Source organism: Bombus flavifrons, chromosome 2 (genome assembly GCF_040668555.2).
Source record: "Bombus flavifrons isolate JBK064 chromosome 2, iyBomFlav1_principal, whole genome shotgun sequence".
Classification (NCBI taxonomy): Eukaryota; Metazoa; Arthropoda; class Insecta; order Hymenoptera; family Apidae; genus Bombus; species Bombus flavifrons.
This window is the reverse complement of record NC_138443.1, coordinates 122285-194373: the sequence shown is the minus strand read 5'-3', so window position 1 is coordinate 194373 and position 72089 is coordinate 122285.

Genomic DNA, 72089 nt, shown 5'->3' with positions numbered 1-72089 from the left:
CGTCATATGGAATATCGTAATAACGTAATACGTTGCATGGTATAACGTTGTAACGTAATACGTTATATGGTATAACGTTGTAACGCAATACGTTATATGGTATAACGTAATAACGAAATACGTTGTATGGTATAACGTTGTAACGTAATACGTTACATGGTATAACGTTATAACGTAATACGTTATATGGTATAACGTTATAACGTATAACGTTACGTAGTATAACGTCACATGGAATAACGTAATAACGTAATACGTTGTATGGTATAACGTTGTAACGTAATACGTTATATGGTATAACGTTATAACGCAATACGTTATATGGTATAACGTAATAACGTAATACGTTGTATGGTATAACGTTGTAACGTAATATGTTATATGGTATAACGTTATAACGTAATACGTTATATGGTCTAACGTTATAACGTAATACGTTATATGGTATAACGTTATAAAGTATTACGTTATATAGTATAACGTTATATGGTATAACGTTATAACGTAATACATTGTATGGTATAACGTTGTAACGTAATACGTTATATGGTATAACGTTATAACGTATTACGTTATGTACTATAACGTTATATGGTATAACATTATTGCGTATTAGATTACATATTATAACGTTACGTGGTATAACGTTATAACGTAATACGTTATATGGTATAACGTTATAACGTATTACGTTATATAGCATAACGTTATATTGTATAACGTTATAACGTAATTCGTTATATGGTATAACGTTATAACGTTATAACGTAATACGTTATATGGTATAACGTTATAACGTATAACGTTATATGGTATAACGTTATATGGTATAACATTATTGCGTATTAGATTATATATTATAACGTTATAACGTAATACGTTATTTGGTATAACGTTATAACGTATTACGTTATATAGCATGACGTTATATGGTATAACGTTATAACGTATTACGTTATATAGCATAACGTTATATGGTATAACGTTATAACGTATTACGTTATATAGCATAACGTTATATGGTATAACGTTATAACGTAATACGTTATATGGTATAACGTTATAACGTAATACCTTATATGGTATAACGTAATAACGCAATACGTTATATGGTATAACGTTATAAAGTATTACGTTATATAGTATAACGTTATATGGTATAACATTATTGCGTATTAGATTATATATTATAACGTTACGTGGTATAACGTTATAACGTAATACGTTATATGGTATAACGTTATGACGTATTACGTTATATAGCATAACGTTATATTGTATAACGTTATAACGTAATTCGTTATATGGTATAACGTTATAACGTAATACGTTATATGGTATAACGTTATAACGTAATACGTTATATGGTATAACGTTATAACGTATAACGTTATATGGTATAACGTGATAACGTATTACGTTATGTAGCATAACGTTATATGGTATAACGTTATAACGTATTACGTTTTATAGCATAACGTTATATGGTATAACGTTATAACGTATTACGTTATATAGCATAACGTTATATGGTATAACGTTATAACGTAATACGTTATGTGGTATAACGTTATAACGTATTAAGTTATGTTGTATAGCGTTATATGGTATAACGTTATAACGTAATACGTTATATGGTATAACGTTATAATGTATTGTGTTATACAGTATAACGTTATATGGTATAACGTTATAACGTATTACGTTATATGGTATAACGTGATAACGTATTACGTTATGTAGCATAACGTAAAATGGTATAACGTTATAACGTATTACGTTATATAGCATAACGTTATATGGTATAACGTTATAACGTATTACGTTATATAGCATAACGTTATATGGTATAACGTTATAACGTAATACGTTATATGGTATAACGTTATTACGTAATACGTTATATGGTATAACGTTATAACGTAATACGTTATATGGTATAACGTTATAACGTATTACGTTATATAGTATAGCGTTATATGGTATAACGTTATAACGTATAACGTTACGTAGTATAACGTCATATGGAATAACGTAATAACGTAATACGTTGTATGGTATAACGTTGTAACGTAATACGTTATATGGTATAACATTATAACGCAATACGTTGTATGGTATAACGTAATAACGTAATACGTTGTATGGTATAACGTTGTAACGTAATACGTTATATGGTATAACGTTATAACGTAATACGTTATATGGTATAACGTTATAACGTATAGCGTTATATGGTATAACGTTATAACGTATTACGTTATATAGCATAACGTTATATGGTATAACGTTATAACGTATTACGTTATATAGCATAACGTTATATGGTATAACGTTATAACGTAATACGTTATATCGTATAACGTTATAACGTAATACGTTATATGGGATAACGCTATAACGCAATACGTTATATGGTATAACGTAATAACGTAATACGTTATATGGTATATCGTTATAACGTAATACGTTATATGGTATAACGTTATAACGTAATACGTTATATGGTATAACGTTATAACGTATAACGTTATATGGTATAACGTGATAACGTATTACGTTATGTAGCATAACGTTATATGGTATAACGTTATAACGTATTACGTTTTATAGCATAACGTTATATGGTATAACGTTATAACGTATTACGTTATATAGCATAACGTTATATGGTATAACGTTATAACGTAATACGTTATGTGGTATAACGTTATAACGTATTAAGTTATGTTGTATAGCGTTATATGGTATAACGTTATAACGTAATACGTTATATGGTATAACGTTATAACGTAATACGTTATATGGTATAACGTTATAACGTATAACGTTATATGGTATAACGTGATAACGTATTACGTTATGTAGCATAACGTTATATGGTATAACGTTATAACGTATTACGTTTTATAGCATAACGTTATATGGTATAACGTGATAACGTATTACGTTATGTAGCATAACGTTATATGGTATAACGTTATAACGTATTACGTTTTATAGCATAACGTTATATGGTATAACGTTATAACGTATTACGTTATATAGCATAACGTTATATGGTATAACGTTATAACGTAATACGTTATGTGGTATAACGTTATAACGTATTAAGTTATGTTGTATAGCGTTATATGGTATAACGTTATAACGTATTACGTTATATAGCATAACGTTATATGGTATTACGTTGTAACGTATTACGTTATGTAGTATAAAGTTATATGGGATAACGTTATAACGTAATACGTTATCTGGTATAACGTTATAACGTATTACGTTATATAGCATAACCTTATATTGTATAACGTTATAACGTAATACGTTATACGGTATAACGTTATAACGTAATACGTTATATGGTATATCGTTATAACGTAATACGTTATATGGTATAACGTGATAACGTATTACGTTATGTAGCATAACGTTATATGGTATAACGTTATAACATATTACGTTATATAGCATAACGTTATATGGTATTACGTTATAACGTATTACGTTATATAGCATAACGTTATATGGTATAACGTTATAACGTAATACGTTATATGTTATAACGTTATAACGTATTACATTATATGGTATAACGTGATAACGTATTACGTTATGTAGCATAACGTTATATAGTATAACGTTATAACATATTACGTTATATAGCATAACGTTATATGGTATTACGTTATAACGTATTACGTTATATAGCATAACGTTATATGGTATAACGTTACAACGTAATACGTTATATGGTATAACGTTATAACGAAATTCGTTATATGGTATAACGTTATAACGTATTACGTTATATGGTATAACGTGATAACGTATTACGTTATGTAGCATAACGTTATATGGTATAACGTTATAACGTATTACGTTATATAGCAAAACGTTATATGGTATAACGTTATAACGTAATACGTTATATGGTATAACGTTATAACGCAATACGTTATATGGTATAACGTAATAACGTAATACGTTATATGGTATATCGTTAAAACGCAATACGTAATCTGGTATAACGTTATAACGTAATACGTTATATGGTATAACGTAATAACGTAATACGTTATATGGTATATCGTTAAAACGCAATACGTAATCTGGTATAACGTTATAACGTAAAACGTTATATGGCTTAACGTTATAACGTAATACGTTATATGGTATAACGTTATAACGTATAACGTTACGTAGTATAACGTCATATGGAATATCGTAATAACGTAATACGTTGCATGGTATAACGTTGTAACGTAATACGTTATGTGGTATAACGTTGTAACGCAATACGTTATATGGTATAACGTAATAACGAAATACGTTGTATGGTATAACGTTGTAACGTAATACGTTACATGGTATAACGTTATAACGTAATACGTTATATGGTATAACGTTATAACGTATAACGTTACGTAGTATAACGTCATATGGAATAACGTAATAACGTAATACGTTGTATGGTATAACGTTGTAACGTAATACGTTATATGGTATAACGTTATAACGCAATACGTTATATGGTATAACGTAATAACGTAATACGTTGTATGGTATAACGTTGTAACGTAATACGTTATATGGTATAACGTTATAACGTAATACGTTATATGGTCTAACGTTATAACGTAATACGTTATATGGTATAACGTTATAAAGTATGACGTTATATAGTATAACGTTATATGGTATAACGTTATAACGTATTACATTGTATGGTATAACGTTGTAAAGCAATACGTTATATGGTATAACGTTATAACGTTTTACGTTATGTACTATAACGTTATATGTTATAACATTATTGCGTATTAGATTACATATTATAACGTTACGTGGTATAACGTTATAACGTAATACGTTATATGGTATAACGTTATAACGTATTACGTTATATAGCATAACGTTATATTGTATAACGTTATAACGTAATTCGTTATATGGTATAACGTTATAACGTAATACGTTATATGGTATAACGTTATAACGTAATAAGTTATATGGTATAACGTTATAACGTATAACTTTATATGGTATAACGTGATAACGTATTACGTTATGTAGCATAACGTTATATGGTATAACGTTATAACGTATTACGTTATATAGCATAACGTTATATGGCATAACGTTATAACGTATTACGTTATATAGCATAACGTTATATGGTATAACGTTATAACGTAATACGTTATGTGGTATAACGTTATAACGTATTAAGTTATGTTGTATAGCGTTATATGGTATAACGTTATAACGTAATACGTTATATGGTATAACGTTATAATGTATTGTGTTATACAGTATAACGTTATATGGTATAACGTTATAACGTATTACGTTATATAGCATAACGTCATATGGTATTACGTTGTAACGTATTACGTTATGTGGTATAAAGTTATATGGGATAACGTTATAACGTAATACGTTATATGGTATAACGTTATAACGTAATACGTTATATGGTATATCGTTACAACGTAATACGTTATATGGTATAACGTGATAACGTATTACGTTATGTAGCATAACGTTATATGGTATAACGTTATAACATATTACGTTATATAGCATAACGTTATATGGTATTACGTTACAACGTATTACGTTATGTAGTATAAAGTTATATGGTATAACGTTATAACGAAATTCGTTATATGGTATAACGTTATAACGTATTACGTTATATGGTATAACGTGATAACGTATTACGTTATGTAGCATAACGTTATATGGTATAACGTTATAACGTATTACGTTATATAGCAAAACGTTATATGGTATAACGTTATAACGTATTACGTTATATAGCATAGCGTTATATGGTATAACGTTACAACGTAATACGTTATATGGTATAACGTTATAACGAAATTCGTTATATGGTATAACGTTATAACGTATTACGTTATATGGTATAACGTGATAACGTATTACGTTATGTAGCATAACGTTATATGGTATAACGTTACGTAGTATAACGTCATATGGAATATCGTAATAACGTAATACGTTGCATGGTATAACGTTGTAACGTAATACGTTATATGGTATAACGTTGTAACGCAATACGTTATATGGTATAACGTAATAACGAAATACGTTGTATGGTATAACGTTGTAACGTAATACGTTACATGGTATAACGTTATAACGTAATACGTTATATGGTATAACGTTATAACGTATAACGTTACGTAGTATAACGTCATATGGAATAACGTAATAACGTAATACGTCGTATGGTATAACGTTGTAACGTAATACGTTATATGGTATAACGTTATAACGCAATACGTTATATGGTATAACGTAATAACGTAATACGTTGTATGGTATAACGTTGTAACGTAATACGTTATATGGTATAACGTTATAACGTAATACGTTATATGGTCTAACGTTATAACGTAATACGTTATATGGTATAACGTTATAAAGTATTACGTTATATAGTATAAAGTTATATGGTATAACGTTATAACGTAATACATTGTATGGTATAACGTTGTAACGTAATACGTTATATGGTATAACGTTATAACGTATTACGTTATGTACCATAACGTTATATGGTATAACATTATTGCGTATTAGATTACATATTATAACGTTACGTGGTATAACGTTATAACGTAATACGTTATATGGTATAACGTTATAACGTATTACGTTATATAGCATAACGTTATATTGTATAACGTTATAACGTAATTCGTTATATGGTATTACGTTATAACGTTATAACGTAATACGTTATATGGTATAACGTTATAACGTATAACGTTATATGGTATAACGTTATAACGTAATACATTGTATGGTATAACGTTGTAACGTAATACGTTATATGGTATAACGTTATAACGTATTACGTTATGTACTATAACGTTATATGGTATAACATTATTGCGTATTAGATTACATATTATAACGTTACGTGGTATAACGTTATAACGTAATACGTTATATGGTATAACGTTATAACGTATTACGTTATATAGCATAACGTTATATTGTATAACGTTATAACGTAATTCGTTATATGGTATTACGTTATAACGTTATAACGTAATACGTTATATGGTATAACGTTATAACGTAATACGTTATATGGTCTAACGTTATAACGTAATACGTTATATGGTATAACGTTATAAAGTATTACGTTATATAGTATAAAGTTATATGGTATAACGTTATAACGTAATACGTTGTATGGTATAACGTTATAACGTAATACGTTATATCGTATAACGTTATAACGTATTACGTTATATGGTATAACGTTATAACGTATTACGTTATATAGCATAACGTTATATGGTATTACGTTGTAACGTATTACGTTATGTAGTATAAAGTTATATGGTATAACGTTATAACGAAATTCGTTATATGGTATAACCTTATAACGTATTACGTTATATGGTATAACGTGATAACGTATTACGTTATGTAGCATAACGTTATATGGTATAACGTTATAACGTATTACGTTATATGGTATAACGTTATAACGTATTACGTTATATAGCATAACGTTATATGGTATTACGTTATGACGTATTACGTTATGTAGTATAAAGTTATATGGTATAACGTTATAACGAAATTCGTTATATGGTATAACGTTATAACGTAATACGTTATATCGTATAACGTTATAACGTATTACGTTATATGGGATAACGCTATAACGTAATACGCTATATGGTATAGCGTTATAACGTTTTACGTTATATAGTATAACGTCATATGGTATAACGTTATAACGTATTACGTTATGTACTATAACGTTATATGGTATAACATTATTGCGTATTAGATTATATATTATAACGTTACGTGGTATAACGTTATAACGTAATACGTTATATGGTATAACGTTATAACGCAATACGTTATATGGTATAACATTATAACGCAATACGTTATATGGTATAACGTTATAAAGTATTACGTTATATAGTATAGCGTTATATGGTATAACGATATAACGTATAACGTTACGTAGTATAACGTCATATGGAATAACGTAATAACGTAATACGTTGTATGGTATAACGTTGTAACGTAATACGTTATATGGTATAACATTATAACGCAATACGTTGTATGGTATAACGTAATAACGTAATCCGTTGTATGGTATAACGTTGTAACGTAATACGTTATATGGTATAACGTTATAACGTAATACGTTATATGGTATAACGTTATAACGTATAACGTTATATGGTATAACGTGATAACGTATTACGTTATGTAGCATAGCGTTATATGGTATAACGTTATAACGTATTACGTTATATAGCATAACGTTATATGGTATAACGTTATAACGTATTACATTATATAGCATAACGTTATATGGTATAACGTTATAACGTATTACGTTATATAGCATAACGTTATATGGTATAACGTTATAACGTAATACGTTATATGGTATAACGTTATAACGTAATACCTTATATGATATAACGTAATAACGCAATACGTTACATGGTATAACGTTATAAAGTATTACGTTATATAGTATAACGTTATATGGTATAACATTATTGCGTATTAGATTATATATTATATCGTTACGTGGTATAACGTTATAACGTAATACGTTATATGGTATAACGTTATAACGTATTACGTTATATAGCATAACGTTATATTGTATAACGTTATAACGTAATTCGTTATATGGTATAACGTTATAACGTAATACGTTATATGGTATAACGTTATAACGTAATACGTTATATGGTATAACGTTATAACGTATAACGTTATATGGCATAACGTGATAACGTATTACGTTATGTAGCATAACGTTATATGGTATAACGTTACGTAGTATAACGTCATATGGAATATCGTAATAACGTAATACGTTGTATGGTATAACGTTGTAACGTAATACGTTATATGGTATAACGTTATAACGCAATTCGTTATATGGTATAACGTAATAACGTAATACGTTGTATGGTATAACGTTGTAACGTAATACATTATATGGTATAACGTTATAACGTAATACGTTATATGGTCTAACGTTATAACGTAATACGTTATATGGTATAACGTTATAAAGTATTACGTTATATAGTATAACGTTATATGGTATTACGTTATAACGTATTACGTTATATAGCATAACGTTATATGGTATAACGTTATAACGTAATACGTTACGTGGTATAACGTTATAACGTAATACGTTATATGGTATAACGTTATAACGTATTACGTTATATAGCATAACGTTTTATTGTATAACGTTATAACGTAATTCGTTATATGGTATAACGTTATAACGTTATAACGTAATACGTTATATGGTATAACGTTATAACGTATAACGTTATATGGTATAACGTTATAACGTATTAAGTTATGTTGTATAGCGTTGTATGGTATAACGTTATAACGTAATACGTTATATGGTATAACGTTATAATGTAATGTGTTATACAGTATAACGTTATATGGTATAACGTTATAACGTATTACGTTATATAGCATAACGTTATATGGTATTACGTTGTAACGTATTACGTTATGTAGTATAAAGTTATATGGGATAACGTTATAACGTAATACGTTATCTGGTATAACGTTATAACGTATTACGTTATATAGCATAACGTTATATTGTATAACCTTATAACGTAATACGTTATATAGCATAACGTTATAACGTAATACGTTATTTGGTATAACGTTATAACGTATTACGTTATATAGCATAACGTTATATGGTATAACGTTATAACGTAATACGTTATGTGGTATAACGTTATAACGTATTAAGTTATGTTGTATAGCGTTATATGGTATAACGTTATAACGTAATACGTTATATGGTATAACGTGATAACGTATTACGTTATGTAGCATAACGTTATATGGTATAACGCTATAACGTATTACGTTATATAGCATAACGTTATATGGTATAACGTTATAACGTATTACGTTATATAGCGTAACGTTATATGGTATAACGTAATAACGAAATACGTTGTATGGTATAACGTTGTAACGTAATACGTTACATGGTATAACGTTATATCGTAATACGTTATGTGGTATAACGTTATAACGTATAACGTTACGTAGTATAACGTCATATGGAATAACGTAATAACGTAATACGTTGTATGGTATAACGTTGTAACGTAATACGTTATATGGTATAACGTTATAACGCAATACGTTATATGGTATAACGTAATAACGTAATACGTTGTATGGTATAACGTTGTAACGTAATACATTATATGGTATAACGTTATAACGTAATACGTTATATGGTCTAACGTTATAACGTAATACGTTATATGGTATAACGTTATAAAGTATTACGTTATATAGTATAACGTTATATGGTATTACGTTATAACGTATTACGTTATATAGCATAACGTTATATGGTATAACGTTATAACGTAATACGTTACGTGGTATAACGTTATAACGTAATACGTTATATGGTATAACGTTATAACGTATTACGTTATATAGCATAACGTTTTATTGTATAACGTTATAACGTAATTCGTTATATGGTATAACGTTATAACGTTATAACGTTATAACGTAATACGTTATATGGTATAACGTTATAACGTATAACGTTATATGGTATAACGTTATAACGTATTAAGTTATGTTGTATAGCGTTGTATGGTATAACGTTATAACGTAATACGTTATATGGTATAACGTTATAACGTATTACGTTATATAGCATAACGTTATATGGTATTACGTTGTAACGTATTACGTTATGTAGTATAAAGTTATATGGGATAACGTTATAACGTAATACGTTATATGGTATAACGTGATAACGTATTACGTTATGTAGCATAACGTTATATGGTATAACGCTATAACGTATTACGTTATATAGCATAACGTTATATGGTATAACGTTATAACGTATTACGTTATATAGCATAACGTTATATTGTATAACCTTATAACGTAATACGTTATATAGCATAACGTTATAACGTAATACGTTATTTGGTATAACGTTATAACGTATTACGTTATATAGCATAACGTTATATGGTATAACGTTATAACGTATTACGTTATATAGCATAACGTTATATGGTATAACGTTATAACGTAATACGTTATATGGTATAACGTTATAACGTAACACCTTATATGGTATAACGTAATAACGCAATACGTTATATGGTATAACGTTATAAAGTATTACGTTATATAGTATAACGTTATATGGTATAACATTATTGCGTATTAGATTATATATTATAACGTTACGTGGTATAACGTTATAACGTAATACGTTATATGGTATAACGTTATAACGTATTACGTTATATAGCATAACGTTATATTGTATAACGTTATAACGTAATTCGTTATATGGTATAACGTTATAACGCAATACGTTATATGGTATAACGTAATAACGTAATACGTTGTATGGTATAACGTTGTAACGTAATACGTTATATGGTATAACGTTATAACGTAATACGTTATATGGCCTAACGTTATAACGTAATACGTTATATGGTATAACGTTATAAATTATTACGTTATATAGTATAACGTTATATGGTATAACGTTATAACGTAATACATTGTATGGTATATCGTTGTAAAGTAATACGTTATATGGTATAACGTTATAACGTATTACGTTATGTACTATAACGTTATATGGTATGACATTATTGCGTATTAGATTACATATTATAACGTTACGTGGTATAACGTTATAACGTAATACGTTATATGGTATGACGTTATAACGTATTATGTTATATAGCATAACGTTATATTGTATAACGTTATAACGTAATTCGTTATATGGTATAACGTTATAACGTTATAACGTAATACGTTATATGGTATAACGTTATAACGTATAACGTTATATGGTATACCGTTATAACGTATTAAGTTATGTTGTATAGCGTTATATGGTATAACGTTATAACGTAATACGTTATATGGTATAACGTTATAATGTATTGTGTTATACAGTATAACGTTATATGGTATAACGTTATAACGTATTACGTTATATAGCATAACGTTATATGGTATTACGTTGTAACGTATTACGTTATGTAGTATAAAGTTATATGGGATAACGTTATAACGTAATACGTTATCTGGTATAACGTTATAACGTATTACGTTATATAGCATAACGTTATATTGTATAACCTTATAACGTAATACGTTATATAGCATAACGTTATAACGTAATACGTTATTTGGTATAACGTTATAACGTATTACGTTATATAGCATAACGTTATATGGTATAACGTTATAACGTATTACGTTATATAGCATAACGTTATATGGTATAACGTTATAACGTATTACGTTATATAGCATAACGTTATATGGTATAACGTTATAACGTATTACGTTATATAGCATAACGTTATATGGTATAACGTTATAACGTAATACGTTATATGGTATAACATTATAACGCAATACGTTGTATGGTATAACGTAATAACGTAATACGTTGTATGGTATAACGTTGTAACGTAATACGTTATATGGTATAACGTTATAACGTAATACGTTATATGGTATAACGTTATAACGTATAACGTTATATGGTATAACGTGATAACGTATTACGTTATGTAGCATAGCGTTATATGGTATAACGTTATAACGTATTACGTTATATAGCATAACGTTATATGGTATAACGTTATAACGTATTACGTTATATAGCATAACGTTATATGGTATAACGTTATAACGTATTACGTTATATAGCATAACGTTATATGGTATAACGTTATAACGTAATACGTTATATGGTATAACATTATAACGCAATACGTTGTATGGTATAACGTTATAACGTAATACCTTATATGGTATAACGTAATAACGCAATACGTTATATGGTATAACGTTATAAAGTATTACGTTATATAGTATAACGTTATATGGTATAACATTATTGCGTATTAGATTATATATTATAACGTTACGTGGTATAACGTTATAACGTAATACGTTATATGGTATAACGTTATAACGTATTACGTTATATAGCATAACGTTATATTGTATAACGTAATAGCGTAATTCGTTATATGGTATAACGTTATAACGTAATACGTTATATGGTATAACGTTATAACGTAATACGTTATATGGTATAACGTTATAACGTATAACGTTATATGGTATAACGTGATGACGTATTACGTTATGTAGCATAACGTTATAACGTATTACGTTATATAGCATAACGTTATATGGTATTACGTTGTAACGTATTACGTTATGTGGTATAAAGTTATATGGGATAACGTTATAACGTAATACGTTATATGGTATAACGTTATAACGTATTACGTTATATAGCATAACGTTATATTGTATAACCTTATAACGTAATACGTTATATAGCATAACGTTATAACGTAATACGTTATTTGGTATAACGTTATAACGTATTACGTTATATAGCATAACGTAATATGGTATAACGTTATAACGTAATACGTTATGTGGTATAACGTTATAACGTATTAAGTTATGTTGTATAGCGTTATATGGTATAACGTTATAACGTAATACGTTATATGGTACAACGTTATAATGTATTACGTTATACAGTATAACGTTATATGGTATAACGTTATAACGTATTACGTTATATAGCATAACGTTATATGGTATTACGTTGTAACGTATTACGTTATGTAGTATAAAGTTATATGGGATAACGTTATAACGTAATACGTTATCTGGTATAACGTTATAACGTATTACGTTATATAGCATAACCTTATATTGTATAACGTTATAACGTAATACGTTATACGGTATAACGTTATAACGTAATACGATATATGGTATATCGTTATAACGTAATACGTTATATGGTATAACGTGATAACGTATTACGTTATGTAGCATAACGTTATATGGTATAACGTTATAACATATTACGTTATATAGCATAACGTTATATGGTATTACGTTATAACGTATTACGTTATATAGCATAACGTTATATGGTATAACGTTATAACGTAATACGTTATATGGTATAACGTTATAACGTATTACGTTATATGGTATAACGTGATAACGTATTACGTTATGTAGCATAACGTTATATGGTATAACGTTATAACGTATTACGTTATATAGCATAACGTTATATGGTATTACGTTATAACGTATTACGTTATATAGCATAACGTTATATGGTATAACGTTACAACGTAATACGTTATATGGTATAACGTTATAACGAAATTCGTTATATGGTATAACGTTATAACGTATTACGTTATATGGTATAACGTGATAACGTATTACGTTATGTAGCATAACGTTATATGGTATAACGTTATAACGTATTACGTTATATAGCAAAACGTTATATGGTATAACGTTATAACGTAATACGTTATATGGTATAACGTTATAACGCAATACGTTATATGGTATAACGTAATAACGTAATACGTTATATGGTATATCGTTAAAACGCAATACGTAATCTGGTATAACGTTATAACGTAATACGTTATATGGTATAACGTAATAACGTAATACGTTATATGGTATATCGTTAAAACGCAATACGTAATCTGGTATAACGTTATAACGTAAAACGTTATATGGCTTAACGTTATAACGTAATACGTTATATGGTATAACGTTATAACGTATAACGTTACGTAGTATAACGTCATATGGAATATCGTAATAACGTAATACGTTGCATGGTATAACGTTGTAACGTAATACGTTATATGGTATAACGTTGTAACGCAAAGCGTTATATGGTATAACGTAATAACGAAATACGTTGTATGGTATAACGTTGTAACGTAATACGTTACATGGTATAACGTTATAACGTAATACGTTATATGGTATAACGTTATAACGTATAACGTTACGTAGTATAACGTCATATGGAATAACGTAATAACGTAATACGTTGTATGGTATAACGTTGTAACGTAATACGTTATATGGTACAACGTTATAACGCAATACGTTGTATGGTATAGCGTAATAACGTAATACGTTGTATGGTATAACGTTGTAACGTAATACCTTATATGGTATAACGTTATAACGTAATACGTTATATGGTCTAACGTTATAACGTAATACGTTATATGGTATAACGTTATAAAGTATTACGTTATATAGTATAACGTTATATGGTATAACGTTATAACGTAATACATTGTATGGTATAACGTTGTAAAGTAATACGTTATATGGTATAACGTTATAACGTATTACGTTATGTACTATAACGTTATATGGTATAACATTATTGCGTATTAGATTACATATTATAACGTTACGTGTTATAACGTTATAACGTAATACGTTATATGGTATAACGTTATAACGTATTACGTTATATAGCATAACGTTATATTGTATAACGTTGTAACGTAATTCGTTATATGGTATAACGTTATAACGTTATAACGTAATACGTTATATGGTATAACGTTATAACGTATAACGTTATATGGTATAACGTTATAACGTATTAAGTTATGTTGTATAGCGTTATATGGTATAACGTTATAACGTATTACGTTATATAGCATAACGTTATATGGTATTACGTTGTAACGTATTACGTTATGTAGTATAAAGTTATATGGGATAACGTTATAACGTAATACGTTATATGGTATAACGTTATAAAGAATTACGTTATATAGCATAACGTTATATTGTATAACCTTATAACGTAATACGTTATATAGCATAACGTTATAACGTAATACGTTATTTGGTATAAGGTTATAACGTATTACGTTATATAGCATAACGTTATATGGTATAACGTTATAACGTATTACGTTATATAGCATAACGTTATATGGTATAACGTTATAACGTATTACGTTATATAGCATAACGTTATATGGTATAACGTTATAACGTAATACGTTATATGGTATAACGTTATAACGTAATACCTTATATGGTATAACGTAATAACGCAATACGTTATATGGTATAACGTTATAAAGTATTACGTTATATAGTATAACGTTATATGGTATAACATTGTTGCGTATTAGATTATATATTATAACGTTACGTGGTATAACGTTATAACGTAATACGTTATATGGTATAACGTTATAACGCATTACGTTATATAGCATAACGTTATATTGTATAACGTTATAACGTAATTCGTTATATGGTATAACGTTATAACGTAATACGTTATATGGTATAACGTTATAACGTAATACGTTATATGGTATAACGTTATAACGTATAACGTTATATGGTATAACGTGATGACGTATTACGTTATGTAGCATAACGTTATATGGTATAACGTTATAACGTATTACGTTATATAGCATAACGTTATATGGTATAACGTTATAACGTATTACGTTATATAGCATAACGTTTTATGGTATAACGTTATAACGTAATACGTTATGTGGTATAACGTTATAACGTATTAAGTTATGTTGTATAGCGTTATATGGTATAACGTTATAACGTAATACGTTATATGGTATAACGTTATAATGTATTGTGTTATACAGTATAACGTTATATGGTATAACGTTATAACGTATTACGTTATATAGCATAACGTTATATGGTATTACGTTGTAACGTATTACGTTATGTGGTATAAAGTTATATGGGATAACGTTATAACGTAATACGTTATATGGTATAACGTTATAACGTATTACGTTATATAGCATAACGTTATATTGTATAACCTTGTAACGTAATACGTTATATAGCATAATGTTATAACGTAATACGTTATTTGGTATAACGTTATAACGTATTACGTTATATAGCATAACGTAATATGGTATAACGTTATAACGTAATACGTTATGTGGTATAACGTTATAACGTATTAAGTTATGTTGTATAGCGTTATATGGTATACCGTTATAACGTAATACGTTATATGGTACAACGTTATAATGTATTACGTTATACAGTATAACGTTATATGGTATAACGTTATAACGTATTACGTTATATATCATATCGTTATATGGTATTACGTTGTAACGTATTACGTTATGTAGTATAAAGTTATATGGGATAACGTTATAACGTAATACGTTATCTGGTATAACGTTATAACGTATTACGTTATATAGCATAACCTTATATTGTATAACGTTATAACGTAATACGTTATACGGTATAACGTTATAACGTAATACGATATATGGTATATCGTTATAACGTAATACGTTATATGGTATAACGTGATAACGTATTACGTTATGTAGCATAACGTTATATGGTATAACGTTATAACATATTACGTTATATAGCATAACGTTATATGGTATTACGTTATAACGTATTACGTTATATAGCATAACGTTATATGGTATAACGTTATAACGTAATACGTTATATGGTATAACGTTATAACGTATTACGTTATATAGCATAACGTTATATGGTATTACGTTATAACGTATTACGTTATATAGCATAACGTTATGTGGTATAACGTTACAACGTAATACGTTATATGGTATAACGTTATAACGAAATTCGTTATATGGTATAACGTTATAACGTATTACGTTATATGGTATAACGTGATAACGTATTACGTTATGTAGCATAACGTTATATGGTATAACGTTATAACGTATTACGTTATATGGTATAACGTGATAACGTATTACGTTATGTAGCATAACGTTATATGGTATAACGTTATAACGTATTACGTTATATAGCAAAACGTTATATGGTATAACGTTATAACGTAATACGTTATATGGTATAACGTTATAACGCAATACGTTATATGGTATAACGTAATAACGTAATACGTTATATGGTATATCGTTAAAACGCAATACGTAATCTGGTATAACGTTATAACGTAATACGTTATATGGTATAACGTAATAACGTAATACGTTATATGGTATATCGTTAAAACGCAATACGTAATCTGGTATAACGTTATAACGTAAAACGTTATATGGCTTAACGTTATAACGTAATACGTTATATGGTATAACGTTATAACGTATAACGTTACGTAGTATAACGTCATATGGAATATCGTAATAACGTAATACGTTGCATGGTATAACGTTGTAACGTAATACGTTATATGGTATAACGTTGTAACGCAAAGCGTTATATGGTATAACGTAATAACGAAATACGTTGTATGGTATAACGTTGTAACGTAATACGTTACATGGTATAACGTTATAACGTAATACGTTATATGGTATAACGTTATAACGTATAACGTTACGTAGTATAACGTCATATGGAATAACGTAATAACGTAATACGTTGTATGGTATAACGTTGTAACGTAATACGTTATATGGTACAACGTTATAACGCAATACGTTGTATGGTATAGCGTAATAACGTAATACGTTGTATGGTATAACGTTGTAACGTAATACCTTATATGGTATAACGTTATAACGTAATACGTTATATGGTCTAACGTTATAACGTAATACGTTATATGGTATAACGTTATAAAGTATTACGTTATATAGTATAACGTTATATGGTATAACGTTATAACGTAATACATTGTATGGTATAACGTTGTAAAGTAATACGTTACATGGTATAACGTTATAACGTATTACGTTATGTACTATAACGTTATATGGTATAACATTATTGCGTATTATATTACATATTATAACGTTACGTGTTATAACGTTATAACGTAATACGTTATATGGTATAACGTTATAACGTATTACGTTATATAGCATAACGTTATATTGTATAACGTTGTAACGTAATTCGTTATATGGTATAACGTTATAACGTTATAACGTAATACGTTATATGGTATAACGTTATAACGTATAACGTTATATGGTATAACGTTATAACGTATTAAGTTATGTTGTATAGCGTTATATGGTATAACGTTATAACGTATTACGTTATATAGCATAACGTTATATGGTATTACATTGTAACGTATTACGTTATGTAGTATAAAGTTATATGGGATAACGTTATAACGTAATACGTTATATGGTATAACGTTATAACGAATTACGTTATATAGCATAACGTTATATTGTATAACCTTATAACGTAATACGTTATATAGCATAACGTTATAACGTAATACGTTATTTGGTATAAGGTTATAACGTATTACGTTATATAGCATAACGTTATATGGTATAACGTTATAACGTATTACGTTATATAGCATAACGTTATATGGTATAACTTTATAACGTATTACGTTATATAGCATAACGTTATATGGTATAACGTTATAACGTAATACGTTATATGGTATAACGTTATAACGTAATACCTTATATGGTATAACGTAATAACGCAATACGTTATATGGTATAACGTTATAAAGTATTACGTTATATAGTATAACGTTATATGGTATAACATTGTTGCGTATTAGATTATATATTATAACGTTACGTGGTATAACGTTATAACGTAATACGTTATATGGTATAACGTTATAACGCATTACGTTATATAGCATAACGTTATATTGTATAACGTTATAACGTAATTCGTTATATGGTATAACGTTATAACGTAATACGTTATATGGTATAACGTTATAACGTAATACGTTATATGGTATAACGTTATAACGTATAACGTTATATGGTATAACGTGATGACGTATTACGTTATGTAGCATAACGTTATATGGTATAACGTTATAACGTATTACGTTATATAGCATAACGTTATATGGTATAACGTTATAACGTATTACGTTATATAGCATAACGTTTTATGGTATAACGTTATAACGTAATACGTTATGTGGTATAACGTGATAACGTATTACGTTATGTAGCATAACGTTATATGGTATAACGTTATAACGTATTACGTTATATAGCATAACGTTATATGGTATTACGTTATAACGTATTACGTTATATAGCATATCGTTATATTGTATAACGTTACAACGTAATACGTTATATGGTATAACGTTATAACGAAATTCGTTATATGGTATAACGTTATAACGTATTACGTTATATGGTATAACGTGATAACGTATTACGTTATGTAGCATAACGTTATATGGTATAACGTTATAACGTATTACGTTATATAGCAAAACGTTATATGGTATAACGTTATAACGTAATACGTTATATGGTATAACGTTATAACGCAATACGTTATATGGTATAACGTAATAACGTAATACGTTATATGGTATATCGTTAAAACGCAATACGTAATCTGGTATAACGTTATAACGTAATACGTTATATGGTATAACGTAATAACGTAATACGTTATATGGTATATCGTTAAAACGCAATACGTAATCTGGTATAACGTTATAACGTAAAACGTTATATGGCTTAACGTTATAACGTAATACGTTATATGGTATAACGTTATAACGTATAACGTTACGTAGTATAACGTCATATGGAATATCGTAATAACGTAATACGTTGCATGGTATAACGTTGTAACGTAATACGTTATATGGTATAACGTTGTAACGCAAAGCGTTATATGGTATAACGTAATAACGAAATACGTTGTATGGTATAACGTTGTAACGTAATACGTTACATGGTATAACGTTATAACGTAATACGTTATATGGTATAACGTTATAACGTATAACGTTACGTAGTATAACGTCATATGGAATAACGTAATAACGTAATACGTTGTATGGTATAACGTTGTAACGTAATACGTTATATGGTACAACGTTATAACGCAATACGTTGTATGGTATAGCGTAATAACGTAATACGTTGTATGGTATAACGTTGTAACGTAATACCTTATATGGTATAACGTTATAACGTAATACGTTATATGGTCTAACGTTATAACGTAATACGTTATATGGTATAACGTTATAAAGTATTACGTTATATAGTATAACGTTATATGGTATAACGTTATAACGTAATACATTGTATGGTATAACGTTGTAAAGTAATACGTTATATGGTATAACGTTATAACGTATTACGTTATGTACTATAACGTTATATGGTATAACATTATTGCGTATTAGATTACATATTATAACGTTACGTGTTATAACGTTATAACGTAATACGTTATATGGTATAACGTTATAACGTATTACGTTATATAGCATAACGTTATATTGTATAACGTTGTAACGTAATTCGTTATATGGTATAACGTTATAACGTTATAACGTAATACGTTATATGGTATAACGTTATAACGTATAACGTTATATGGTATAACGTTATAACGTATTAAGTTATGTTGTATAGCGTTATATGGTATAACGTTATAACGTATTACGTTATATAGCATAACGTTATATGGTATTACGTTGTAACGTATTACGTTATGTAGTATAAAGTTATATGGGATAACGTTATAACGTAATACGTTATATGGTATAACGTTATAACGAATTACGTTATATAGCATAACGTTATATTGTATAACCTTATAACGTAATACGTTATATAGCATAACGTTATAACGTAATACGTTATTTGGTATAAGGTTATAACGTATTACGTTATATAGCATAACGTTATATGGTATAACGTTATAACGTATTACGTTATATAGCATAACGTTATATGGTATAACGTTATAACGTATTACGTTATATAGCATAACGTTATATGGTATAACGTTATAACGTAATACGTTATATGGTATAACGTTATAACGTAATACCTTATATGGTATAACGTAATAACGCAATACGTTATATGGTATAACGTTATAAAGTATTACGTTATATAGTATAACGTTATATGGTATAACATTGTTGCGTATTAGATTATATATTATAACGTTACGTGGTATAACGTTATAACGTAATACGTTATATGGTATAACGTTATAACGCATTACGTTATATAGCATAACGTTATATTGTATAACGTTATAACGTAATTCGTTATATGGTATAACGTTATAACGTAATACGTTATATGGTATAACGTTATAACGTAATACGTTATATGGTATAACGTTATAACGTATAACGTTATATGGTATAACGTGATGACGTATTACGTTATGTAGCATAACGTTATATGGTATAACGTTATAACGTATTACGTTATATAGCATAACGTTATATGGTATAACGTTATAACGTATTACGTTATATAGCATAACGTTTTATGGTATAACGTTATAACGTAATACGTTATGTGGTATAACGTTATAACGTATTACGTTATATAGCATAACCTTATATTGTATAACGTTATAACGTAATACGTTATACGGTATAACGTTATAACGTAATACGATATATGGTATATCGTTATAACGTAATACGTTATATGGTATAACGTGATAACGTATTACGTTATGTAGCATAACGTTATATGGTATAACGTTATAACATATTACGTTATATAGCATAACGTTATATGGTATTACGTTATAACGTATTACGTTATATAGCATAACGTTATATGGTATAACGTTATAACGTAATACGTTATATGGTATAACGTTATAACGTATTACGTTATATGGTATAACGTGATAACGTATTACGTTATGTAGCATAACGTTATATGGTATAACGTTATAACGTATTACGTTATATAGCATAACGTTATATGGTATTACGTTATAACGTATTACGTTATATAGCATTACGTTATGTGGTATAACGTTACAACGTAATACGTTATATGGTATAACGTTATAACGAAATTCGTTATATGGTATAACGTTATAACGTATTACGTTATATGGTATAACGTGATAACGTATTACGTTATGTAGCATAACGTTATATGGTATAACGTTATAACGTATTACGTTATATGGTATAACGTGATAACGTATTACGTTATGTAGCATAACGTTATATGGTATAACGTTATAACGTATTACGTTATATAGCAAAACGTTATATGGTATAACGTTATAACGTAATACGTTATATGGTATAACGTTATAACGCAATACGTTATATGGTATAACGTAATAACGTAATACGTTATATGGTATATCGTTAAAACGCAATACGTAATCTGGTATAACGTTATAACGTAATACGTTATATGGTATAACGTAATAACGTAATACGTTATATGGTATATCGTTAAAACGCAATACGTAATCTGGTATAACGTTATAACGTAAAACGTTATATGGCTTAACATTATAACGTAATACGTTATATGGTATAACGTTATAACGTATAACGTTACGTAGTATAACGTCATATGGAATATCGTAATAACGTAATACGTTGCATGGTATAACGTTGTAACGTAATACGTTATATGGTATAACGTTGTAACGCAAAGCGTTATATGGTATAACGTAATAACGAAATACGTTGTATGGTATAACGTTGTAACGTAATACGTTACATGGTATAACGTTATAACGTAATACGTTATATGGTATAACGTTATAACGTATAACGTTACGTAGTATAACGTCATATGGAATAACGTAATAACGTAATACGTTGTATGGTATAACGTTGTAACGTAATACGTTATATGGTACAACGTTATAACGCAATACGTTATATGGTATAGCGTAATAACGTAATACGTTGTATGGTATAACGTTGTAACGTAATACCTTATATGGTATAACGTTATAACGTAATACGTTATATGGTCTAACGTTATAACGTAATACGTTATGTGGTATAACGTTATAAAGTATTACGTTATATAGTATAACGTTATATGGTATAACGTTATAACGTAATACATTGTATGGTATAACGTTGTAATGTAATACGTTATATGGTATAACGTTATAACGTATTACGTTATGTACTATAACGTTATATGGTATAGCGTAATAACGTAATACGTTGTATGGTATAACGTTCTAACGTAATACCTTATATGGTATAACGTTATAACGTAATACGTTATATGGTCTAACGTTATAACGTAATACGTTATGTGGTATAACGTTATAACGTAATACGTTATATGGTCTAACGTTATAACGTAATACGTTATGTGGTATAACGTTATAAAGTATTACGTTATATAGTATAACGTTATATAGTATAACGTTATAACGTAATGCATTAAATGGTATAACGTTATAACGTAATACGTTATATGGTATAACGTAATAACGTAATACGTTATATGGTATATCGTTAAAACGCAATACGTAATCTGGTCTAACGTTATAACGTAATACGTTATATAGTATAACGTAATAACGTAATACGTTATATGGTATATCGTTAAAACGCAATACGTAATCTGGTCTAACGTTATAACGTAATACGTTATATGGTATAACGTTATAAAGTATTACGTTATATAGTATAACGTTATATGGTATAACGTTATAACGTAATACGTTGTATGGTATAACGTTGTAACGTAATACGTTATATGGTATAACGTTATAACGTATTACGTTATGTACTATAACGTTATATGGTATAACATTATTGCGTATTAGATTAGATATTATAACGTTACGTCGTATAACGTTATAACGTAATACGTTATATGGTATAACGTTATAACGTATTACGTTATATAGCATAACGTTATATTGTATAACGTAATAGCGTAATTCGTTATATGGTATAACGTTATAACGTAATGCGTTATATGGTATAACGTTATAACGTAATACGTTATATGGTATAACGTTATAACGTATAACGTTATATGGTATAACGTGATGACGTATTACGTTATGTAGCATAACGTTATAACGTATTACGTTATATAGCATAACGTTATATGGTATTACGTTGTAACGTATTACGTTATGTGGTATAAAGTTATATGGGATAACGTTATAACGTAATACGTTATATGGTATAACGTTATAACGTATTACGTTATATAGCATAACGTTATATTGTATAACCTTATAACGTAATACGTTATATAGCATAACGTTATAACGTAATACGTTATTTGGTATAACGTTATAACGTATTACGTTATATAGCATAACGTAATATGGTATAACGTTATAACGTAATACGTTATGTGGTATAACGTTATAACGTATTAAGTTATGTTGTATAGCGTTATATGGTATAACGTTATAACGTAATACGTTATATGGTACAACGTTATAATGTATTACGTTATACAGTATAACGTTATATGGTATAACGTTATAACGTATTACGTTATATAGCATAACGTTATATGGTATTACGTTGTAACGTATTACGTTATGTAGTATAAAGTTATATGGGATAACGTTATAACGTAATACGTTATCTGGTATAACGTTATAACGTATTACGTTATATAGCATAACCTTATATTGTATAACGTTATAACGTAATACGTTATACGGTATAACGTTATAACGTAATACGATATATGGTATATCGTTATAACGTAATACGTTATATGGTATAACGTGATAACGTATTACGTTATGTAGCATAACGTTATATGGTATAACGTTATAACATATTACGTTATATAGCATAACGTTATATGGTATTACGTTATAACGTATTACGTTATATAGCATAACGTTATATGGTATAACGTTATAACGTAATACGTTATATGGTATAACGTTATAACGTATTACGTTATATGGTATAACGTGATAACGTATTACGTTATGTAGCATAACGTTATATGGTATAACGTTATAACGTATTACGTTATATAGCATAACGTTATATGGTATTACGTTATAACGTATTACGTTATATAGCATAACGTTATATGGTATAACGTTACAACGTAATACGTTATATGGTATAACGTTATAACGAAATTCGTTATATGGTATAACGTTATAACGTATTACGTTATATGGTATAACGTGATAACGTATTACGTTATGTAGCATAACGTTATATGGTATAACGTTATAACGTATTACGTTATATAGCAAAACGTTATATGGTATAACGTTATAACGTAATACGTTATATGGTATAACGTTATAACGCAATACGTTATATGGTATAACGTAATAACGTAATACGTTATATGGTATATCGTTAAAACGCAATACGTAATCTGGTATAACGTTATAACGTAATACGTTATATGGTATAACGTAATAACGTAATACGTTATATGGTATATCGTTAAAACGCAATACGTAATCTGGTATAACGTTATAACGTAAAACGTTATATGGCTTAACGTTATAACGTAATACGTTATATGGTATAACGTTATAACGTATAACGTTACGTAGTATAACGTCATATGGAATATCGTAATAACGTAATACGTTGCATGGTATAACGTTGTAACGTAATACGTTATATGGTATAACGTTGTAACGCAAAGCGTTATATGGTATAACGTAATAACGAAATACGTTGTATGGTATAACGTTGTAACGTAATACGTTACATGGTATAACGTTATAACGTAATACGTTATATGGTATAACGTTATAACGTATAACGTTATATGGTATAACGTGATGACGTATTACGTTATGTAGCATAACGTTATATGGTATAACGTTATAACGTATTACGTTATATAGCATAACGTTATATGGTATAACGTTATAACGTATTACGTTATATAGCATAACGTTTTATGGTATAACGTTATAACGTAATACGTTATGTGGTATAACGTTATAACGTATTACGTTATATAGCATAACCTTATATTGTATAACGTTATAACGTAATACGTTATACGGTATAACGTTATAACGTAATACGATATATGGTATATCGTTATAACGTAATACGTTATATGGTATAACGTGATAACGTATTACGTTATGTAGCATAACGTTATATGGTATAACGTTATAACATATTACGTTATATAGCATAACGTTATATGGTATTACGTTATAACGTATTACGTTATATAGCATAACGTTATATGGTATAACGTTATAACGTAATACGTTATATGGTATAACGTTATAACGTATTACGTTATATGGTATAACGTGATAACGTATTACGTTATGTAGCATAACGTTATATGGTATAACGTTATAACGTATTACGTTATATAGCATAACGTTATATGGTATTACGTTATAACGTATTACGTTATATAGCATTACGTTATGTGGTATAACGTTACAACGTAATACGTTATATGGTATAACGTTATAACGAAATTCGTTATATGGTATAACGTTATAACGTATTACGTTATATGGTATAACGTGATAACGTATTACGTTATGTAGCATAACGTTATATGGTATAACGTTATAACGTATTACGTTATATGGTATAACGTGATAACGTATTACGTTATGTAGCATAACGTTATATGGTATAACGTTATAACGTATTACGTTATATAGCAAAACGTTATATGGTATAACGTTATAACGTAATACGTTATATGGTATAACGTTATAACGCAATACGTTATATGGTATAACGTAATAACGTAATACGTTATATGGTATATCGTTAAAACGCAATACGTAATCTGGTATAACGTTATAACGTAATACGTTATATGGTATAACGTAATAACGTAATACGTTATATGGTATATCGTTAAAACGCAATACGTAATCTGGTATAACGTTATAACGTAAAACGTTATATGGCTTAACATTATAACGTAATACGTTATATGGTATAACGTTATAACGTATAACGTTACGTAGTATAACGTCATATGGAATATCGTAATAACGTAATACGTTGCATGGTATAACGTTGTAACGTAATACGTTATATGGTATAACGTTGTAACGCAAAGCGTTATATGGTATAACGTAATAACGAAATACGTTGTATGGTATAACGTTGTAACGTAATACGTTACATGGTATAACGTTATAACGTAATACGTTATATGGTATAACGTTATAACGTATAACGTTACGTAGTATAACGTCATATGGAATAACGTAATAACGTAATACGTTGTATGGTATAACGTTGTAACGTAATACGTTATATGGTACAACGTTATAACGCAATACGTTATATGGTATAGCGTAATAACGTAATACGTTGTATGGTATAACGTTGTAACGTAATACCTTATATGGTATAACGTTATAACGTAATACGTTATATGGTCTAACGTTATAACGTAATACGTTATGTGGTATAACGTTATAAAGTATTACGTTATATAGTATAACGTTATATGGTATAACGTTATAACGTAATACATTGTATGGTATAACGTTGTAATGTAATACGTTATATGGTATAACGTTATAACGTATTACGTTATGTACTATAACGTTATATGGTATAGCGTAATAACGTAATACGTTGTATGGTATAACGTTATAACGTAATACGTTATATGGTCTAACGTTATAACGTAATACGTTATGTGGTATAACGTTATAAAGTATTACGTTATATAGTATAACGTTATATAGTATAACGTTATAACGTAATGCATTAAATGGTATAACGTTATAACGTAATACGTTATATGGTATAACGTAATAACGTAATACGTTATATGGTATATCGTTAAAACGCAATACGTAATCTGGTCTAACGTTATAACGTAATACGTTATATAGTATAACGTAATAACGTAATACGTTATATGGTATATCGTTAAAACGCAATACGTAATCTGGTCTAACGTTATAACGTAATACGTTATATGGTATAACGTTATAAAGTATTACGTTATATAGTATAACGTTATATGGTATAACGTTATAACGTAATACGTTGTATGGTATAACGTTGTAACGTAATACGTTATATGGTATAACGTTATAACGTATTACGTTATGTACTATAACGTTATATGGTATAACATTATTGCGTATTAGATTAGATATTATAACGTTACGTCGTATAACGTTATAACGTAATACGTTATATGGTATAACGTTATAACGTATTACGTTATATAGCATAACGTTATATTGTATAACGTAATAGCGTAATTCGTTATATGGTATAACGTTATAACGTAATACGTTATATGGTATAACGTTATAACGTAATACGTTATATGGTATAACGTTATAACGTATAACGTTATATGGTATAACGTGATGACGTATTACGTTATGTAGCATAACGTTATAACGTATTACGTTATATAGCATAACGTTATATGGTATTACGTTGTAACGTATTACGTTATGTGGTATAAAGTTATATGGGATAACGTTATAACGTAATACGTTATATGGTATAACGTTATAACGTATTACGTTATATAGCATAACGTTATATTGTATAACCTTATAACGTAATACGTTATATAGCATAACGTTATAACGTAATACGTTATTTGGTATAACGTTATAACGTATTACGTTATATAGCATAACGTAATATGGTATAACGTTATAACGTAATACGTTATGTGGTATAACGTTATAACGTATTAAGTTATGTTGTATAGCGTTATATGGTATAACGTTATATGGTATAACGTGATGACGTATTACGTTATGTAGCATAACGTTATAACGTATTACGTTATATAGCATAACGTTATATGGTATTACGTTGTAACGTATTACGTTATGTGGTATAAAGTTATATGGGATAACGTTATAACGTAATACGTTATATGGTATAACGTTATAACGTATTACGTTATATAGCATAACGTTATATTGTATAACCTTATAACGTAATACGTTATATAGCATAACGTTATAACGTAATACGTTATATGGTACAACGTTATAATGTATTACGTTATACAGTATAACGTTATATGGTATAACGTTATAACGTATTACGTTATATAGCATAACGTTATATGGTATTACGTTGTAACGTATTACGTTATGTAGTATAAAGTTATATGGGATAACGTTATAACGTAATACGTTATCTGGTATAACGTTATAACGTATTACGTTATATAGCATAACCTTATATTGTATAACGTTATAACGTAATACGTTATACGGTATAACGTTATAACGTAATACGATATATGGTATATCGTTATAACGTAATACGTTATATGGTATAACGTGATAACGTATTACGTTATGTAGCATAACGTTATATGGTATAACGTTATAACATATTACGTTATATAGCATAACGTTATATGGTATTACGTTATAACGTATTACGTTATATAGCATAACGTTATATGGTATAACGTTATAACGTAATACGTTATATGGTATAACGTTATAACGTATTACGTTATATGGTATAACGTGATAACGTATTACGTTATGTAGCATAACGTTATATGGTATAACGTTATAACGTATTACGTTATATAGCATAACGTTATATGGTATTACGTTATAACGTATTACGTTATATAGCATAACGTTATATGGTATAACGTTACAACGTAATACGTTATATGGTATAACGTTATAACGAAATTCGTTATATGGTATAACGTTATAACGTATTACGTTATATGGTATAACGTGATAACGTATTACGTTATGTAGCATAACGTTATATGGTATAACGTTATAACGTATTACGTTATATAGCAAAACGTTATATGGTATAACGTTATAACGTAATACGTTATATGGTATAACGTTATAACGCAATACGTTATATGGTATAACGTAATAACGTAATACGTTATATGGTATATCGTTAAAACGCATTACGTAATCTGGTATAACGTTATAACGTAATACGTTATATGGTATAACGTAATAACGTAATACGTTATATGGTATATCGTTAAAACGCAATACGTAATCTGGTATAACGTTATAACGTAAAACGTTATATGGCTTAACGTTATAACGTAATACGTTATATGGTATAACGTTATAACGTATAACGTTACGTAGTATAACGTCATATGGAATATCGTAATAACGTAATACGTTGCATGGTATAACGTTGTAACGTAATACGTTATATGGTATAACGTTGTAACGCAAAGCGTTATATGGTATAACGTAATAACGAAATACGTTGTATGGTATAACGTTGTAACGTAATACGTTACATGGTATAACGTTATAACGTAATACGTTATATGGTATAACGTTATAACGTATAACGTTACGTAGTATAACGTCATATGGAATAACGTAATAACGTAATACGTTGTATGGTATAACGTTGTAACGTAATACGTTATATGGTACAACGTTATAACGCAATACGTTGTATGGTATAGCGTAATAACGTAATACGTTGTATGGTATAACGTTGTAACGTAATACCTTATATGGTATAACGTTATAACGTAATACGTTATATGGTCTAACGTTATAACGTAATACGTTATATGGTATAACGTTATAAAGTATTACGTTATATAGTATAACGTTATATGGTATAACGTTATAACGTAATACATTGTATGGTATAACGTTGTAAAGTAATACGTTATATGGTATAACGTTATAACGTATTACGTTATGTACTATAACGTTATATGGTATAACATTATTGCGTATTAGATTACATATTATAACGTTACGTGTTATAACGTTATAACGTAATACGTTATATGGTATAACGTTATAACGTATTACGTTATATAGCATAACGTTATATTGTATAACGTTGTAACGTAATTCGTTATATGGTATAACGTTATAACGTTATAACGTAATACGTTATATGGTATAACGTTATAACGTATAACGTTATATGGTATAACGTTATAACGTATTAAGTTATGTTGTATAGCGTTATATGGTATAACGTTATAACGTATTACGTTATATAGCATAACGTTATATGGTATTACGTTGTAACGTATTACGTTATGTAGTATAAAGTTATATGGGATAACGTTATAACGTAATACGTTATATGGTATAACGTTATAAAGAATTACGTTATATAGCATAACGTTATATTGTATAACCTTATAACGTAATACGTTATATAGCATAACGTTATAACGTAATACGTTATTTGGTATAAGGTTATAACGTATTACGTTATATAGCATAACGTTATATGGTATAACGTTATAACGTATTACGTTATATAGCATAACGTTATATGGTATAACGTTATAACGTATTACGTTATATAGCATAACGTTATATGGTATAACGTTATAACGTAATACGTTATATGGTATAACGTTATAACGTAATACCTTATATGGTATAACGTAATAACGCAATACGTTATATGGTATAACGTTATAAAGTATTACGTTATATAGTATAACGTTATATGGTATAACATTGTTGCGTATTAGATTATATATTATAACGTTACGTGGTATAACGTTATAACGTAATACGTTATATGGTATAACGTTATAACGCATTACGTTATATAGCATAACGTTATATTGTATAACGTTATAACGTAATTCGTTATATGGTATAACGTTATAACGTAATACGTTATATGGTATAACGTTATAACGTAATACGTTATATGGTATAACGTTATAACGTATAACGTTATATGGTATAACGTGATGACGTATTACGTTATGTAGCATAACGTTATATGGTATAACGTTATAACGTATTACGTTACGTAGTATAACGTCATATGGAATAACGTAATAACGTAATACGTTGTATGGTATAACGTTGTAACGTAATACTTTATATGGTACAACGTTATAACGCAATACGTTGTATGGTATAGCGTAATAACGTAATACGTTGTATGGTATAACGTTGTAACGTAATACCTTATATGGTATAACGTTATAACGTAATACGTTATATGGTCTAACGTTATAACGTAATACGTTATATGGTATAACGTTATAAAGTATTACGTTATATAGTATAACGTTATATGGTATAACGTTATAACGTAATACATTGTATGGTATAACGTTGTAAAGTAATACGTTATATGGTATAACGTTATAACGTATTACGTTATGTACTATAACGTTATATGGTATAACATTATTGCGTATTAGATTACATATTATAACGTTACGTGTTATAACGTTATAACGTAATACGTTATATGGTATAACGTTATAACGTATTACGTTATATAGCATAACGTTATATTGTATAACGTTGTAACGTAATTCGTTATATGGTATAACGTTATAACGTAATACGTTATATGGTATAACGTTATAACGTATAACGTTATATGGTATAACGTGATGACGTATTACGTTATGTAGCATAACGTTATATGGTATAACGTTATAACGTATTACGTTATATAGCATAACGTTATATGGTATAACGTTATAACGTATTACGTTATATAGCATAACGTTTTATGGTATAACGTTATAACGTAATACGTTATGTGGTATAACGTTATAACGTATTAAGTTATGTTGTATAGCGTTATATGGTATAACGTTATAACGTAATTCGTTATATGGTATAACGTTATAACGTAATACGTTATATGGTATAACGTTATAACGTAATACGTTATATGGTATAACGTTATAACGTATAACGTTATATGGTATAACGTGATGACGTATTACGTTATGTAGCATAACGTTATATGGTATAACGTTATAACGTATTACGTTATATAGCATAACGTTATATGGTATAACGTTATAACGTATTACGTTATATAGCATAACGTTTTATGGTATAACGTTATAACGTAATACGTTATGTGGTATAACGTTATAACGTATTAAGTTATGTTGTATAGCGTTATATGGTATAACGTTATAACGTAATACGTTATATGGTATAACGTTATAATGTATTGTGTTATACAGTATAACGTTATATGGTATAACGTTATAACGTATTACGTTATATAGCATAACGTTATATGGTATTACGTTGTAACGTATTACGTTATGTGGTATAAAGTTATATGGGATAACGTTATAACGTAATACGTTATATGGTATAACGTTATAACGTATTACGTTATATAGCATAACGTTATATTGTATAACCTTGTAACGTAATACGTTATATAGCATAATGTTATAACGTAATACGTTATTTGGTATAACGTTATAACGTATTACGTTATATAGCATAACGTAATATGGTATAACGTTATAACGTAATACGTTATGTGGTATAACGTTATAACGTATTAAGTTATGTTGTATAGCGTTATATGGTATACCGTTATAACGTAATACGTTATATGGTACAACGTTATAATGTATTACGTTATACAGTATAACGTTATATGGTATAACGTTATAACGTATTACGTTATATAGCATATCGTTATATGGTATTACGTTGTAACGTATTACGTTATGTAGTATAAAGTTATATGGGATAACGTTATAACGTAATACGTTATCTGGTATAACGTTATAACGTATTACGTTATATAGCATAACCTTATATTGTATAACGTTATAACGTAATACGTTATACGGTATAACGTTATAACGTAATACGATATATGGTATATCGTTATAACGTAATACGTTATATGGTATAACGTGATAACGTATTACGTTATGTAGCATAACGTTATATGGTATAACGTTATAACATATTACGTTATATAGCATAACGTTATATGGTATTACGTTATAACGTATTACGTTATATAGCATAACGTTATATGGTATAACGTTATAACGTAATACGTTATATGGTATAACGTTATAACGTATTACGTTATATGGTATAACGTGATAACGTATTACGTTATGTAGCATAACGTTATATGGTATAACGTTATAACGTATTACGTTATATAGCATAACGTTATATGGTATTACGTTATAACGTATTACGTTATATAGCATAACGTTATGTGGTATAACGTTACAACGTAATACGTTATATGGTATAACGTTATAACGAAATTCGTTATATGGTATAACGTTATAACGTATTACGTTATATGGTATAACGTGATAACGTATTACGTTATGTAGCATAACGTTATATGGTATAACGTTATAACGTATTACGTTATATGGTATAACGTGATAACGTATTACGTTATGTAGCATAACGTTATATGGTATAACGTTATAACGTATTACGTTATATAGCAAAACGTTATATGGTATAACGTTATAACGTAATACGTTATATGGTATAACGTTATAACGCAATACGTTATATGGTATAACGTAATAACGTAATACGTTATATGGTATATCGTTAAAACGCAATACGTAATCTGGTATAACGTTATAACGTAATACGTTATATGGTATAACGTAATAACGTAATACGTTATATGGTATATCGTTAAAACGCAATACGTAATCTGGTATAACGTTATAACGTAAAACGTTATATGGCTTAACGTTATAACGTAATACGTTATATGGTATAACGTTATAACGTATAACGTTACGTAGTATAACGTCATATGGAATATCGTAATAACGTAATACGTTGCATGGTATAACGTTGTAACGTAATACGTTATATGGTATATCGTTGTAACGCAAAGCGTTATATGGTATAACGTAATAACGAAATACGTTGTATGGTATAACGTTGTAACGTAATACGTTACATGGTATAACGTTATAACGTAATACGTTATATGGTATAACGTTATAACGTATAACGTTACGTAGTATAACGTCATATGGAATAACGTAATAACGTAATACGTTGTATGGTATAACGTTGTAACGTAATACGTTATATGGTACAACGTTATAACGCAATACGTTGTATGGTATAGCGTAATAACGTAATACGTTGTATGGTATAACGTTGTAACGTAATACCTTATATGGTATAACGTTATAACGTAATACGTTATATGGTCTAACGTTATAACGTAATACGTTATATGGTATAACGTTATAAAGTATTACGTTATATAGTATAACGTTATATGGTATAACGTTATAACGTAATACGTTATATGGTATAACGTTATAACGTATTACGTTATATAGCATAACGTTATATTGTATAACGTTGTAACGTAATTCGTTATATGGTATAACGTTATAACGTTATAACGTAATACGTTATATGGTATAACGTTATAACGTATAACGTTATATGGTATAACGTTATAACGTATTAAGTTATGTTGTATAGCGTTATATGGTATAACGTTATAACGTATTACGTTATATAGCATAACGTTATATGGTATTACATTGTAACGTATTACGTTATGTAGTATAAAGTTATATGGGATAACGTTATAACGTAATACGTTATATGGTATAACGTTATAACGAATTACGTTATATAGCATAACGTTATATTGTATAACCTTATAACGTAATACGTTATATAGCATAACGTTATAACGTAATACGTTATTTGGTATAAGGTTATAACGTATTACGTTATATAGCATAACGTTATATGGTATAACGTTATAACGTATTACGTTATATAGCATAACGTTATATGGTATAACGTTATAACGTATTACGTTATATAGCATAACGTTATATGGTATAACGTTATAACGTAATACGTTATATGGTATAACGTTATAACGTAATACCTTATATGGTATAACGTAATAACGCAATACGTTATATGGTATAACGTTATAAAGTATTACGTTATATAGTATAACGTTATATGGTATAACATTGTTGCGTATTAGATTATATATTATAACGTTACGTGGTATAACGTTATAACGTAATACGTTATATGGTATAACGTTATAACGCATTACGTTATATAGCATAACGTTATATTGTATAACGTTATAACGTAATTCGTTATATGGTATAACGTTATAACGTAATACGTTATATGGTATAACGTTATAACGTAATACGTTATATGGTATAACGTTATAACGTATAACGTTATATGGTATAACGTGATGACGTATTACGTTATGTAGCATAACGTTATATGGTATAACGTTATAACGTATTACGTTATATAGCATAACGTTATATGGTATAACGTTATAACGTATTACGTTATATAGCATAACGTTTTATGGTATAACGTTATAACGTAATACGTTATGTGGTATAACGTGATAACGTATTACGTTATGTAGCATAACGTTATATGGTATAACGTTATAACGTATTACGTTATATAGCATAACGTTATATGGTATTACGTTATAACGTATTACGTTATATAGCATAACGTTATATGGTATAACGTTACAACGTAATACGTTATATGGTATAACGTTATAACGAAATTCGTTATATGGTATAACGTTATAACGTATTACGTTATATGGTATAACGTGATAACGTATTACGTTATGTAGCATAACGTTATATGGTATAACGTTATAACGTATTACGTTATATAGCAAAACGTTATATGGTATAACGTTATAACGTAATACGTTATATGGTATAACGTTATAACGCAATACGTTATATGGTATAACGTAATAACGTAATACGTTATATGGTATATCGTTAAAACGCAATACGTAATCTGGTATAACGTTATAACGTAATACGTTATATGGTATAACGTAATAACGTAATACGTTATATGGTATATCGTTAAAACGCAATACGTAATCTGGTATAACGTTATAACGTAAAACGTTATATGGCTTAACGTTATAACGTAATACGTTATATGGTATAACGTTATAACGTATAACGTTACGTAGTATAACGTCATATGGAATATCGTAATAACGTAATACGTTGCATGGTATAACGTTGTAACGTAATACGTTATATGGTATAACGTTGTAACGCAAAGCGTTATATGGTATAACGTAATAACGAAATACGTTGTATGGTATAACGTTGTAACGTAATACGTTACATGGTATAACGTTATAACGTAATACGTTATATGGTATAACGTTATAACGTATAACGTTACGTAGTATAACGTCATATGGAATAACGTAATAACGTAATACGTTGTATGGTATAACGTTGTAACGTAATACGTTATATGGTACAACGTTATAACGCAATACGTTGTATGGTATAACGTTGTAACGTAATACCTTATATGGTATAACGTTATAACGTAATACGTTATATGGTCTAACGTTATAACGTAATACGTTATATGGTATAACGTTATAAAGTATTACGTTATATAGTATAACGTTATATGGTATAACGTTATAACGTAATACATTGTATGGTATAACGTTGTAAAGTAATACGTTATATGGTATAACGTTATAACGTATTACGTTATGTACTATAACGTTATATGGTATAACATTATTGCGTATTAGATTACATATTATAACGTTACGTGTTATAACGTTATAACGTAATACGTTATATGGTATAACGTTATAACGTATTACGTTATATAGCATAACGTTATATTGTATAACGTTGTAACGTAATTCGTTATATGGTATAACGTTATAACGTTATAACGTAATACGTTATATGGTATAACGTTATAACGTATAACGTTATATGGTATAACGTTATAACGTATTAAGTTATGTTGTATAGCGTTATATGGTATAACGTTATAACGTATTACGTTATATAGCATAACGTTATATGGTATTACGTTGTAACGTATTACGTTATGTAGTATAAAGTTATATGGGATAACGTTATAACGTAATACGTTATATGGTATAACGTTATAACGAATTACGTTATATAGCATAACGTTATATTGTATAACCTTATAACGTAATACGTTATATAGCATAACGTTATAACGTAATACGTTATTTGGTATAAGGTTATAACGTATTACGTTATATAGCATAACGTTATATGGTATAACGTTATAACGTATTACGTTATATAGCATAACGTTATATGGTATAACGTTATAACGTATTACGTTATATAGCATAACGTTATATGGTATAACGTTATAACGTAATACGTTATATGGTATAACGTTATAACGTAATACCTTATATGGTATAACGTAATAACGCAATACGTTATATGGTATAACGTTATAAAGTATTACGTTATATAGTATAACGTTATATGGTATAACATTGTTGCGTATTAGATTATATATTATAACGTTACGTGGTATAACGTTATAACGTAATACGTTATATGGTATAACGTTATAACGCATTACGTTATATAGCATAACGTTATATTGTATAACGTTATAACGTAATTCGTTATATGGTATAACGTTATAACGTAATACGTTATATGGTATAACGTTATAACGTAATACGTTATATGGTATAACGTTATAACGTATAACGTTATATGGTATAACGTGATGACGTATTACGTTATGTAGCATAACGTTATATGGTATAACGTTATAACGTATTACGTTATATAGCATAACGTTATATGGTATAACGTTATAACGTATTACGTTATATAGCATAACGTTTTATGGTATAACGTTATAACGTAATACGTTATGTGGTATAACGTTATAACGTATTAAGTTATGTTGTATAGCGTTATATGGTATAACGTTATAACGTAATACGTTATATGGTATAACGTTATAATGTATTGTGTTATACAGTATAACGTTATATGGTATAACGTTATAACGTATTACGTTATATAGCATAACGTTATATGGTATTACGTTGTAACGTATTACGTTATGTGGTATAAAGTTATATGGGATAACGTTATAACGTAATACGTTATATGGTATAACGTTATAACGTATTACGTTATATAGCATAACGTTATATTGTATAACCTTGTAACGTAATACGTTATATAGCATAATGTTATAACGTAATACGTTATTTGGTATAACGTTATAACGTATTACGTTATATAGCATAACGTAATATGGTATAACGTTATAACGTAATACGTTATGTGGTATAACGTTATAACGTATTAAGTTATGTTGTATAGCGTTATATGGTATACCGTTATAACGTAATACGTTATATGGTACAACGTTATAATGTATTACGTTATACAGTATAACGTTATATGGTATAACGTTATAACGTATTACGTTATATAGCATATCGTTATATGGTATTACGTTGTAAGGTATTACGTTATGTAGTATAAAGTTATATGGGATAACGTTATAACGTAATTCGTTATATGGTATAACGTTATAACGTTATAACGTAATACGTTATATGGTATAACGTAATAACGAAATACGTTGTATGGTATAACGTTGTAACGTAATACGTTACATGGTATAACGTTATAACGTAATACGTTATATGGTATAACGTTATAACGTATAACGTTACGTAGTATAACGTCATATGGAATAACGTAATAACGTAATACGTTGTATGGTATAACGTTGTAACGTAATACGTTATATGGTACAACGTTATAACGCAATACGTTGTATGGTATAGCGTAATAACGTAATACGTTGTATGGTATAACGTTGTAACGTAATACCTTATATGGTATAACGTTATAACGTAATACGTTATATGGTCTAACGTTATAACGTAATACGTTATATGGTATAACGTTATAAAGTATTACGTTATATAGTATAACGTTATATGGTATAACGTTATAACGTAATACGTTATATGGTATAACGTTATAACGTATTACGTTATATAGCATAACGTTATATTGTATAACGTTGTAACGTAATTCGTTATATGGTATAACGTTATAACGTTATAACGTAATACGTTATATGGTATAACGTTATAACGTATAACGTTATATGGTATAACGTTATAACGTATTAAGTTATGTTGTATAGCGTTATATGGTATAACGTTATAACGTATTACGTTATATAGCATAACGTTATATGGTATTACATTGTAACGTATTACGTTATGTAGTATAAAGTTATATGGGATAACGTTATAACGTAATACGTTATATGGTATAACGTTATAACGAATTACGTTATATAGCATAACGTTATATTGTATAACCTTATAACGTAATACGTTATATAGCATAACGTTATAACGTAATACGTTATTTGGTATAAGGTTATAACGTATTACGTTATATAGCATAACGTTATATGGTATAACGTTATAACGTATTACGTTATATAGCATAACGTTATATGGTATAACGTTATAACGTATTACGTTATATAGCATAACGTTATATGGTATAACGTTATAACGTAATACGTTATATGGTATAACGTTATAACGTAATACCTTATATGGTATAACGTAATAACGCAATACGTTATATGGTATAACGTTATAAAGTATTACGTTATATAGTATAACGTTATATGGTATAACATTGTTGCGTATTAGATTATATATTATAACGTTACGTGGTATAACGTTATAACGTAATACGTTATATGGTATAACGTTATAACGCATTACGTTATATAGCATAACGTTATATTGTATAACGTTATAACGTAATTCGTTATATGGTATAACGTTATAACGTAATACGTTATATGGTATAACGTTATAACGTAATACGTTATATGGTATAACGTTATAACGTATAACGTTATATGGTATAACGTGATGACGTATTACGTTATGTAGCATAACGTTATATGGTATAACGTTATAACGTATTACGTTATATAGCATAACGTTATATGGTATAACGTTATAACGTATTACGTTATATAGCATAACGTTTTATGGTATAACGTTATAACGTAATACGTTATGTGGTATAACGTGATAACGTATTACGTTATGTAGCATAACGTTATATGGTATAACGTTATAACGTATTACGTTATATAGCATAACGTTATATGGTATTACGTTATAACGTATTACGTTATATAGCATAACGTTATATGGTATAACGTTACAACGTAATACGTTATATGGTATAACGTTATAACGAAATTCGTTATATGGTATAACGTTATAACGTATTACGTTATATGGTATAACGTGATAACGTATTACGTTATGTAGCATAACGTTATATGGTATAACGTTATAACGTATTACGTTATATAGCAAAACGTTATATGGTATAACGTTATAACGTAATACGTTATATGGTATAACGTTATAACGCAATACGTTATATGGTATAACGTAATAACGTAATACGTTATATGGTATATCGTTAAAACGCAATACGTAATCTGGTATAACGTTATAACGTAATACGTTATATGGTATAACGTAATAACGTAATACGTTATATGGTATATCGTTAAAACGCAATACGTAATCTGGTATAACGTTATAACGTAAAACGTTATATGGCTTAACGTTATAACGTAATACGTTATATGGTATAACGTTATAACGTATAACGTTACGTAGTATAACGTCATATGGAATATCGTAATAACGTAATACGTTGCATGGTATAACGTTGTAACGTAATACGTTATATGGTATAACGTTGTAACGCAAAGCGTTATATGGTATAACGTAATAACGAAATACGTTGTATGGTATAACGTTGTAACGTAATACGTTACATGGTATAACGTTATAACGTAATACGTTATATGGTATAACGTTATAACGTATAACGTTACGTAGTATAACGTCATATGGAATAACGTAATAACGTAATACGTTGTATGGTATAACGTTGTAACGTAATACGTTATATGGTACAACGTTATAACGCAATACGTTGTATGGTATAACGTTGTAACGTAATACCTTATATGGTATAACGTTATAACGTAATACGTTATATGGTCTAACGTTATAACGTAATACGTTATATGGTATAACGTTATAAAGTATTACGTTATATAGTATAACGTTATATGGTATAACGTTATAACGTAATACATTGTATGGTATAACGTTGTAAAGTAATACGTTATATGGTATAACGTTATAACGTATTACGTTATGTACTATAACGTTATATGGTATAACATTATTGCGTATTAGATTACATATTATAACGTTACGTGTTATAACGTTATAACGTAATACGTTATATGGTATAACGTTATAACGTATTACGTTATATAGCATAACGTTATATTGTATAACGTTGTAACGTAATTCGTTATATGGTATAACGTTATAACGTTATAACGTAATACGTTATATGGTATAACGTTATAACGTATAACGTTATATGGTATAACGTTATAACGTATTAAGTTATGTTGTATAGCGTTATATGGTATAACGTTATAACGTATTACGTTATATAGCATAACGTTATATGGTATTACGTTGTAACGTATTACGTTATGTAGTATAAAGTTATATGGGATAACGTTATAACGTAATACGTTATATGGTATAACGTTATAACGAATTACGTTATATAGCATAACGTTATATTGTATAACCTTATAACGTAATACGTTATATAGCATAACGTTATAACGTAATACGTTATTTGGTATAAGGTTATAACGTATTACGTTATATAGCATAACGTTATATGGTATAACGTTATAACGTATTACGTTATATAGCATAACGTTATATGGTATAACGTTATAACGTATTACGTTATATAGCATAACGTTATATGGTATAACGTTATAACGTAATACGTTATATGGTATAACGTTATAACGTAATACCTTATATGGTATAACGTAATAACGCAATACGTTATATGGTATAACGTTATAAAGTATTACGTTATATAGTATAACGTTATATGGTATAACATTGTTGCGTATTAGATTATATATTATAACGTTACGTGGTATAACGTTATAACGTAATACGTTATATGGTATAACGTTATAACGCATTACGTTATATAGCATAACGTTATATTGTATAACGTTATAACGTAATTCGTTATATGGTATAACGTTATAACGTAATACGTTATATGGTATAACGTTATAACGTAATACGTTATATGGTATAACGTTATATGGTATAACGTGATGACGTATTACGTTATGTAGCATAACGTTATATGGTATAACGTTATAACGTATTACGTTATATAGCATAACGTTATATGGTATAACGTTATAACGTATTACGTTATATAGCATAACGTTTTATGGTATAACGTTATAACGTAATACGTTATGTGGTATAACGTTATAACGTATTAAGTTATGTTGTATAGCGTTATATGGTATAACGTTATAACGTAATACGTTATATGGTATAACGTTATAATGTATTGTGTTATACAGTATAACGTTATATGGTATAACGTTATAACGTATTACGTTATATAGCATAACGTTATATGGTATTACGTTGTAACGTATTACGTTATGTGGTATAAAGTTATATGGGATAACGTTATAACGTAATACGTTATATGGTATAACGTTATAACGTATTACGTTATATAGCATAACGTTATATTGTATAACCTTGTAACGTAATACGTTATATAGCATAATGTTATAACGTAATACGTTATTTGGTATAACGTTATAACGTATTACGTTATATAGCATAACGTAATATGGTATAACGTTATAACGTAATACGTTATGTGGTATAACGTTATAACGTATTAAGTTATGTTGTATAGCGTTATATGGTATACCGTTATAACGTAATACGTTATATGGTACAACGTTATAATGTATTACGTTATACAGTATAACGTTATATGGTATAACGTTATAACGTATTACGTTATATAGCATATCGTTATATGGTATTACGTTGTAAGGTATTACGTTATGTAGTATAAAGTTATATGGGATAACGTTATAACGTAATTCGTTATATGGTATAACGTTATAACGTTATAACGTAATACGTTATATGGTATAACGTAATAACGAAATACGTTGTATGGTATAACGTTGTAACGTAATACGTTACATGGTATAACGTTATAACGTAATACGTTATATGGTATAACGTTATAACGTATAACGTTACGTAGTATAACGTCATATGGAATAACGTAATAACGTAATACGTTGTATGGTATAACGTTGTAACGTAATACGTTATATGGTACAACGTTATAACGCAATACGTTGTATGGTATAGCGTAATAACGTAATACGTTGTATGGTATAACGTTGTAACGTAATACCTTATATGGTATAACGTTATAACGTAATACGTTATATGGTCTAACGTTATAACGTAATACGTTATATGGTATAACGTTATAAAGTATTACGTTATATAGTATAACGTTATATGGTATAACGTTATAACGTAATACGTTATATGGTATAACGTTATAACGTATTACGTTATATAGCATAACGTTATATTGTATAACGTTGTAACGTAATTCGTTATATGGTATAACGTTATAACGTTATAACGTAATACGTTATATGGTATAACGTTATAACGTATAACGTTATATGGTATAACGTTATAACGTATTAAGTTATGTTGTATAGCGTTATATGGTATAACGTTATAACGTATTACGTTATATAGCATAACGTTATATGGTATTACATTGTAACGTATTACGTTATGTAGTATAAAGTTATATGGGATAACGTTATAACGTAATACGTTATATGGTATAACGTTATAACGAATTACGTTATATAGCATAACGTTATATTGTATAACCTTATAACGTAATACGTTATATAGCATAACGTTATAACGTAATACGTTATTTGGTATAAGGTTATAACGTATTACGTTATATAGCATAACGTTATATGGTATAACGTTATAACGTATTACGTTATATAGCATAACGTTATATGGTATAACGTTATAACGTATTACGTTATATAGCATAACGTTATATGGTATAACGTTATAACGTAATACGTTATATGGTATAACGTTATAACGTAATACCTTATATGGTATAACGTAATAACGCAATACGTTATATGGTATAACGTTATAAAGTATTACGTTATATAGTATAACGTTATATGGTATAACATTGTTGCGTATTAGATTATATATTATAACGTTACGTGGTATAACGTTATAACGTAATACGTTATATGGTATAACGTTATAACGCATTACGTTATATAGCATAACGTTATATTGTATAACGTTATAACGTAATTCGTTATATGGTATAACGTTATAACGTAATACGTTATATGGTATAACGTTATAACGTAATACGTTATATGGTATAACGTTATAACGTATAACGTTATATGGTATAACGTGATGACGTATTACGTTATGTAGCATAACGTTATATGGTATAACGTTATAACGTATTACGTTATATAGCATAACGTTATATGGTATAACGTTATAACGTATTACGTTATATAGCATAACGTTTTATGGTATAACGTTATAACGTAATACGTTATGTGGTATAACGTGATAACGTATTACGTTATGTAGCATAACGTTATATGGTATAACGTTATAACGTATTACGTTATATAGCATAACGTTATATGGTATTACGTTATAACGTATTACGTTATATAGCATAACGTTATATGGTATAACGTTACAACGTAATACGTTATATGGTATAACGTTATAACGAAATTCGTTATATGGTATAACGTTATAACGTATTACGTTATATGGTATAACGTGATAACGTATTACGTTATGTAGCATAACGTTATATGGTATAACGTTATAACGTATTACGTTATATAGCAAAACGTTATATGGTATAACGTTATAACGTAATACGTTATATGGTATAACGTTATAACGCAATACGTTATATGGTATAACGTAATAACGTAATACGTTATATGGTATATCGTTAAAACGCAATACGTAATCTGGTATAACGTTATAACGTAATACGTTATATGGTATAACGTAATAACGTAATACGTTATATGGTATATCGTTAAAACGCAATACGTAATCTGGTATAACGTTATAACGTAAAACGTTATATGGCTTAACGTTATAACGTAATACGTTATATGGTATAACGTTATAACGTATAACGTTACGTAGTATAACGTCATATGGAATATCGTAATAACGTAATACGTTGCATGGTATAACGTTGTAACGTAATACGTTATATGGTATAACGTTGTAACGCAAAGCGTTATATGGTATAACGTAATAACGAAATACGTTGTATGGTATAACGTTGTAACGTAATACGTTACATGGTATAACGTTATAACGTAATACGTTATATGGTATAACGTTATAACGTATAACGTTACGTAGTATAACGTCATATGGAATAACGTAATAACGTAATACGTTGTATGGTATAACGTTGTAACGTAATACGTTATATGGTACAACGTTATAACGCAATACGTTGTATGGTATAACGTTGTAACGTAATACCTTATATGGTATAACGTTATAACGTAATACGTTATATGGTCTAACGTTATAACGTAATACGTTATATGGTATAACGTTATAAAGTATTACGTTATATAGTATAACGTTATATGGTATAACGTTATAACGTAATACATTGTATGGTATAACGTTGTAAAGTAATACGTTATATGGTATAACGTTATAACGTATTACGTTATGTACTATAACGTTATATGGTATAACATTATTGCGTATTAGATTACATAATATAACGTTACGTGTTATAACGTTATAACGTAATACGTTATATGGTATAACGTTATAACGTATTACGTTATATAGCATAACGTTATATTGTATAACGTTGTAACGTAATTCGTTATATGGTATAACGTTATAACGTTATAACGTAATACGTTATATGGTATAACGTTATAACGTATAACGTTATATGGTATAACGTTATAACGTATTAAGTTATGTTGTATAGCGTTATATGGTATAACGTTATAACGTATTACGTTATATAGCATAACGTTATATGGTATTACGTTGTAACGTATTACGTTATGTAGTATAAAGTTATATGGGATAACGTTATAACGTAATACGTTATATGGTATAACGTTATAACGAATTACGTTATATAGCATAACGTTATATTGTATAACCTTATAACGTAATACGTTATATAGCATAACGTTATAACGTAATACGTTATTTGGTATAAGGTTATAACGTATTACGTTATATAGCATAACGTTATATGGTATAACGTTATAACGTATTACGTTATATAGCATAACGTTATATGGTATAACGTTATAACGTATTACGTTATATAGCATAACGTTATATGGTATAACGTTATAACGTAATACGTTATATGGTATAACGTTATAACGTAATACCTTATATGGTATAACGTAATAACGCAATACGTTATATGGTATAACGTTATAAAGTATTACGTTATATAGTATAACGTTATATGGTATAACATTGTTGCGTATTAGATTATATATTATAACGTTACGTGGTATAACGTTATAACGTAATACGTTATATGGTATAACGTTATAACGCATTACGTTATATAGCATAACGTTATATTGTATAACGTTATAACGTAATTCGTTATATGGTATAACGTTATAACGTAATACGTTATATGGTATAACGTTATAACGTAATACGTTATATGGTATAACGTTATAACGTATAACGTTATATGGTATAACGTGATGACGTATTACGTTATGTAGCATAACGTTATATGGTATAACGTTATAACGTATTACGTTATATAGCATAACGTTATATGGTATAACGTTATAACGTATTACGTTATATAGCATAACGTTTTATGGTATAACGTTATAACGTAATACGTTATGTGGTATAACGTTATAACGTATTAAGTTATGTTGTATAGCGTTATATGGTATAACGTTATAACGTAATACGTTATATGGTATAACGTTATAATGTATTGTGTTATACAGTATAACGTTATATGGTATAACGTTATAACGTATTACGTTATATAGCATAACGTTATATGGTATTACGTTGTAACGTATTACGTTATGTGGTATAAAGTTATATGGGATAACGTTATAACGTAATACGTTATATGGTATAACGTTATAACGTATTACGTTATATAGCATAACGTTATATTGTATAACCTTGTAACGTAATACGTTATATAGCATAATGTTATAACGTAATACGTTATTTGGTATAACGTTATAACGTATTACGTTATATAGCATAACGTAATATGGTATAACGTTATAACGTAATACGTTATGTGGTATAACGTTATAACGTATTAAGTTATGTTGTATAGCGTTATATGGTATACCGTTATAACGTAATACGTTATATGGTACAACGTTATAATGTATTACGTTATACAGTATAACGTTATATGGTATAACGTTATAACGTATTACGTTATATAGCATATCGTTATATGGTATTACGTTGTAAGGTATTACGTTATGTAGTATAAAGTTATATGGGATAACGTTATAACGTAATACGTTATCTGGTATAACGTTATAACGTATTACGTTATATAGCATAACCTTATATTGTATAACGTTATAACGTAATACGTTATACGGTATAACGTTATAACGTAATACGATATATGGTATATCGTTATAACGTAATACGTTATATGGTATAACGTGATAACGTATTACGTTATGTAGCATAACGTTATATGGTATAACGTTATAACATATTACGTTATATAGCATAACGTTATATGGTATTACGTTATAACGTATTACGTTATATAGCATAACGTTATATGGTATAACGTTATAACGTAATACGTTATATGGTATAACGTTATAACGTATTACGTTATATGGTATAACGTGATAACGTATTACGTTATGTAGCATAACGTTATATGGTATAACGTTATAACGTATTACGTTATATAGCATAACGTTATATGGTATTACGTTATAACGTATTACGTTATATAGCATTACGTTATGTGGTATAACGTTACAACGTAATACGTTATATGGTATAACGTTATAACGAAATTCGTTATATGGTATAACGTTATAACGTATTACGTTATATGGTATAACGTGATAACGTATTACGTTATGTAGCATAACGTTATATGGTATAACGTTATAACGTATTACGTTATATGGTATAACGTGATAACGTATTACGTTATGTAGCATAACGTTATATGGTATAACGTTATAACGTATTACGTTATATAGCAAAACGTTATATGGTATAACGTTATAACGTAATACGTTATATGGTATAACGTTATAACGCAATACGTTATATGGTATAACGTAATAACGTAATACGTTATATGGTATATCGTTAAAACGCAATACGTAATCTGGTATAACGTTATAACGTAATACGTTATATGGTATAACGTAATAACGTAATACGTTATATGGTATATCGTTAAAACGCAATACGTAATCTGGTATAACGTTATAACGTAAAACGTTATATGGCTTAACATTATAACGTAATACGTTATATGGTATAACGTTATAACGTATAACGTTACGTAGTATAACGTCATATGGAATATCGTAATAACGTAATACGTTGCATGGTATAACGTTGTAACGTAATACGTTATATGGTATAACGTTGTAACGCAAAGCGTTATATGGTATAACGTAATAACGAAATACGTTGTATGGTATAACGTTGTAACGTAATACGTTACATGGTATAACGTTATAACGTAATACGTTATATGGTATAACGTTATAACGTATAACGTTACGTAGTATAACGTCATATGGAATAACGTAATAACGTAATACGTTGTATGGTATAACGTTGTAACGTAATACGTTATATGGTACAACGTTATAACGCAATACGTTATATGGTATAGCGTAATAACGTAATACGTTGTATGGTATAACGTTGTAACGTAATACCTTATATGGTATAACGTTATAACGTAATACGTTATATGGTCTAACGTTATAACGTAATACGTTATGTGGTATAACGTTATAAAGTATTACGTTATATAGTATAACGTTATATGGTATAACGTTATAACGTAATACATTGTATGGTATAACGTTGTAAAGTAATACGTTATATGGTATAACGTTATAACGTATTACGTTATGTACTATAACGTTATATGGTATAGCGTAATAACGTAATACGTTGTATGGTATAACGTTGTAACGTAATACCTTATATGGTATAACGTTATAACGTAATACGTTATATGGTCTAACGTTATAACGTAATACGTTATGTGGTATAACGTTATAACGTAATACGTTATATGGTCTAACGTTATAACGTAATACGTTATGTGGTATAACGTTATAAAGTATTACGTTATATAGTATAACGTTATATAGTATAACGTTATAACGTAATGCATTAAATGGTATAACGTTATAACGTAATACGTTATATGGTATAACGTAATAACGTAATACGTTATATGGTATATCGTTAAAACGCAATACGTAATCTGGTCTAACGTTATAACGTAATACGTTATATGGTATAACGTAATAACGTAATACGTTATATGGTATATCGTTAAAACGCAATACGTAATCTGGTCTAACGTTATAACGTAATACGTTATATGGTATAACGTTATAAAGTATTACGTTATATAGTATAACGTTATATGGTATAACGTTATAACGTAATACGTTGTATGGTATAACGTTGTAACGTAATACGTTATATGGTATAACGTTATAACGTATTACGTTATGTACTATAACGTTATATGGTATAACATTATTGCGTATTAGATTACATATTATAACGTTACGTCGTATAACGTTATAACGTAATACGTTATATGGTATAACGTTATAACGTATTACGTTATATAGCATAACGTTATATTGTATAACGTTATAACGTAATACGTTATATGGAATAACGTTATAACGTAATACGTTATATGGTATAACGTTATAACGTAATACGTTATATGGTATAGCTTTTTAACGTATTACGTTATGTAGCATAACGTTATATGGTATAACGTTATAACGTAATGCGTTATATGGTATATTGATATAACGTAATACGTTATATGGTATGCCGTTAAGACGTAATACGTTATATAGCAAAACGTTATAACGTATTACGTTATATAGTATTTCGTTATATGGTATAACGTTATAACGTATTACGTTATATAGCATAACGTTATATGGTGTAACGTTATAACGTATTACGTTATATAGAATAACGTTATATGGTATAACGTTATAACGTATTACGTTATATAGCATAACGTTATATGGTATAACGTTATAACGTAATACGTTATATGGTATAACGTTATTACGTAATACGTTATATGGTATAACGTTATAACGTAATACGTTGTATGGTATAACGTTATAACGTATTACGTTATATCGTATAACGTTATAACGTATTACGTTATATCGTATAACGTGATAACGTATTACGTTATGTAGCATAACGTTATATGGTATAACGTTATAACGTATTACGTTATATGGTATAACGTGAAAACGTATTACGTTATGTAGCATAACGTTATATGGTATAACGTTATAACGTATTACGTTATATGGTATAACGTTATAACGTATTACGTTATATAGCATAACGTTATATGGTATTACGTTATAACGTATTACGTTATGTAGTATAAAGTTATATGGTATAACGTTATAACGTATTACGTTATATAGCATAACGTTATATGGTATAACGTTATAACGTAATACGTTATATGGTATGACGTTATTACGTAATACGTTATATGGTATAACGTTATAACGTAATACGTTATATGGTATAACGTTATAACGTATTACGTTATATGGTATAACGTGATAACGTATTACGTTATGTAGCATAACGTAAAATGGTATAACGTTATAACATATTACGTTATATAGCATAACGTTATATGGTATTACGTTACAACGTATTACGTTATGTAGTATAAAGTTATATGGTATAACGTTATAACGAAATTCGTTATATGGTATAACGTTATAACGAAATTCGTTATATGGTATAACGTTATAACTTATTACGTTATATGGTATAACGTGATAACGTATTACGTTATGTAGCATAACGTTATATGGTATAACGTTATAACGTATTACGTTATTAGCAAAACGTTATATGGTATAACGTTATAACGTAATACGTTATATGGTATAACGTTATAACGCAATACGTTATATGGTATAACGTAATAACGTAATACGTTGTATGGTATAACGTTGTAACGTAATACGTTATATGGTATAACGTTATAACGTATTACGTTATGTACTATAACGTTATATGGTATAACATTATTGCGCATTAGATTACATATTATAACGTTACGTCGTATAACGTTATAACGTAATACGTTATATGGTATAACGTTATAACGTATTACGTTATATAGCATAACGTTGTATTGTATAACGTTAGAACGTAATACGTTATATGGAATAACGTTATAACGTAATACGTTATATGGTATAACGTTATAACGTAATACGTTATATGGTATAACTTTTTATCGTATTACGTTATATGGTATAACGTGATAACGTATTACGTTATGTAGCATAACGTTATATGGTATAACGTCATAACGTAATGCGTTATATGGTATGTTGTTATAACGTAATACGTTATATGGTATGACGTTATGACGTAATACGATATATAGCAATACGTTATAACGTATTACGTTATATAGTATTTCGTTATATGGTATAACGTTATAACGTATTACGTTATATAGCATAACGTTATAATGTGTAAAGTTATAACGTATTACGTTATATAGCATAACGTTATATGGTGTAACGTTATAACGTATTACGTTATATAGCATAACGTTATATGGTATAACGTTATAACGTAATACGTTATATGGTATAACGTTATTACGTAATACGTTATATGGTATAACGTTATAACGTAATACGTTATATGGTATAACGTTATAACGTATTACGTTATATGGTATAACGTGATAACGTATTACGTTATGTAGCATAACGTAAAATGGTATAACGTTATAACGTATTACGTTATATAGCATAACGTTATATGGTATAGCGTTATAACGTATTACGTTATATAGCATAACGTTATATGGTGTAACGTTATAACGTATTACGTTATATAGCATAACGTTATATGGTATAACGTTATAACGTATTACGTTATGTACTATAATGTTATATGGTATAACATTATTGCGTATTAGATTACATATTATAACGTTACGTCGTATAACGTTATAACGTAATACGTTATATGGTATAACGTTATAACGTATTACGTTATATAGCATAACGTTATATTGTATAACGTTATAACGTAATACGTTATATGGAATAACGTTATAACGTAATACGTTATATGGTATAACGTTATAACGTAATACGTTATATGGTATAACTTTTTAACGTATTACGTTATGTAGCATAACGTTATATGGTATAACGTTATAACGTAATGCGTTATATGGTATAACGTTATAACGTAATACGTTATATGGTATAACGTAATAACGTAATACGTTATATGGTATATCGTTAAAACGCAATACGTAATCTGGTCTAACGTTATAACGTAATACGTTATATGGTATAACGTTATAAAGTATTACGTTATATAGTATAACGTTATATGGTATAACGTTATAACGTAATACGTTGTATGGTATAACGTTGTAACGTAATACGTTATATGGTATAACGTTATAACGTATTACGTTATGTACTATAACGTTATATGGTATAACATTATTGCGTATTAGATTACATATTATAACGTTACGTCGTATAACGTTATAACGTAATACGTTATATGGTATAACGTTATAACGTATTACGTTATATAGCATAACGTTATATTGTATAACGTTGTAACGTAATACGTTATATGGAATAACGTTATAACGTAATACGTTATATGGTATAACGTTATAACGTAATACGTTATATGGTATAACTTTTTAACGTATTACATTATGTAGCATAACGTTATATGGTATAACGTTATAACGTAATGCGTTATATCGTATATTGATATAACGTAATACGTTATATGGTATGACGTTAAGACGTAATACGTTATATAGCAAAACGTTATAACGTATTACGTTATATAGTATTTCGTTATATGGTATAACGTTATACGCATTACGTTATATAGCATAACGTTATATGGTGTAACGTTATAACGTATTACGTTATATAGCATAACGTTATATGGTATAACGTTATAACGTATTACGTTATATAGCATAACGTTATATGGTATAACGTTATAACGTATTACGTTATATGGTATAACGTGATAACGTTTTACGTTATGTCGCATAACGTAAAATGGTATAACGTTATAACGTATTACGTTATATAGCATAACGTTATATGGTATAGCGTTATAACGTATTGCGTTATATAGCATAACGTTATATGGTGTAACGTTATAACGTATTACGTTATATAGCATAACGTTATATGGTATAACGTTATAACGTATTACGTTATATAGCATAACGTTATATGGTATAACGTTATAACGTAATACGTTATATGGTATAACGTTATTACGTAATACGTTATATGGTATAACGTTATAACGTAATACGTTATATGGTATAACGTTATAACGTATTACGTTATGTGGTATAACGTGATAACGTATTACGTTATGTAGCATAAGGTAAATTGGTATAACGTTATAACGTATTACGTTATATAGCATAACGTTATATGGTATAACGTTATAACGTAATACGTTATATGGTATAACGTTATTACGTAATACGTTATATGGTATAACGTTATAACGTAATACGTTGTATGGTATAACGTTATAACGTATTACGTTATATCGTATAACGTTATAACGTATTACGTTATATCGTATAACGTGATAACGTATTACGTTATGTAGCATAACGTTATATGGTATAACGTTATAACGTATTACGTTATATGGTATAACGTGATAACGTATTACGTTATGTAGCATAACGTTATATGGTATAACGTTATAACGTATTACGTTATATGGTATAACGTTATAACGTATTACGTTATATAGCATAACGTTATATGGTATTACGTTATAACGTATTACGTTATGTAGTATAAAGTTATATGGTATAACGTTATAACGTATTACGTTATATAGCATAACGTTATATGGTATAACGTTATAACGTAATACGTTATATGGTATGACGTTATTACGTAATACGTTATATGGTATAACGTTATAACGTAATACGTTATATGGTATAACGTTATAACGTATTACGTTATATGGTATAACGTGATAACGTATTACGTTATGTAGCATAACGTAAAATGGTATAACGTTATAACATATTACGTTATATAGCATAACGTTATATGGTATTACGTTACAACGTATTACGTTATGTAGTATAAAGTTATATGGTATAACGTTATAACGAAATTCGTTATATGGTATAACGTTATAACGAAATTCGTTATATGGTATAACGTTATAACTTATTACGTTATATGGTATAACGTGATAACGTATTACGATATGTAGCATAACGTTATATGGTATAACGTTATAACGTATTACGTTATATAGCAAAACGTTATATGGTATAACGTTATAACGTAATACGTTATATGGTATAACGTTATAACGCAATACGTTATATGGTATAACGTAGTAACGTAATACGTTATATGGTATATAGTTCAAACGCAATACATAATCTTGTATAACGTTATAACGTAATACGTTATATGGTATAACGTAATAACGTAATACGTTGTATGGTATAACGTTGTAACGTAATACGTTATATGGTATAACGTTATAACGTATTACGTTATGTACTATAACGTTATATGGTATAACATTATTGCGTATTAGATTACATATTATAACGTTACGTCGTATAACGTTATAACGTAATACGTTATATGGTATAACGTTATAACGTATTACGTTATATAGCATAACGTTTTATTGTATAACGTTATAACGTAATACGTTATATGGAATAACGTTATAACGTAATACGTTATATGGTATAACGTTATAACGTAATACGTTATATGGTATAACTTTTTATCGTATTACGTTATATGGTATAACGTGATAACGTATTACGTTATGTAGCATAACGTTATATGGTATAACGTCATAACGTAATGCGTTATATGGTATATTGTTATAACGTAATACGTTATATGGTATGACGTTATGACGTAATACGATATATAGCAATACGTTATAACGTATTACGTTATATAGTATTTCGTTATATGGTATAACGTTATAACGTATTACGTTATATAGCATAACGTTATATTGTGTAAAGTTATAACGTATTACGTTATATAGCATAACGTTATATGGTATAACGTTATAACGTATTACGTTATATAGCATAACGTTATATGGTATAACGTTATAACGTAATACGTTATATGGTATTACGTTATAACGTATTACGTTATATCGTATAACGTGATAACGTATTACGTTATGTAGCATAACGTTATATGGTATAACGCTATAACGTATTACGTTATATAGCATAACGTTATATGGTATAACGTTATAACGTATTACGTTATATAGCATAACGTTATATGGTATTACGTTATAACGTATTACGTTATGTAGTATAAAGTTATATGGTATAACGTTATAACGAAATTCGTTATATGGTATAACGTTATAACTTATTACGTTATATGGTATAACGTGATAACGTATTACGTTATGTAGCATAACGTTATATGGTATAACGTTATAACGTATTACGTTATATGGTATAACGTTATAACGTATTACGTTATATAGCATAACGTTATATGGTATTACGTTATAACGTATTACGTTATGTAGTATGAAGTTATATGGTATAACGTTATAACGAAATTCGTTATATGGTATAACGTTATAACGTAATACGTTATATCGTATAACGTTATAACGTAATACGTTATATAGTATAACGTCATATGGTATAACGTTATAACGTATTACGTTATGTACTATAACGTTATATGGTATAACATTATTGCGTATTAGATTATATATTATAACGTTAAGTGGTATAACGTTATAACGTAATACGTTATATGATATAAAGTTATAACGCAATACGTTGTATGGTATAACGTAATAACGTAATACGTTGTATGGTATAACGTGATAACGTATTACGTTATGTAGCATAGCGTTATATGGTATAACGTTATAACGTATTGTGTTATATAGCATAACGTTATACGGTATTACGTTGTAACGTATTACGTTATGTAGTATAAAGTTATATGGGATAACGTTATAACGTAATACGTTATCTGGTATAACGTTATAACGTATTACGTTATATAGCATAACGTTATATTGTATAACGTTATAACGTAATACGTTATATAGCATAACGTTATAACGTAATACGTTATTTGGTATAACGTTATAACGTATTACGTTATATAGCATAACGTTATATGGTATAACGTTATAACGTAATACGTTATGTGGTATAACGTTATAACGTATTAAGTTATGTTGTATAGCGTTATATGGTATAACGTTATAACGTAATACGTTATATGGTATAACGTGATAACGTATTACGTTATGTAGCATAACGTTATATGGTATAACGCTATAACGTATTATGTTATATAGCATAACGTTATATGGTATAACGTTATAACGTATTACGTTATATAGCATAACGTTGTATGGTATAACGTTATAACGTAATACGTTATATGGTATAACGTTATAACGTATTACGTTATATGGTATAACGTGATAACGTATTACGTTATGTAGCATAACGTTATATGGTATAACGTTATAACATATTACGTTATATAGCATAACGTTATATGGTATTACGTTATAACGTATTACGTTATGTAGTATAAAGTTATATGGTGTAACGTTATAACGAAATTCGTTATATGGTATAACGTTATAACGTTATATGGTATTACGTTATATGGTATATCGTGATAACGTATTACGTAATGTAGCATAACGTTATATGGTATAACGTTATAACGTATTACGTTATATAGCAAAACGTTATATGGTATAACGTTATAACGTATTACGTTATATAGCATAACGTTATGTGGTATAACGTTATAACGTAATACGTTGTATAGTATAACGTTCTAACGTAATACGTTATATGGTATAACGTTATAACGTATTACGTTATGTACTATAACGTTATATGGTATAACATTATTGCGTATTATATTGCATATTATAACGTTACGTGGTATAACGTTATAACGTAATACGTTATATGGTATAACGTTATAACGTATTACGTCATATAGCATAACGTTATATGGTATAACGTTATAACGTAATACGTTATATGGTATAACGTTATTACGTAATACGTTATATGGTATAACGTTATAACGTAATACGTTATATGGTATAACGTTATAACGTATTACGTTATATGGTATAGCGTGATAACGTATTACGTTATGTCGCATAACGTAAAATGGTATAACGTTATAACGTATTACGTTATATAGCATAACGTTATATGGTATAACGTTATAACGTAATACGTTATATCGTATAACGTTATAACGTATTACGTTATATGGTATAACGTGATAACGTATTACGTTATGTAGCATAACGTTATATGGTATAACGCTATAACGTATTACGTTATATAGCATAACGTTATATGGTGTAACGTTATAACGTATTACGTTATATAGCATAACGTTATATGGTATAACGTTATAACGTATTACGTTATGTAGCATAACGTTATATGGTATAACGCAATAACGTATTACGTTATATAGCATAACGTTATATGGTATAACGTTATAACGTATTACGTTATATAGCATAACGTTATATGGTATAACGTTATAACGTAGTACGTTGTATGGTATAACGTTATAACGTAATACGTTATATCGTATAACGTTATAACGTATTACATTATATGGTTTAACGTTATAACGTATTACGTTATATAGCACAACGTTATATTGTATAACGTTATAACGTAATACGTTATATGGAATAACGTTATAACGTAATACGTTATATGGTATAACGTTATAACGTAATACGTTATATGGTATAACTTTTTAACGTATTACGTTATGTAGCATAACGTTATATGGTATAACGTTATAACGTAATGCATTATATGGTATAACGTTATAACGTAATACGTTATATGGTTTAACGTAATAACGTAATACGTTATATGGTATATCGTTAAAACGCAATACGTAATCTGGTCTAACGTTATAACGTAATACGTTATAAGGTATAACGTTATAAAGTATTACGTTATATAGTATAACGTTATATGGTATAACGTTATAACGTAATACGTTGTATGGTATAACGTTGTAACGTAATACGTTATATGGTATAAAGTTATAACGTATTACGTTATGTACTATAACGTTATATGGTATAACATTATTGCGTATTAGATTACATATTATAACGTTACGTCGTATAACGTTATAACGTAATACGTTATATGGTATAACGTTATAACGTATTACGTTATATAGCATAACGTTATATTGTATAACGTTATAACGTAATACGTTATATGGAATAACGTTATAACGTAATACGTTATATGGTATAACGTTATAACGTAATACGTTATATGGTATAACTTTTTAACGTATTACGTTATGTAGCATAACGTTATATGGTATAACGTTATAACGTAATGCGTTATATGGTATATTGATATAACGTAATACGTTATATGGTATAACGTTATAACGTATTACGTTATATAGCATAACGTTATATGGTGTAACGTTATAACGTATTACGTTATATAGCATAACGTTATATGGTATAACGTTATAACGTATTTCGTTATATAGCATAACGTTATATGGTATAACGTTATAACGTAATACGTTATATGGTATAACGTTATTACGTAATACGTTATATGGTATAACGTTATAACGTAATACGTTATATGGTATAACGTTATAACGTATTACGTTATATGGTATAACGTGATAACGTATTACGTTATGTCGCATAACGTAAAATGGTATAACGTTATAACGTATTACGTTATATAGCATAACGTTATATGGTATAGCGTTATAACGTATTACGTTATATAGCATAACGTTATATGGTGTAACGTTATAACGTATTACGTTATATAGCATAACGTTATAGGGTATAACGTTATAACGTATTACGTTATATAGCATAACGTTATATGGTATAACGTTATTACGTAATACGTTATATGGTATAACGTTATAACGTAATACGTTATATGGTATAACGTTATAACGTATTACGTTATATGGTATAACGTGATAACGTATTACGTTATGTCGCATAACGTAAAATGGTATAACGTTATAACGTATTACGTTATATAGCATAACGTTATATGGTATAGCGTTATAACGTATTACGTTATATAGCATAACGTTATATGGTGTAACGTTATAACGTATTACGTTATATAGCATAACGTTATATGGTATAACGTTATAACGTAATACGTTATATGGTATGACGTTATTACGTAATACGTTATATGGTATAACGTTATAACGTAATACGTTATATGGTATAACGTGATAACGTATTACGTTATGTAGCATAACGTTATATGGTATAACGTTATAACGTATTACGTTATATGGTATAACGTTATAACGTATTACGTTATATAGCATAACGTTATATGGTATTACGTTATAACGTATTACGTTATGTAGTATAAAGTTATATGGTATAACGTTATAACGTATTACGTTATATAGCATAACGTTATATGGTATAACGTTATATCGTAATACGTTACATGGTATGACGTTATTACGTAATACGTTATATGGTATAACGTTATAACGTAATACGTTATGTAGCATAACGTAAAATGGTATAACGTTATAACATATTACGTTATATAGCATAACGTTATATGGTATTACGTTACAACGTATTACGTTATGTAGTATAAAGTTATATGGTATAACGTTATAACGAAATTCGTTATATGGTATAACGTTATAACGAAATTCGTTATATGGTATAACGTTATAACTTATTACGTTATATGGTATAACGTGATAACGTATTACGTTATGTAGCATAACGTTATATGGTATAACGTTATAACGTATTACGTTATATAGCAAAACGTTATATGGTATAACGTTATAACGTAATACGTTATATGGTATAACGTTATAACGCAATACGTTATATGGTATAACGTAGTAACGTAATACGTTATATGGTATATAGTTAAAACGCAATACATAATCTTGTATAACGTTATAACGTAAAACGTTATATGGCTTAACGTTATAACGTAATACGTTATATGGTATAACGTTATAACGTATAACGTTACGTAGTATAACGTGATATGGAATATCGTAATAACGTAATACGTTGCATGGTATAACGTTGTAACGTAATACGTTATATGGTATAACGATATAACGCAATACGTTGTATGGTATAACGTAATAACGTAATACGTTGTATGGTATAACGTTGTAACGTAATACGTTATATGGTATAACGTTATAACGTATTACGTTATGTACTATAACGTTATATGGTATAACATTATTGCGTATTAGATTACATATTATAACGTTACGTCTATAACGTTATAACGTAATACGTTATATGGTATAACGTTATAACGTAATACGTTATATGGTATAACTTTTTATCGTATTACGTTATATGGTATAACGTGATAACGTATTACGTTATGTAGCATAACGTTATATGGTATAACGTCATAACGTAATGCGTTATATGGTATATTGTTATAACGTAATACGTTATATGGTATGACGTTATGACGTAATACGATATATAGCAATACGTTATAACGTATTACGTTATATAGTATTTCGTTATATGGTATAACGTTATAACGTATTACGTTATATAGCATAACGTTATATTGTGTAAAGTTATAACGTATTACGTTATATAGCATAACGTTATATGGTATAACGTTATAACGTATTACGTTATATATCATAACGTTATATGGTATAACGTTATAACGTAATACGTTATATGGTATAACGTTATAACGTATTACGTTATATGATATAACGTGATAACGTATTACGTTATGTAGCATAACGTAAATTGGTATAACGTTATAACGTATTACGTTATATAGCATAACGTTATATGGTATAACGTTATAACGTAATACGTTATATGGTATAACGTTATTACGTAATACGTTATATGGTATAACGTTATAACGTAATACGTTGTATGGTATAACGTTATAACGTAATACGTTATATCGTATAACGTTATAACGTATTACGTTATATCGTATAACGTGATAACGTATTACGTTATGTAGCATAACGTTATATGGTATAACGCTATAACGTATTACGTTATATAGCATAACGTTATATGGTATAACGTTATAACGTAATACGTTATATCGTATAACGTTATAACGTATTACGTTATATAGCATAACGTTATATGGTATTACGTTATAACGTATTACGTTATGTAGTATAAAGTTATATGGTATAACGTTATAACGAAATTCGTTATATGGTATAACGTTATAACTTATTACGTTATATGGTATAACGTGATAACGTATTACGTTATGTAGCATAACGTTATATGGTATAACGTTATAACGTATTACGTTATATGGTATAACGTTATAACGTATTACGTTATATAGCATAACGTTATATGGTATTACGTTATAACGTATTACGTTATGTAGTATAAAGTTATATGGTATAACGTTATAACGAAATTCGTTATATGGTATAACGTTATAACGTAATACGTTATATCGTATAACGTTATAACGTAATACGTTATATGGGATAACGCTATAACGTAATACGTTATATGGTATAGCGTTATAACGCTTTACGTTATATAGTATAACGTCATATGGTATAACGTTATAACGTATTACGTTATATGGTATAACGTGATAACGTATTACGTTATGTAGCATAACGTTATATGGTATAACGTTATAACATATTACGTTATATAGCATAACGTTATATGGTATTACGTTATAACGTATTACGTTATGTAGTATAAAATTATATGGTATAACGTTATAACGAAATTCGTTATATGGTATAACGTTATAACGTATTACGTTATATGGTATAACGTGATAACGTATTACGTAATGTAGCATAACGTTATATGGTATAACGTTATAACGTATTACGTTATATAGCAAAACGTTATATGGTATAACGTTATAACGTATTACGTTATATAGCATAACGTTATGTGGTATAACGTTATAACGTAATACGTTGTATAGTATAACGTTCTAACGTAATACGTTATATGGTATAACGTTATAACGTATTACGTTATGTACTATAACGTTATATGGTATAACATTATTGCGTATTAGATTACATATTATAACGTTACGTGGTATAACGTTATAACGTAATACGTTATATGGTATAACGTTATAACGTATTACGTCATATAGCATAACGTTATATGGTATAACGTTATAACGTAATACGTTATATGGTATAACGTTATTACGTAATACGTTATATGGTATAACTTTATAACGTAATACGTTATATGGTATAACGTTATAACGTATTACGTTATATGGTATAGCGTGATAACGTATTACGTTATGTCGCATAACGTAAAATGATATAACGTTATAACGTATTACGTTATATAGCATAACGTTATATGGTATAACGTTATAACGTAATACGTTATATCGTATAACGTTATAACGTATTACGTTATATGGTATAACGTGATAACGTATTACGTTATGTAGCATAACGTTATATGGTATAACGCTATAACGTATTTCGTTATATAGCATAACGTTATATGGTGTAACGTTATAACGTATTACGTTATATAGCATAACGTTATATGGTATAACGTTATAACGTATTACGTTATATAGCATAACGTTATATGGTATAACGTTATAACGTATTACGTTATATAGCAAAACGTTATATGGTATAACGTTATAACGTAATACGTTATATCGTATAACGTTATAACGTATTACGTTATATGGTATAACGTGATAACGTATTACGTTATGTAGCATAACGTTATATGGTATAACGTTATAACGTAATACGTTGTATGGTATAACGTTATAACGTAATACGTTATATCGTATAACGTTATAACGTATTACATTATATGGTATAACGTTATAACGAAATTCGTTATATGGTATAACGTTATAACGTATTACGTTATATAGCATAACGTTATATTGTATAACGTTATAACGTATTACGTTATGTACTATAACGTTATATGGTATAACATTATTGCGTATTAGATTACATATTATAACGTTACGTGGTATAACGTTATAACGTAATACGTTATATGGTATAACGTTATAACGTATTACGTCATATAGCATAACGTTATATGGTATAACGTTATAACGTAATACGTTATATGGTATAACGTTATTACGTAATACGTTATATGGTATAACGTTATAACGTAATACGTTATATGGTATAACGTTATAACGTATTACGTTATGTACTATAACGTTATATGGTATAACATTATTGCGTATTAGATTACATATTATAACGTTACGTGGTATAACGTTATAACGTAATACGTTATATGGTATAACGTTATAACGTATTACGTCATATAGCATAACGTTATATGGTATAACGTTATAACGAAATTCGTTATATGGTATAACGTTATAACGTATTACGTTATATGGTATAACGTGATAACGTATTACGTAATGTAGCATAACGTTATATGGTATAACGTTATAACGTATTACGTTATATAGCAAAACGTTATATGGTATAACGTTATAACGTATTACGTTATATAGCATAACGTTATGTGGTATAACGTTATAACGTAATACGTTGTATAGTATAACGTTCTAACGTAATACGTTATATGGTATAACGTTATAACGTATTACGTTATGTACTATAACGTTATATGGTATAACATTATTGCGTATTAGATTACATATTATAACGTTACGTGGTATAACGTTATAACGTAATACGTTATATGGTATAACGTTATAACGTATTACGTCATATAGCATAACGTTATATGGTATAACGTTATAACGTAATACGTTATATGGTATAACGTTATTACGTAATACGTTATATGGTATAACTTTATAACGTAATACGTTATATGGTATAACGTTATAACGTATTACGTTATATGGTATAGCGTGATAACGTATTACGTTATGTCGCATAACGTAAAATGATATAACGTTATAACGTATTACGTTATATAGCATAACGTTATATGGTATAACGTTATAACGTAATACGTTATATCGTATAACGTTATAACGTATTACGTTATATGGTATAACGTGATAACGTATTACGTTATGTAGCATAACGTTATATGGTATAACGCTATAACGTATTTCGTTATATAGCATAACGTTATATGGTGTAACGTTATAACGTATTACGTTATATAGCAAAACGTTATATGGTATAACGTTATAACGTAATACGTTATATCGTATAACGTTATAACGTATTACGTTATATGGTATAACGTGATAACGTATTACGTTATGTAGCATAACGTTATATGGTATAACGTTATAACGTAATACGTTGTATGGTATAACGTTATAACGTAATACGTTATATCGTATAACGTTATAACGTATTACATTATATGGTATAACGTTATAACGAAATTCGTTATATGGTATAACGTTATAACGTATTACGTTATATAGCATAACGTTATATTGTATAACGTTATAACGTATTACGTTATGTACTATAACGTTATATGGTATAACATTATTGCGTATTAGATTACATATTATAACGTTACGTGGTATAACGTTATAACGTAATACGTTATATGGTATAACGTTATAACGTATTACGTCATATAGCATAACGTTATATGGTATAACGTTATAACGTAATACGTTATATGGTATAACGTTATTACGTAATACGTTATATGGTATAACGTTATAACGTAATACGTTATATGGTATAACGTTATAACGTATTACGTTATATGGTATAGCGTGATAACGTATTACGTTATGTAGCATAACGTTATATGGTATAACGCTATAACGTATTACGTTATATAGCATAACGTTATATGGTGTAACGTTATAACGTATTACGTTATATAGCATAACGTTATATGGTATAACGTTATAACGTATTACGTTATATAGCATAACGTTATATGGTATAACGTTATAACGTAATACGTTATATCGTATAACGTTATAACGTATTACGTTATATGGTGTAACGTGATAACGTATTACGTTATGTAGCATAACGTTATATGGTATAACGCTATAACGTATTACGTTATATAGCATAACGTTATATGGTGTAACGTTATAACGTATTACGTTATATAGCATAACGTTATATGGTATAACGTTATAACGTATTACGTTATATAGCATAACGTTATATGGTATAACGTTATAACGTATTACGTTATATAGCAAAACGTTATATGGTATAACGTTATAACGTAATACGTTATATCGTATAACGTTATATAGCATAACGTTATATTGTATAACGTTATAACGTATTACGTTATGTACTATAACGTTATATGGTATAACATTATTGCGTATTAGATTACATATTATAACGTTACGTGGTATAACGTTATAACGTAATACGTTATATGGTATAACGTTATAACGTATTACGTCATATAGCATAACGTTATATGGTATAACGTTATAACGTAATACGTTATATGGTATAACGTTATTACGTAATACGTTATATGGTATAACGTTATAACGTAATACGTTATATGGTATAACGTTATAACGTATTACGTTATATGGTATAGCGTGATAACGTATTACGTTATGTCGCATAACGTAAAATGGTATAACGTTATAACGTATTACGTTATATAGCATAACGTTATATGGTATAACGTTATAACGTAATACGTTATATCGTATAACGTTATAACGTAATACGTTATATCGTATAACGTTATAACGTATTACGTTATATGGTATAACGTGATAACGTATTACGTTATGTAGCATAACGTTATATGGTATAACGTTATAACGTATTACGTTATATGGTATAACGTTATAACGTATTACGTTATATAGCATAACGTTATATGGTATTACGTTATAACGTATTACGTTATGTAGTATAAAGTTATATGGTATAACGTTATAACGTATTACGTTATATAGCATAACGTTATATGGTATAACGTTATATCGTAATACGTTACATGGTATGACGTTATTACGTAATACGTTATATGGTATAACGTTATAACGTAATACGTTATGTAGCATAACGTAAAATGGTATAACGTTATAACATATTACGTTATATAGCATAACGTTATATGGTATTACGTTACAACGTATTACGTTATGTAGTATAAAGTTATATGGTATAACGTTATAACGAAATTCGTTATATGGTATAACGTTATAACGAAATTCGTTATATGGTATAACGTTATAACTTATTACGTTATATGGTATAACGTGATAACGTATTACGTTATGTAGCATAACGTTATATGGTATAACGTTATAACGTATTACGTTATATAGCAAAACGTTATATGGTATAACGTTATAACGTAATACGTTATATGGTATAACGTTATAACGCAATACGTTATATGGTATAACGTAGTAACGTAATACGTTATATGGTATATAGTTAAAACGCAATACATAACCTTGTATAACGTTATAACGTAAAACGTTATATGGCTTAACGTTATAACGTAATACGTTATATGGTATAACGTTATAACGTATAACGTTACGTAGTATAACGTGATATGGAATATCGTAATAACGTAATACGTTGCATGGTATAACGTTGTAACGTAATACGTTATATGGTATAACGTTATAACGCAATACGTTGTATGGTATAACGTAATAACGTAATACGTTGTATGGTATAACGTTGTAACGTAATACGTTATATGGTATAACGTTATAACGTATTACGTTATGTACTATAACGTTATATGGTATAACATTATTGCGTATTAGATTACATATTATAACGTTACGTCTATAACGTTATAACGTAATACGTTATATGGTATAACGTTATAACGTATTACGTTATATAGCATAACGTTTTATTGTATAACGTTATAACGTAATACGTTATATGGAATAACGTTATAACGTAATACGTTATATGGTATAACGTTATAACGTAATACGTTATATGGTATAACTTTTTATCGTATTACGTTATATGGTATAACGTGATAACGTATTACGTTATGTAGCATAACGTTATATGGTATAACGTCATAACGTAATGCGTTATATGGTATATTGTTATAACGTAATACGTTATATGGTATGACGTTATGACGTAATACGATATATAGCAATACGTTATAACGTATTACGTTATATAGTATTTCGTTATATGGTATAACGTTATAACGTATTACGTTATATAGCATAACGTTATATTGTGTAAAGTTATAACGTATTACGTTATATAGCATAACGTTATATGGTATAACGTTATAACGTATTACGCTATATCATAACGTTATATGGTATAACGTTATAACGTAATACGTTATATGGTATAACGTTATAACGTATTACGTTATATGGTATAACGTGATAACGTATTACGTTATGTAGCATAACGTAAATTGGTATAACGTTATAACGTATTACGTTATATAGCATAACGTTATATGGTATAACGTTATAACGTAATACGTTATATCGTATAACGTTATAACGTAATACGTTATATCGTATAACGTTATAACGTATTACGTTATATGGTATAACGTGATAACGTATTACGTTATGTAGCATAACGTTATATGGTATAACGTTATAACGTATTACGTTATATGGTATAACGTTATAACGTATTACGTTATATAGCATAACGTTATATGGTATTACGTTATAACGTATTACGTTATGTAGTATAAAGTTATATGGTATAACGTTATAACGTATTACGTTATATAGCATAACGTTATATGGTATAACGTTATATCGTAATACGTTACATGGTATGACGTTATTACGTAATACGTTATATGGTATAACGTTATAACGTAATACGTTATGTAGCATAACGTAAAATGGTATAACGTTATAACATATTACGTTATATAGCATAACGTTATATGGTATTACGTTACAACGTATTACGTTATGTAGTATAAAGTTATATGGTATAACGTTATAACGAAATTCGTTATATGGTATAACGTTATAACGAAATTCGTTATATGGTATAACGTTATAACTTATTACGTTATATGGTATAACGTGATAACGTATTACGTTATGTAGCATAACGTTATATGGTATAACGTTATAACGTATTACGTTATATAGCAAAACGTTATATGGTATAACGTTATAACGTAATACGTTATATGGTATAACGTTATAACGCAATACGTTATATGGTATAACGTAGTAACGTAATACGTTATATGGTATATAGTTAAAACGCAATACATAATCTTGTATAACGTTATAACGTAAAACGTTATATGGCTTAACGTTATAACGTAATACGTTATATGGTATAACGTTATAACGTATAACGTTACGTAGTATAACGTGATATGGAATATCGTAATAACGTAATACGTTGCATGGTATAACGTTGTAACGTAATACGTTATATGGTATAACGTTATAACGCAATACGTTGTATGGTATAACGTAATAACGTAATACGTTGTATGGTATAACGTTGTAACGTAATACGTTATATGGTATAACGTTATAACGTATTACGTTATGTACTATAACGTTATATGGTATAACATTATTGCGTATTAGATTACATATTATAACGTTACGTCTATAACGTTATAACGTAATACGTTATATGGTATAACGTTATAACGTATTACGTTATATAGCATAACGTTTTATTGTATAACGTTATAACGTAATACGTTATATGGAATAACGTTATAACGTAATACGTTATATGGTATAACGTTATAACGTAATACGTTATATGGTATAACTTTTTATCGTATTACGTTATATGGTATAACGTGATAACGTATTACGTTATGTAGCATAACGTTATATGGTATAACGTCATAACGTAATGCGTTATATGGTATATTGTTATAACGTAATACGTTATATGGTATGACGTTATGACGTAATACGATATATAGCAATACGTTATAACGTATTACGTTATATAGTATTTCGTTATATGGTATAACGTTATAACGTATTACGTTATATAGCATAACGTTATATTGTGTAAAGTTATAACGTATTACGTTATATAGCATAACGTTATATGGTATAACGTTATAACGTATTACGTTATATATCATAACGTTATATGGTATAACGTTATAACGTAATACGTTATATGGTATAACGTTATAACGTATTACGTTATATGGTATAACGTGATAACGTATTACGTTATGTAGCATAACGTAAATTGGTATAACGTTATAACGTATTACGTTATATAGCATAACGTTATATGGTATAACGTTATAACGTAATACGTTATATGGTATAACGTTATTACGTAATACGTTATATGGTATAACGTTATAACGTAATACGTTGTATGGTATAACGTTATAACGTAATACGTTATATCGTATAACGTTATAACGTATTACGTTATATCGTATAACGTGATAACGTATTACGTTATGTAGCATAACGTTATATGGTATAACGCTATAACGTATTACATTATATAGCATAACGTTATATGGTATAACGTTATAACGTAATACGTTATATCGTATAACGTTATAACGTATTACGTTATATGGTATAACGTTATAACGTATTACGTTATATAGCATAACGTTATATGGTATTACGTTATAACGTATTACGTTATGTAGTATAAAGTTATATGGTATAACGTTATAACGAAATTCGTTATATGGTATAACGTTATAACTTATTACGTTATATGGTATAACGTGATAACGTATTACGTTATGTAGCATAACGTTATATGGTATAACGTTATAACGTATTACGTTATATGGTATAACGTTATAACGTATTACGTTATATAGCATAACGTTATATGGTATTACGTTATAACGTATTACGTTATGTAGTATAAAGTTATATGGTATAACGTTATAACGAAATTCGTTATATGGTATAACGTTATAACGTAATACGTTATATCGTATAACGTTATAACGTAATACGTTATATGGGATAACGCTATAACGTAATACGTTATATGGTATAGCGTTATAACGCTTTACGTTATATAGTATAACGTCATATGGTATAACGTTATAACGTATTACGTTATATGGTATAACGTGATAACGTATTACGTTATGTAGCATAACGTTATATGGTATAACGTTATAACATATTACGTTATATAGCATAACGTTATATGGTATTACGTTATAACGTATTACGTTATGTAGTATAAAGTTATATGGTATAACGTTATAACGAAATTCGTTATATGGTATAACGTTATAACGTATTACGTTATATGGTATAACGTGATAACGTATTACGTAATGTAGCATAACGTTATATGGT